Source organism: Phocoena sinus, chromosome 19, assembly GCF_008692025.1.
Source record: "Phocoena sinus isolate mPhoSin1 chromosome 19, mPhoSin1.pri, whole genome shotgun sequence".
Classification (NCBI taxonomy): Eukaryota; Metazoa; Chordata; class Mammalia; order Artiodactyla; family Phocoenidae; genus Phocoena; species Phocoena sinus.
In genome coordinates, this window is record NC_045781.1 from 22564887 (window position 1) to 22635845 (window position 70959).

The 70959-nt window shown below is 46.6% G+C and overlaps 2 protein-coding genes across 4 annotated transcripts in view; one reads left to right on the forward strand and one right to left on the reverse strand.

The window, feature by feature from the left end:
• Positions 1-13531: 13531 nt before the first annotated feature.
• On the forward strand, positions 13532-46730 carry GPT2 (glutamic--pyruvic transaminase 2). 3 transcript variants are annotated; one of them, XM_032613866.1, is made up of 12 exons: positions 13532-13550; positions 14393-14656; positions 22046-22135; positions 24156-24264; positions 28569-28702; positions 30830-31073; positions 34981-35060; positions 36834-36970; positions 41524-41698; positions 43405-43560; positions 44805-44917; positions 46180-46730. In XM_032613866.1, exons 2-12 carry the CDS (start codon positions 14414-14416, stop codon positions 46268-46270), a joined length of 1572 nt encoding a protein of 523 aa, XP_032469757.1. In that variant the 5' UTR covers positions 13532-13550; positions 14393-14413; the 3' UTR covers positions 46271-46730. The 3 variants fall into 3 exon arrangements, 2 of the variants coding, with proteins under 2 accessions (XP_032469757.1, XP_032469756.1); XM_032613865.1 differs by lacking the exon at positions 13532-13550 and adding an exon at positions 13954-14158; XR_004347012.1 differs by lacking the exon at positions 13532-13550 and adding an exon at positions 14044-14158 and having other exon boundaries at positions 43405-43574.
• A 22792-nt stretch (positions 46731-69522) lies between these two features.
• DNAJA2 (DnaJ heat shock protein family (Hsp40) member A2) overlaps positions 69523-70959 on the reverse strand; it is a 14727-nt gene continuing 13290 nt past the window's right edge. Inside the window, exon 9 of the mRNA XM_032613746.1 lies at positions 69523-70959. This exon is cut by the window's right edge and continues 407 nt beyond it. The gene's annotated coding sequence lies outside the window, so the exon portion shown is untranslated.

Sequence of the window (70959 nt, forward strand, 5' to 3'; positions counted from 1 at the left end):
TGGCTTCTATCCTAGTGATGGAGACAGACAAGTAAAGCAATGCTCACTTGTCCAAATGCAATGCTTTCTACAAGAGTGGTGGACTCAAGGGAGACTGGGAGAGGAATATCTAAATCAGAATGGTCCAGGAAATTTCCCTTAAGAGTCATGATGTTGGCCTAACTTTAGAAAAATGAGAAGGCATATGCAGCAAGATGAAGGAGAGGAGGATGCCCTCAGAAGCACATTGGAAAACAAGGAAATGGGACATAGCCTGATGTAGTCTCAGTCTCAGTGCATTGACCCTCTGGGACAGAGGGTAACCACATAAGAATTATGTCTTTTAGCTAAGCCAATAACTTTTTGTGAAAAAGAAAATAAAAGGGGACGGCATCAAAAAAAAATTGGGGGGCTTCCCTCGTGGCGCAGTGGTTGAGAGTCCGCCTGCCAATGCAGGGGACACGGGTTCGTGCCCCGGTCCGGGAAGATCCCACATGCCACGGAGCGGCTGGGCCCGTGAGCCATGGCCACTGAGCCTGCGCCTCCGGAGCCTGTGCTCCGCAACGGGAGAGGCCGCAGCAGTGAGAGGCCCTCATACCGCCAAAAAAAAAAAAAATTTGCCGGCAAAATACTAGCTTAAAAGGATATGCAGAAGCCCTCTGATTATAGTAGCACCTGGCAGGACAACTGCCACATAGTAGGCCCTCAATAAATGTGTGAGTGCCTGGATAAAAGTCATTGGAATCAATATGTTTTGCTTAAAACAGAAAACAAAGCCAACCTGGGATATGGCCCATTAAGAATCCAAGCAGACCCCTAAAGTTACACAAAATAAAAGGCAAAAGACATTACTGTAAAACGAGATTTATATAACCCTATCTGCGTGGAATAAAAATGTGCCCAGTTTCACATGCCACTTGCTGCCAGGATCTGAGATTGTGCTGAGAAAAGGGTGGGAGGAGGCTGTTGGGGGGAATCACGTACAAGGCCAAGACACAGGCACAGAGAATTCAACATTTGGGGGTTTGAAAAGAAGCCCTGGAACACAAGCCTCTTTTGTTTCTCAGGCTTCTCTTAACTGCCATGTTTGAGACCTGGGATTTAGGAAGGAAGTACTATTCAAAATGGCAGTTTCCACTTCATTATAAAGAAAGTTCAGTCACAGTCCCCAATTTCCCCTCAAGTTGTATTACTCGAAAACTGGTGGGTGTCGAGCCAAAAGACACAACAAAGCCAAACCTCGGGAGAAGGAAGGATTTACTATTACTTGCAGCAAGTAAGGAGAACGCCAGGAATTGGCAAAATTGGGGAAGTTGTAAACTAAGCGTACATGCATATTCATGAAGGCGCTTGGGCAGTTGACAGAGTCCAAGCTTTAGTTGAGAGCACCTCAAGCTAATCTTTACCATTGAAACAGAACTGGGAGTCTTTGCAACTGATATATTATCTTTGCTATTGTTACTTCTCTTGCCAGATAACAGTTGTTTGTTTCTGCATTCTTTTGTTCCTTTAAGATCATTAATTACTGAGACCTGTTCAAGGGCAAGCATTGTGGCCAGGATTAAATCACAAAATGGCTTAGGCCAAAAATGGCTTCCCTTATGTCAAGAAAACCATGCCTGGTTCTCTTTCTCCAGGGACCCCCTATCTGCTTACAGTTGCAACCTGAGTCATTTGTGGAACAGCTGTGTTAAGTGGAGAGGAGAGTTATAAATAAAATCAGTGTGTCTTGTCGCAAATTGAAGCAGTTGCTGCTCCCCAGGCTGGCAGCAAAATCATGATTCAGAGTCTAAAGTTCTAGAACAATGTTTGTGAATCAACTCTCACAAAGGGCAATCAGCAGTTATGCCCTCACCCCCCCCCCCAGATCTCCTCTGTGTGAACCACCCCCAAGTATGCAAATTCATTGAACCTGGAAGATCTTCATTCCAAACTAAGATGGGTGAGCTTTTGAAAGGGGTCTCTTCCCGTCACTGTATCTCACAGCCTTAGGCCAAAGGAAACCTGTCTTCTTTATTCAATACTTAATGTACAGAGAATTTTCCTTATTCTCCCCTCCAGATCATTAAATCTCTCTCAATAATAGCAAAGGCTTCTCTAGATCTTGTCCCAAGCCAGTCACTGTTTTAAGTGTTATATGCATATTTAATTAATTTGATGTCACAACAATCTTATGAGGGACGTGCTATCATCCTCCACTTTTCAGATGAGAAAGCTGAGGCCAGAGGTTTGTTAACTTGCCCAAGGTCATACAGCCCTTAAATGGTAAAGCCAATATTAGAACCAAAGCCATGTGTCTCCACAGCACACATTCTCAACCACTGTGATGCTTCATATGAGGGGTGCCACCTAAGCAGGGCTGAGCTATCCCTGTCACAGCCCCACTCTACTAACCATGCCTGATTCCCTCCTCCTTCCCTCTTCATTCAAGGGGATTCGGAAGAAGCTGCTAACCTTGACCAGGCATGAGCCAATCATCCATTTTCCCTGCCTCAGTGATTGGCTCAGAGCTGGGCTTGTGACCCAGTCAGAGCTAGTGAGTCATGACCAGACTTTTCCTGGGGCTTCTGGGAGAAAGAAGTCCTCCGTTCCTTCCTGGTTTTGGTGGATGGGAGGAGGTGGGGAAGAGGCGCTACTACAGCACTTTTATTGCTTTGAAAGGAGGCCAGCGAGGGGGAGTCAACAAACCAAGAAAACAGAACGAAAAGAGGGACCCACAGCATAGGACTCCAAGGGCATTGCCAAGAGTACATAGCGTTGGGCTCATGCCACACAATATAATGAGTTGGGCCAGGCATATTGCCACGACCTGATTTGCGCTCTGAATCCAGTGACTCCTGAAGTGCCAAGGACCTCCACACTCTTTGGTTCCATGAGTCAATACATCCCTTTTTAAAAGCCAATATGCGAAAAAAAAAATAAAAAATAAAATAAAATAAAATAAAAGCCAATATGCGTAGGGTTTTCTGCAACTTGAATCAGAATGCAGCTTAATCAAAACAATCTCAATAAACCTTGTGAAGACTGGGCCAAAAAGCCCATTAGTTACCAATGCTATGATAGAACAGTAGGCTTGCTGATCAGAGGTGAATCATGCCTCAAGTTTCTCACCATGCTAAAGAACAGAGAAAGGGCCAAGTTCCTAAAATTCTCAACTGTTCTCAAGTTTTACATTTTTGTACAAATGGAGGACAACAGCAGCTCAGATAATCCTCCAAAATGGCTGTGAATGGATTCACTTTCCTAATTACACTTTAAATGCTCTTTCAGCAAGGCACAGGGTCATGGACCAGCAGTCTGTTGAAGGGGCAAAGTCAGCCAGGCGTCAAAAAATAGCCAGGGAACCTGGGCTGGTGAGGAGTGTCCAAAGAGGACTTTAGCCTTATGTGTGTGTTGATATCTTATAAAGGAATGTATTTGTAAATTATTTGTTAATAAATAAAAATTAACTTTAAAACAGATAGGGTTAAAGGACAAGTCATGTAATTGCATTATCTTTGATGACTGTTTACTTTTTTTTTTAAATAATGGAACCTGTCAAATGAAACATTATATGAATCACCATAGTGAACATCTGTTGTGTTTCTCCTTCTTTGGTATAGAATTTTAAAATGTGATAGCTTGCTTTTTGGGAAACACCTTCTCCTATTAACACCTGAGATTCAGGTACACAGTACTTGGTCCTGGTCTGGCCATGGGAGCAAATACAATAATTTGCTTCCTGAGCTCTCCTGGCTCTTTTTTCCTCCCTAACACTACCGGAAAGACAAAGCAGCAGCATAGTTTTTTAATCTCCCTGATCTTCTCTCCATCAAAAGAAAAGAAAAGAAAAGAAAAGCAGACAGAGCAACTAGATAGTAAAACCAAAAACTATGGACAACATCTACAACAAAACCAGGTGATAAGATGTGCCTGCCAAAAGTCCAAAATACAGGAAAGGGAGGACAACCACTACCAACACTATAAGATCTAAAGGATATTCACATTTATGCAGGAGAAACCAGAGGGAAGAAACCAGGGCATCTGATGGGCCAGCAAAAGGGTATTCATAGGAAGGCAGAGTGGGCTGATTTGAGCGAAGCGGTTGAAGTGACAGGGGTTTTGCCTGCTCCAATATCAGATGAGTACAAGGCATCTCTGATTTCAAAAGATACAAGATATCAAAGATTAACATAAATCAGAACTAGAAAATTATGGAATTAAGTGATAAATCTCAGGAAAAATTAGGAATAAATAAAAGTTATTTGAGGAATGAAACTAAATCAAAAAGAAAGCAAGAGTGAATACACATTATAGATATTGCCTTATGAGAAATAGAAGGTGAAAAAAGTTTTAAAATTAAAAAGAATGAAGAAAGAAAAAGGATTCAATAGAAAGTGACAAATACTGAAGCCATGTAAATAAGATTCAACATATTATAATAGGAGTAACTGAAAGAAAATCAAACCAAGGGAACAATATGACAAGTACTAAAAATTATAATTCCACAAAACTTTCTTGAAATAAGATTTGAGGGACTTTCCTGGGGGCGCAGTGGTTAAGAATCTGCCCACCAATGCAGGGGACACGGGTTCAAACCCTGGTCCGGGAAGATCCCAAATGCTGTGGAGCAACTAGGCCTGTGCGCCACAACTACTGAGCCTGCGCTCTAGAGCCCGCAAGCTACAACAACTGAAGCCTGTGCACCTACAGGCCATGTTCCGCAACAAGAGAAGCCACCGCAATGAGAAGCCCGCACACTGCAACAAAGAGTAGCCCCTGCTCACCGCAACAAGAGAAAGCCCATGTGCAGCAATGAAAACCCAACACAGCCAAAAATAAAATAAATTAGAAATAAATAAATAAATTTATTTTAAAAAATAAGATTTGAAATTACATATTGAAAAGGCACACCTACACCTGAAGATATTGACCCAGAATGACCAACACCAGGAAATACTCTAGACTTTAAAGGAAAAGAATTAAATTGGCCCTTTTTTGCATCAAGGCAAAAAGGCCAAGTGAATTATGATGGAAAGAAAATTAGATTTTCATTAACCTTTCAACAGCAATGCTTTATGCTGGAAGAAAATAGAGTCATATATAAGATAATCAAGGAGAGAAAATATGAGCCAAGGGTTTTGTATCCAATTGAACTGAGTATCCAACAGGGTAAAAGGGCACAGAAACAAATAACACATTATCAACATGCAAAAACTCAGGGAATCTTTTTTTTTTTTAAGATTTATTTATTATTTTATTTATTTTCGGCTGAGTCAGGTCTTAGTTGCTGCAGGCGGGATCTTCGTTGAGGCATGCAGAATCTTTTCATTACAGCGCACGGTCTGCTTGGGTTTCTGTCTAATTGCAGTGCACTGGCTTCTCTCTAGTTGTGGCACGCAGGTTTTCTCTCTCTAGTTGTGGCGCGGGCTCCAGAGTGTGTGGGCTCTGAAGTTTGCAGTGTTTGCGGCATGCGGGCTCTAGTTGAGGCGTGTGAGTTCAGTAGTTGTGGTGCGCAGGCTTAGTTGCCCCCATGGCATGTGGAATCTTAATTCTCTGACCAGGGATCACACCCGCGTTTCCAGCATTTAAGGCAGATTCTTTACTACTAGACCACCAGGGAAGTCCCTCGGGGAATCTTGCTTAGGTTTGTGGTCACTTTGAAAAAGGAGTGTTTGTGATTGAGGTGAGGCATATGGATGGCTTCTGAGATGGCTGACAATGTTTTATCTCTTTTCCTGAGTGGTGGTTTTAAGAGTATTCACCTTACAATAATTCACTGATCTATATGTATGTTTGGTATAGTTTTCTGTAAATGTGTTTTATTTTATAATAAGTTTAAAAACAACAAAAATAAAATAAAATAGACAATTATACTTAGAGAGATTTGAACATAAACTAAGGATGATATCAGGGAACTATTATTAAATTTTAGGTATGATATAATTGTATTGTAGTTATGTAGTAGAATGTTCTTATTTTTTTGGAGATGCCTGTTGAAAATTTTACTGTAATTTACTTTAAAATGCTCTAACAAAACAAAATTGATTCTGAGTAATATTTTGTTACTTTAAGTTTTATAAGACATTATGTATTATATAAAGATCTTAAGTGGTACAGTTACATGAGTTTTGACAAATGCCATTACTCTATCAAAATACAGAATATTTTCCCCAGAAAATTTTCTCCTGGCTCTTCCTAATGAATCCCCTCTCCTGCCCCCACTGAGGGAACCACTGTTCTGATAATCTCTTTCACCATAGATTAGTTTTACCTGATCTAGAACTTCATCTAATGGAATTATGTAATATATACTCCTTAGACACACTTTTTTTAAAAACATTTTTAATATCCCTGAAATTGGAATGTATCTTAGAAATTGGTGGTGTCTTAACAATTAAATGGCAGTGTTTTCTCATTTTTACTGTTTTATAAAATAATGGAATGTCTTACAGTCAATGTCACCTTCTATTTGATGAAGTGTATTATATATATACAGATGAAGCAAATATGGTGAAAATGTTAACAGTTGTTGAATCTAGTTGGTGTTACATGGGTGTCCTACTTTTCTGTGAGTTTGAAAAGTTTTATATAAGAAAGTTTACTGAATACAGAAGTAAATAAAAGGATACCACAATTGTTATACCTTTTTTCCCCGTTAATTAAAGTGATGCCTAAATAATGGAATTGGCTGGAGCCCTTCTTGTCCTCTGCGAGGCCCTGATTATAGTAGGGACCTGGACACTCTAGACAGAGTAGCACAAGATTATCAGTCTTTGTAAGATTTGCTTTTTTCTCACATATATTAGTTTTCTTCCCTCTATCTCCCCAAACTTTTCAAAAGCCAAGAGCCTCTGTCCTCTGTGTCCCAAGTCAGTGAGAAAGGGGAGCTCTGCACTTGTGACCAAAGTGTCTAATCAAGCATCTAATCCAAATCTATGGCAAGAAAGAAAAGCTGGAGGCCCAGAACCAGGGCCTTGCAGCTGGAAGGCCAAGGTGCTGGTCCTCTAAGTAAAGAAGCACTTCCAGTTGCTCCTTGTGAGTGGTGCTTCTGGCGTGAAAGCTGACACTTTTCTTTGCACTTATAGGGAAGGTGGCAGGGGCCAGCAGGCCCTATCCTCATCATCTGGGACTTGCATCACTGCTGTACCATCCAGCAGAAATGGTCCTAAAAGGTCTGAACTCCTTTCCTATCCTGGAATCTGGCTTCCCCAGTCCCTTACCCTGTCACCTTTAGGAAGAGGCAGCCTGCCCTTTGTCCATGGAGGCAGAGAAGGTGACTCCACACTGCATATGTCACTTCAGCCACAGGCAGAATTACAGCTGAGCACATCATGGCACAGACGTAGGTTTCCAATGGGAAGTTCAGACTTTGCCATTAGATAACCCATGTGGCCCAGAAGAAATCTCCAGCTCTTCCATTCCCAGTTTCCTCATTTGTAGGACAGGCTAAATAGCACCCACCGCTCAGGGTGGCTGAAAATTAAGAGGACAAAAGGGAAAGCACTTAGCAAACTGTAAAACTACTTTAAATGTGGGCAGTTAACTTTTGGGGGGGAAGGGTGAGAGAAACATTTGTCAGCTGAAAAAAAAAGCACAACCTAAAAGTTGAGAGTTATGCTTTATTTGGGGGACAAAACTGAGGACTTAAGCCCGGAAGACAGACTCTCAGATAGCTCTGAGGGACTGCTCTGAAGAAGTAAGTGAGGAGCCAGGATATATAAGAGTTTTTGCAACAAAAATCAGGTGGTTGGAACATTAAAAAATTACTGGGTTTTTAAATTTTATTTATTTTATTTATTTATTTTTGGCTGTGTTAGTTCTTTGTTGCTGTGCGTGAGCTTTTCTCTAGCTGCGGTGAGCAGGGGCTACTCTTCATTGCGGTGTGAGGGCTTCTCATTGTGGTGCCTTGTCTTTGTTGCAGAGCACGGGCTCTAGGTGCGGGGGCTTCGGTAGTGGTGGCTAATGGGCTCTAGAGCGTGGGCTCAGTAGTTGTGGCGCACGGGCTTAGTTGCTCCATGGCATGTGGGATCTTCCCAGACCAGGGCTCAAACCCATGTCCCCTGCATTGGCAGGTGAATACTTAACCACTGTGCCACCAGGGAAGTCCCTTTTTTTTTTTTAAATTTATTTATTTCGGCTGTGCCGGGTCTTAGTTGCAGCATGCGGGCTTCTTAGTTGCGGCACGCGGACTTCTTAGTTGTCGCATGTGGACTCTTAGTTGCAGCACGCAGGCTTCTTAGTTGCAGCAAGTGGACTCAGTTGTGCGGCATGCGGGCTTCTTAGTTGCCACATGCATGCGGGATCTAGTTCCCCGACCAGGGATCAAACCTGGGCCCCCTGCATTAGGAGCGCAGAGTCTTATGCACTGGACCACCAGGGAAGTCCCAAAAGATTACCGTTAATTAAAGAAAACCAGACATCTCAAGTTAATGAATTTAATGATTTTCTATGTTTGGTAAGATGCGAGAGTCTGGGCTCATTGAAATCATTCCTTTGATGTGCATCTTAACTATCTAGGGCCAGTATCCTGTTTTCTCCATCCTGAGTCCCCTCAGGGTGCACAGTGAGGGATGGCTGCAGTGGCTGCCGGCTTGATGGCTGCAACATCCTTTGCTTACTGATCTGGCAGGCAATATTTTTCATCCACACACTTCATCTCAGATCTCAATTGGCTGATGGTGTGGGCAGCAGTCATAGCCCCCACTGGCCCCTATCCCCATGGAGGCAATGAGGCGCACAGCATGGAGGAAATAAAGACACCAGCTTCCTGGTGTTTTTACCAGGCCCTGGCTTGTCCCACTTCACCTGTTACCTACCTGGTGGAGACCACAGGGAATTTACTATGGTCACATATTATTTAAAAGGTGCTTAGAGTGACATCAGCAAGATGGTGGACTAGGAAGCACTAGGCCCTTGGAATGTTCCCCCATGGAAACATTAAATCAACAACTAGAGATTGGCTAAACTAACTTAAGAGGAGCTCTGCAAATCAGTCAAAGACCTATAGCAACCAAGCAAATGCCCAGTTTAAGTAAAAGCCACATTCAAAATGCAAGAAGTTTTGTGGTGTTTTACTTGCCCCTGCCCCACACTCTCCTCAGCGTGGCACACAGTGGTTTAGGGGAAGTGGCGATCCAATCCCCAGTTTTCCTCCATGAACCAGAGAAGGCAGAGTGGACCTAATTTTCAACATTTTAACCTGTGTGGAAGCTGTCTGATTGGTCCCTGTGTCGCCTAACTTGGAGCTCAGATGGCCAAACATGGCACAGCTCAGATCTCAGGCTGGGAAAACCTGTGGGCAGCAGTGGGCATGGCTCATGAAAGCCACAGGGGGAATACAGACCCACATATGCCTGGGGCAGAAGATTACTGATTGAAGAATACAATATACCACCTAGATCCCTTTAAAAAGCAGGGTGAGACACTTAGGGAAATTAAAACATTTAAAAGGTGCCGTGCATATGGGAGAATTGGGAATCGGAGTTTTTCGCTAACAGGGTGGCTCAAAGTGAGCCCTTAGATATTTTCAAGAGAGGAGTTGGCCATGCACTTGATTAGAGGGTTGGGAATGTCAGCCCCACCTCCCAAACTCCAGAGAGGTGAGTGAGTCTAGAGGTTAAGTTTAATCACCAGTGGTCAATGATGTAATCAATCATGCCTATGTAATGAAGCCTTGATTAAAAACTCTTGAACAGGGAGCCTTGGGGAGCTCATGGGTTGGTGAACGTGAAACCAAGTCCCCCTAAAACCGAGATCCCTTACCGAGTTTATGATTAATCTATCCAAAACATTATTTCTTTTCTTCCTTCTGACCTCAATTCTGTGCTAACTGAAATCTAATCAACCAGAGTCAGATGACTAAAACTGCTGTTGTAGGTAACATCACTAAGATAACATTGTTAATGTACAAAAATCGGTTGTAGATCTCATCATTAACGACAAACTCAGGTTGTTTCGCCAGGGCAGGATGAGCCCCCCCAGGCCATGGACCACCTGACCAGAGACATCCTGACTCCTGAAACTATGATCAAGAAATGTCACAAGACGATGATTAATCCCAGCCTCTTTTTTCTTCCCCTTTCAAAAAACCCTGAACTCAAAGACCAAATAGGAATGGGTCTGAGGCTTGTCTCCCCACTCCTTTGCTTTGATGCCCTACAGTAAATGCTGTACTTTCCTTCCCACAGCTTGGTGTCAGTAGATTGGCTTTGCAGTGCATCAGCAAGTGGACTCAACTTTGGTAAGGGTAACAAACACACCCATGTGCTGGGAGGATGGTATGCCCTCCTCCACTTCTCGTGCCACTGCTCTCCTCCCCATACCTGCCCTACACATCTCTTCCATTTGGCTGCTCCTGAGTTATATCCTTTATAATAAAATTGTTATAATAAGTATAGAACTTCCCTGAGTTCTGTGAGTCATCCTAGAGAATTACTGAATCTGATCAAGGGGTTGTGGGATCCCTTGAGTTTGTAGTTGTCGGACACAAGGGCAGGTAGCTTGGGGACTCCATTTGTGGCTAGTGTCACAAGTGGGGGCAGTCTTATGGGACTGAGCCTTTAACCTTTGAGATCCTAAGTTCAGGTCTCAGCTCTGCCACTTATTAGCTGTGTGATCTTGATAAGCAGCCCAATCTCTCTGAACATCAGTTTTGCTATCTGTGTAATAAGGATCATAGTAGTAAACATGTTAGGGTTGCTCTGAGGCTTGTATGAAATGATGCAGTAAAGCGCTAAGCACAGTATCTGACATATTAAAAATGCTTAATAACTACTAGCTATAATTTTAATAATATTATTACTAATAAAGAAAGCTTTGGGCCAGGCCACCCTGATACTAAACCTAAATCACAGATAATCTGTGCCTGTTTCCCCAGGCATAAAATAGGAAACAGATTCCCTTTCTTTAAGAACTAGAATCCAGGAGTTCAGGGTTTTTAGAGCACTAGTCACCCATCCTCCTTGTATTGACGCCTTTACAATAAATGCTGCGTTTTCCTTTCCCCCACACACAAAATAATAATAATAATAATTAAAAGAATTAGAATCCAAAACTCCAAAAACTAAAGGAGTAAATGAGAACAACAAATGACAAGGGCTTATGGTATTGCATAAATATTTTTTTCTCTTAAGTTCCTAAGTCCCAAAACTATTTCGCAATCTTCTCTAGGTGAAAGATTCTGTGGCTTCATGAAGAAAATATCTGGGAAAACTCAGAGGGTAAACCAGTTGGAAGTATTGATTTGAGCCATTGCTTAATATTTTGTCTGTTTTGGGCGCTGAATAGCTGAGGTCATTGAGTTTGCTGCTAAGGATTCTCTTTATATTAGTCCCTTGGACTGTTTCTGAAACCTTTCCCAAATGTCCTCCATGGAAGAAGTAAAGTCAGAGTCCTCATATCCCGGCAAGACCAGGGAGCAAGAAATCAAGGAATGTGGAACAACAGACACACTCTGAATAAAGGAGGTTGTGTTTGCTTCTGAAGCTTATACAACTGTTCTTCCTCTTCCGCTCCTCTACTCTTCCCTCTCCCTGTTCTCCAATACGTGGATTTTGTTGAGTCAGCTGCTAAGACCACAACGTGTCTGCATCTGTTTTGAAATGTTATCAATTCAATACTGAACTGCAAATACTGCTTTTGTGAAATGTCTCTATTCAGCACTCACGTGCTGCCCATCTCCTGCTGGACTGCAAACACCTTGAGAGCATGGACCTTGTAGAATTGACTTCCTCATTCATTCAACAAAAATTTACTGAGAACCTCTGTGTGCCAGGTATCATTCCAGGTTCTAGGGATGCAGAGGAGCCTGTCCATTTCCCATCACCCCACACCCTAGTCCAGGCCAACCCACAAGCCTGGTCTCTGCATGTATGGGCTGCAGCACTGGGTTAGGAATCACACTTCCTGCTCTACACTTAACTGTGCCACCTGAAAAGATTAAGTAACAAGTCAATCTCTCTGAGCTTCAACTGTAAAATAGGGATAATGTCTGCCCTTTCTCTTTCATTGATGTCTATCAGGTTCGAACTCCGTGATAGGCAAGAAAGTGCTTTGCAAATTGTGAAGTGTGGTTCACAGGAAAGTAAGGGAGCTTTCTTCTCATGCAATCATGACAGGTTGGCAAAGGACATATTTGGGACACTAGTTTTCTACAATGGTGACGTGGGAGCCCACGTACATGGGCTATGTGCTGGGCGTAGATGGGCTATGTGCTGGGTGTTGTTTTTCTCAGTTGCGCAGATGGATTTGTGCTCACCTAAGCCCGCCCTACCTCCCAGCCCACTGTCCCTTCTGATCAGGGGTGGAGACAGCAGGAAGGGACTGTGTTTACAGCATACACAGGTCAAGGTTAAGCGTGTTTTGGAGGTAGAAAGGAGCATGTGGGTGTGTGGCTCCCCAAGTGGGCAGAGCGAGTAAGAATATGACATTAAAGGCAGTGGAGTCCTTAGAGAAGCTAAGCTCCCCAGGGGAGAATCTTTTACCTGGAGACTGAATACCTAGCCATTGAGACAGAGGCTAGGAAGGAGCTAGTGCAGACACAGGTGCTGGGGATGGAACCAGTGATGAGAAGCCCAAATAACTTTCCAGGGACCTCAGCAGGCCAAGACAGTTTGCTAACATAGGAATTCTCAGCGCGATCTTTGGTTTCTGTTGCTCTCCCCATCCCCCTTTCCCCTTCATTGGTAATCAATTTATTTAATCAAAGTATATGGCATTCCCTTGATAAGGATGAACAAGAGTGATCCACAGCACTAGGTTCCAAACTCTTGACTTTTACAGTTACCTCACTGAACTTTCCCCAGAGTCCCACTAGGTAGGTGTGTTACCCCTTTTCACAGATGGGGAAACTAGGCTTACAAAGGCTAAGTAACATGTTCAAAGTCAGCCAAGTGGTAAGTGGCTATATGCACCTATATTCAAACCCAGATTTTCTAGTACCTTCTCCCTTACACTGCTGTGTTTTTTAAGTTCCTCTTGCCCCCCACTTTCACGAATCTAATGTGTGTGTATTTGTTGGGGTGAGGAAGCTCTGGACTGTTTATCTGCCTGAAAACACCTAGACACAGAATTTCCAAGCCCAGGAGGGACCTCAGAGGTCATTTAATCCAACTTATTTTGCAGATAGAGAATCTGAGGCCCAGAGACAGGAAGTGACTTCTCCCACATCCTCTCTGTCGATTTTGTTGTCTCAGAACAGTTGTCTTCCATTCCTACTCCTGCCCTGCACTCACTCTGGGTAAGCCAGGATGCCTTTTCCTGCAGGTACCTCAGCCAAAATAATAGTTACCATGCGCTGAGCATTCATCAGCAAACGTTTACTGGGTGCTTACTATGTACTGCGAACACTCAGAGGTGTTGTGAATATGATGAACAAAAAAACGCTGCCCCTGCTCTCTAGAGCTTTCATGGTTAATGGGGGTAGAAAGGAAATTAACACAGGTAACGGAGGTGTGGTAGCGTTATGGAGCTGTCAGGAAGCCTGACCACCTGGTATATACCAGCTGCTTAGTCCTTTAATTTTCACGACATTCCTCAGAGGCTGTGAGCTGATCTCCGTTTTGACGACAAGGAAACCGACGCTGAGACGGGTAAGAGTGGCAGTCAAGCCCAAAACTCCTAAGCCCCGCTTCTTACCAGCCCCCTTCTTACCAGCCCCCGTAGAGCGGCCACTGCCACCGTCGGGCCCTGGATGATGAAACCCGGGGCGAGGACTGCACCATCTCTCAGCCTGTGTCCTTGCAGGTGTTGGGGGAAGGGATGTAGGGGGGAATGCAGGATGCGCTTCCAGGGAGAAGCTGCAAATAGCTCTAAATTCGCAGAAGTTTGAGAAGGGCAGACCCCGCCAGGACCCGTACCGGCACCGCATCCCCTCTGCCAGACAAAAGAGCCCGCCCAGCCTACAGCAGAGCCAGGCCACCGCTCCCGCCTCTTGCCCGGCCCCCGATCAGGCCAGCGCGGGGCACTATGGGACTTGTAGTTCGACCAGCTCTCCACACCTGCTCTGAAAACAGACTAGGGAACTACAAGGCCCAGGAGCCAGCTGGCAGGCCCGGGCGGACTCGCCGGCTGTGGGTGTGCGAGAGCAGGAGCCGTGTGGTGCGGGAGCTGGGATGCGGCTGCGGGCGCCAGAGCCGAGGAGCAGCTCCAGGCGTGCGCTCTAGCCGGACTAGAAGAGGGGGTGGCCAGGTGGCGACAGGCACGTTGCATGCATGCATTGGGAGCAGACTTTGCAAAACCCTTGTTGTGCGGTGCTTTGGCTCTGCAGCGGCGAGGTGCAGGGTCCGAGTCGACGGGGGATGGGCACCCGTCCCAGAAGCCAGGCTGGCACCGCTAGCTGCAAGAGCCCTTGGCTGGGCTTGGGGACGGGTGTCGGCGTGCCCGCCTTGGGCTGTGCGTGACGTGTGTGTTCTCTTCCCCTTTTTGTCCCAAGGTTTCTCTGGGCGGGCGCGCGATGCAGCGGGCGGCGGCGCTGGTCCGGCGGGGCTGCTACCCCCGGACCCTCGGCCCCTGGGGCCGTGGTCAGAGCAGCGCGGCCGCCGAGGCCTCGGCGGTGCTCAAGGTGCGGCCCGAGCGGAGCCGGCGCGACCGCATCCTTACGCTCGAGTCCATGAACCCGCAGGTGAAGGCGGTGGAGTACGCGGTGCGGGGACCCATCGTGCTCAAGGCCGGCGAGATCGAGCTCGAGCTGCAGAGGGTGAGCGCTGGCTCCAGGGTCCGTGGGGCGGGAGGGCCCTGGGAGGCTAGGGGGCACTGGTGGGGTGGGGGGGAAGAGTAGCAGCTGTCTCCTGCTGGGGTTCGCCCGCTGGACTTTCTCCCACCCGCGTGGCCAGCTCTTTCATTCGGCCCACCTTGGCTAAAACGATAGAATGCCCTCCCCCCATCCCTTTACCCGCCAGTGCCTGGCACCTGGCACAAAGAAAGGCCCTCAGATACGGTTCACTTGTTGAATTGAATTCATCAGTTATAATTGAGCTGCCCTTAGTGCCAGGCACTGCCTGCTATGTGGCCGTCCTACCCGCGTGGAACCAAGATCCATGGGGGGGTGGGGGTGGGGGTGAGGACGACAACAGGCAGTAAAGAAAGAAACCAGAATTTTAGAGATCACATTAGGTACCAGGGGAGGGAGGAAGGCTCTGAGGAGACTTAGGTTTGCTCACGAAGATTTTCTTTCTCTGTCTGAGACCTTTTGGGTCATTTTGCCAGTAACGATTCCCTGACAAAAGTGGAGTTGTTGCAGAGTGTCCTGCACAATTCCTTCCCTTAGGCCCCCTTTGGAACCCTGACTGACAGCCATATCTTGTTCTCCCAGTGGGTAGCAGAGGCTTGGGCCTTTTGGGCCTTGGTAGGGTGGCCCTGGGACGTTCTTCCTCCTGGTGGCCGGCTGGCTGGGACCTTAACTTGAGTTCATAGCTGTGTGTAAAGTGACCACACACCCAGTAGTGATTTCTGCCTCCCTGCAACCAGGGCGGCTGGGGTGGGTGTAAGAGATGCCCCTGTAGGATACCAGAGTTCTAACCCAGGTGGAATTCAGGAGGCGGAGTCAAGAGGGTAATGTAAAAAAAAGTAAACACTCCTAAGTTTTGTAAGAACTGATGACAGCAGTCACCCAGCTGCTTGCCTAAGATAGTTCTAACCCAGAAGAGGGGAGGGTTCCTTGATCTCGCTCTCACAGGCACCAGAACTGGATGTCTTGGGGGTGAGTTGGCCACTTAACATTCCTTGAATGCATGGGAGGAAGCCGTGGTGGGACCATTACATTAACGTGGGGACTTTGGGGGGTTGATGAGCTCATGGCTCGCTGAGACCTTGTTGGGACACTCAGTTCTGCTGACTCAAAACAGTGAGTTGGACAAGTCAGAGTCCAGTGTCTCCCTCTGACTCCTTGCAGGGCTAAGTTTAAAGCTTGGCCCACAGAAGGCTGGCTCGGTTTCTGTGCCTCCCTGTCCCGAAGGTGGGCCACAGGCAGAGAAAACGGGCTTTTGCTGCTCTGCTCCTTGCTGATACCTGACAGACTCTAGCTGGCCCTCCTTAAGACAACAGTCTCCCTGATAAGGCTGAGATTAAATTGTTTCCGGTTTATCACTTTACAACTGATTTTTCTGGTTCCAGAACTTGTAGGGGTTCCACGGATTATCTCTGCCTGTTGTTAAATAGCAGCTCGCGTGTGGGCTCCATGAAGTGCAAGGATGATTAAGGCAGAAGGGGACACTGTCTTTGCCTTCAGGGATCTGATTGCCATATTGTCCTCTGGACCTGAGCTTCTCTTCCCCCAATTCTTTAAGGATTGGTGGGATTTTTTTAGCAGGCACAGAAAATGTGAGAGCATTCCAGGTGGAAGGAGGGCTGTGAGCAAAGACAGAAGGTTGGGAAGTTCTGGGCATTTGGGGAAGGGAATTGGTGCCATTTGGAGAGAACTGTCTGGCAGAGAGATATGGTAGATGAATAAGATGGAAAAGGGGGACTGGAGTCTTGTGTGCTGGGCTCAGTACTTTATGGTGCAAAGTTTGGTGTGCAATGGGGAACCAGGATGGTGTTCCAACAGGGTATGGCTCCATCACTGAGGTGGAGAAATTTCTTGGTCATTTGGGCTGGAAACACCCTGTGATTTCTAGGACAGATGGCCCCACTGCCATGTTCTACCCCTGAGTAAGTTGAGACATTCTTTCTGTCCACCTACATTCTCCGGTGCTTTTGTTCAAATTCATCCCTTCTTATTCTCTTCTCACTTGGTCGAATCTCAGTTGCCTGATTCTTGGTGCTGGAGATAATAGCCCCAGCCAAGCCAGCATAGCCTTGCTTAAACCTTTCATTCTCTAGAGACAGCCTCTCCATTTTGCTAGCTTAAACAGTGCCCCTTCTGAGAGAGCCATATTTTCCCAGTCTTTTTTTTTTTTTGGCTTGGCTTGGCTTGCGTTGGCTTTGCACAGCTTCGTTTTTTCTACCTCCATTTTGAACTCTAATGATCAAAACTGGACTGATGTTATTTTAAAGGGTTCGATTTGGTTAGAGATGGGATTTGTAGAGTTGAGTGACTTGGGGTAAATCTTCAATCCTCTCTGGGCTTTGGTTTCCCTAGTCTATAAAAGGAAGGTCGGGTGGGCCCAGGGTTTTTCCCCAGGTCCTGACTTTTGTGCCTTTTTGTCCATCTGAAGACCTTTAAGCTGCCTTTTGGAATCATTTCACCAGGTGCTCTGTAAATAGTACCGGCTGATTGGCTGGACACGTGGCTCTGGTTGTTTTTTCTTTTAACATCTTGACTGAAGTATAATTGCTTTACAATGGTGTGTTAGTTTCTGCTGTATAACAGAGTGAACCAACTATACGCATACGTATATCCCCATATCCCCTCCCTCTTGCGTCTCCCTCCCACCCTCCCTATCCCACCCCTCTATGTGGTCACAAAGCACCGAGCTGATCTCCCTGTGCTATGCGGCTGCTTCCCACTAGCTATCTATTTTACATTTAGTAGTGTATATATGTCAATGTGGCTCTGGTTTTTGACTGTGGGGTGGCTTGCCAGGCAAGTCTCGTCTATCTTGCTTGGTGGTAGGAGTGGAGGAGAATGTTCAGGAGAGCCTGAAGGAGGAGGGGCACTTGACTAAGTGGGTGTGTGAAAGGGGCCATTCTCCTCCAGCCTGGGCTGTGTGCTCTCAGGGAGGCCCTGTTTCTCCCTGACAGCAGCTCTAAGTGGGAGAACCTATCAGCTTTTCAGATCCTGGTGTTCATTGGGAGCAGCATTTAAAAATAAGCGGCCATTAGTAGGAGTTTTGAAAAGATCTGTCTGTTCCTCCTCAACCTACTTCTTTTTCCCTTGTTTTATTGGGGGAAGGGAGGAGGTTGGCATAAGTGGAGACAGGAAGGCTTCTGTTTGTAAAAGTACACAGAGTCAGGGCAAAACATTTACGAAGGGAAAAACTGAATACTGTTAACATCAGTGTGTGCTGCAACTAAACACAGTAAAAGTGGAGAATGCTGTAGCACCTCCTTATCGTTAGCTAAGAACTAAGTCTGGAAACTCTGGATGTGCCAAGCACAAGAGGTGAAATCTCATCGATCATTTTCTTTAGAGCTTAGATACTATCTTAAAATAAAGAAATTTGTAGTGTAGGCTTCCATTTGGATGAACCCTCCACCCACCCACCCTGCCCAAGTCACCAAGGACCTGCATCCTGGGCTTTGCCTTTATGTGCTGTGGGCCTCAGACAAGTTACTCAGAGCACCTTGGCCTCAGTTATTCCTCTGCAAAATGAGCCCAATGTATTTCTCCTAAAGACTAGTTGGAGATGTTTAGTGATGATGCTTTGAACAGCTAGAAACCAGTCAGAGCTCTTTTTTTTTTTTTTGGTCCGCGCTAAATGGCTTGTGGGATCTTATTAGTTCCCCTACCAGGGATTGAATTTATGCCCTCAGCAGTGAAAGTGTGGAGCCCTAACCACTGGACCGCCAGGGAATTCCCCAGTCAGAACTCTTAAGAGTCTTCATTTTCAAGATAATGAGAGTTGCTTGGGGAGAGTGCCAGGGGTCACTCTTTCTTTGCCTTCCCCTTGAGTCTCTGGGTCTAGGAATGTGGGGTTTGCTCTCCTGCCTGGGCCTTAGCCTTGCTATCTTGAATTATCCTGTTTGGAGCTCGTTCAGCTTTCATCCCTGCAAACCTCAGCTTCTACTGTTGACCCTCCCACAGGCCCCTAGACTTCAGGAACCTACGTCCAGCCTTCCCTGCTTCCATGGTTAGGAAACTCAGCCCTTGGAGCTCCCACCTCATCTCTTTTTTTTTTTTTTTTTTTTGCGGTACGCGGGCCTCTCACTGTTGTGGCCTCTCCCGCTGCAGAGTACAGGCTCTGGACGTGCAGGCTCAGCGGCCATGGCTCATGGGCCCAGCCGCTCTGCGGCATGTGGGATCCTCCCGGACCGGGGCACGAACCCGTGTCCCCTGCATCGGCAGGCGGACTCTCAACCACCGTGCCACCAGGGAAGCCCCCACCTCGTCTCTTAATCACAGGCCTGTATAGGTTTGGCTCGGTTTCTTCCAGCTTTGCCTGTCATAATGGTCGGGGCCAGACCCTGTGCTGAGCCTCGGTTTCCTCAGCTGTGCAGCGCACCTGTTTTCAGGGACCCTGGGGACTAGCTGGGTTTGTCTCTGGGGCTTCCGTCTGGAGCTCTCTGTTGGACTTCCTGCCTGCCCAGTCTTGCTCATGGCCCTGGGGTCTTTTCACGTGGCCTTCCTGGCCTGGAGCCAGCTGTGCCCTCTCTCCCTTCTCTGAGTCCACTTCTTCATCAGCCTGGGCTCTGAAGGTGGTAGCCTCTCCTGTGTTGCCCACTTCTGTCACAGGGCATGATTCATAAGTGTTTGTTGAAGGAGAGGGAGGCTCTCTGGGGACTCACCGTCCTACCAAACCTTCCCGCTCGCACGTCACATGAAATGACAGGAGCCACCCCTACCTCGAGGAAACTGCCTTGTGCCTGTTAGAATTGTCCATTGTCCTAATGCTGGGCCTGTGAGCTGGGAAGGACAATGCTAACTCCTTTTTCCTTCTCCCTGCTAACACCCTCTGAAATAAGCCATCCCCAGAGCCTGGGGGCCTTCTCCTTGAGCCCTCCTTGAGCTGAACTGTGGGAAGAGAGCCCCCCTGTGTTGGCTCTCATCTCAGTGCCCCACAGGGAGGCAGCTCTGGGCAGGATGTGTGCAGATGAGTTAAACAGGTGGGCTCTAGGATGCTGGGAATTGGAACTAGAAAGCTATGTGCTGACCTGGCAGGCTCCCGGAGGGCGGGGCTGAGGTGAGGTTGCCATTGGGTGTGCGTGCAGGCCTGGATGAGTCACTGTGGGCAGGAGCCTGCCCCTGACTCCTTGGTATTTCCCAACCCATGTAGATCTCAAGTACCTAGATACAGGAGTCTCCTTTGTATGGTGGCCCTTGGCTGGGCAGGCTGGTCCCCTGCCCATTCAGAGGAGCCAGTTTCCCACCCTGCAGCTCGTCCATCATAGCGAACGAAGTGTCTGGAGACCATAGGTACCCAGACCCGAGAAAGGAGATGCTCTATGCTCCTAGGCTGCTTGTTGGCAGGCCCCAGATTGGTTGAACAGTGCAGGGTGAGGACACAGGAAAGGAACATCCAGGGATCTGTTCCAGGCATTATTCTCTCCCTGCATTGGGCTGGCTGAGGGCCCACAGCTGTGTGTTGTAGTTCCTGGCCCTTGACTGTGACACATTTACTCCCTACCGAAGAATGGGCTGTGCCCACACCATGGAAATCACCTGAGTTCAGCTAGCCAGGCCTGGGGGACCGTGGCAGTTGAGTCAGGCTGACAGAGCGTCCCATGCCAGGAGCCCAGGCCAGTGCCAAGGAGTGGGTCAGGTCTGCCCCTTTGCACACAGTGGCCTGGATTGCTCCACCTGTGGGACGAGCCCTGAGGCCACATGCCCCGAAGCCTGTCTCCAGGGTGCCTGCCATCACCCCAGCCCAGCCCTGGGCAGTGGGTGGTGCTGTCCCCCTGCCTTGGTCCCCTGAGATGTCTTTCCATATTGGCCAGCCCTGAAGAACTTGGTAAAAGGAGCAGGAGGTAATTAAAAGGCCTTTCTCCCCGCTACCCGCCACCAAACGTAGCTTTTGGAGACTTATCAGGCCCTGTTTATGACGGTCCAGTGCTGTTTCTGGGGTGCCCTCCTCAACGCCCCATGCCTCCTGGCTCCCGAAGCAGCTGGAGAATTTCTGTATGGGAGGGGCTGAGGAGTGGCAGATGAGGGTCAGGAAGACTTGTTCGGCAGGCAGCTGCTTTCATCCCTTAAGCCCACTGGTCTTTACTTAAGGGGTATATTACTGAGTTAAAAAAGGGAAAGTTTTCTAAAGTTGCTTTTATGCACACATTGTGTGAAATGGAGAAGGCAAGTGTCAGAACCATAGAATTGTACCTTTAAAATTTGTATTTAGGGTGCCTTTGGGGAAAGGGCAGCTGGAGATATGGGAAGGTGGCCAGGCATTCCACCCAGACCCCCCCTTGGTACTGCCACCCCTTGCCCCACCGCCTTCTTCCTCCACCATGACCCTTGTGACCTTGTTCCTGGTCCAGCTTTGTAAGATGATGATGTTTGTACTCTGCCAAGTGCTTTCATACTGTTTGTCTCAGATAATCCTTTCAGCTGCCCTGGGAGGTCCTTGAACCTGCTGTTGATTCTAACTCTTACAGTGGCTAATTCTGGATTTATCAGTGAGCTGCGTGGAGTTCCCACATTTCCAGATCCCCACAGTTCTCCATCCAAAATGCATTTTCTCCCTAGCAGCAGCCGGAGTGTCCTGCAGTCACCTCCCCAGTGACATTGTTGCCAGGGTTTCCGAGTTCCTCCTCTCTCTGCCATCTCTGTTCTGTGCTAAACGCATTGCTCAGGCAGTGGCCTCAGTTTTGCTCTTCAGCCAGTCTTTTCATCCCTGACGCTTTTTTTTTTTTTCAATATGAAAATCAGCCCACATTCTTCATCCTGCAAAGACAGGGTTGCAAGAGAATGACCCCCAAGAGGTCCCTGCTGATCAGTGTCTTCTGGAGGGGAGGGTGGCTGCAGTGTCCCAGTCATTCACTTAGGGGTGGAGGTGGAGCTGCGCTTGGGGGGAGGGAGCCGGCAGTTGTGGGATCCTCTCCCTGATGTTTTCTGCTGCAGACCCCTCCCTCCCTCCCACCACATTTGCCCCAGGGTCAGCGTGGACCTGCAGCTGCCTCAGGGTGCTCTGGCAGCCCAGGAAGCTCTTCTGGCCTTTTCAGAAAATGGGTAACCTTTTGAAGCTTTAATTTCCTAATCTGTAAAAAGGGTTGTATATGGGTTGGCCGAAAATTTCATTCGGATTTTTCCATAACATCTTATGAAAAACCGAAAAACCGAAACCAATTTTTGGGCCAACCCAGTACTGGCCCTTCCTCACAGGGGTGTTTGTGAAGGTCAAATGGGACCAAGCATGTCAAGGGCACTGGGCCTGACACCTGGCAAGGCTCAGAATAGGGCTGCTTATTAATATCTTGTTGAGCATCGCTTGGCCTCTGGAATCCAGGGTCTGAGAGTCACTGAGTAACCACCTGTTGCTTTCTCTCTACTCAGGGTATCAAAAAACCATTCACTGAGGTCATCCGTGCCAACATCGGGGATGCCCAAGCCATGGGCCAGCAGCCAATCACCTTCCTCCGACAGGTGAGCTGGCCCTCAGGAACAGAGGCCACTGGGACAGCAGGGAACCAGCCAGCCAGACCCATTACATTACCTCTGCCTCCTTGCCTGTCCAGCTCCCTCAGGACACAGCAGACACCAGAATCCCACAGGGAGGTGCCATTGAAGTAGCAGCCCCCTCCAGTGCCTGATGTCCCCACTGGTTCTCTCCCTCAGTCTCCTCCCCTTCCAAAGCTGTCTAAAATTCCTAAACCCATTTTGAGGATGCTCTAGTATACAAGGCTCCCAGGTGCATGGTCCTGGATGCTGAGTTTGGAGCTGGGTTGGTGAGGGCATCAGAGAGTAGATGGGAGAGGTAGAGGCCCAGTGGGCTGGGAGATGGTACGTGGGGGTCCAGGTATGGCTTCCCAAGTGAGAATCCCCAGGTTTGAGTGTTGGCTTTGCTGCTTACCAGCTGGGTGGCTTTGGGCAAGTGGAAATCACCAGACACTGCCTCGGAGGACTGCTGGGGGACTCCATGAGATGGAGAGTGTGAAGGCCCTCAAGAGGCACATTGCAGTGTTTCAGTTTGAGTGCCAATTGCAAGGATGCTACATGGGCCAAAACTGTGGGATTGGTGGGCTAGAGGGGAAGAGATAAGGTGGGAGAGTACTCCAGGGCCTGCTAGACAGAGGTTGGAGACCAGCTACAGCGAAAGCTTTTTCCCGGAGAAGGAATGGGGCAAAATTTGGTCCTTGTGTGGTTAAGGTTGGCAGGCTGGGGCAGGCAGCAAAGCTGAGTGCTGAATGCCCTGGTCTTTTCCTGCCCGTACTTCCTGCTGCAGGGACTGGCACACAGGAGGGGCGATCCTACCCTGCTCTCTGGGTGGAGGGTTGTTGGGGGCCCCAGGACCTCAGGCTGCAGCCCCTCAGGGAATTCACACAGGGTATGGGGGAGAAGAACCAAGGCTGGCAACGACCTCAGGAACATCCAGTGCATGGACTCCTATGGCCACTGTTGCAGACCTCAGGAGCGTGCCAGCTGCCCATGAATGTCAGGGGCCCCAAGCTGGGCCCATGGGGAGGAAGTGGATCAGACCAGACAGAGAGGCTCTGCCAGGGAAGTGGAGCAAGAGGAGGTCAGAGCATCCTGGTTGTCCTGGAAGCACACAGCTTAGGAGAGGAGAGGTCCAAGGTGGCTTCCCTCTGCAGAGGTTCCCCACACGTGCCTGGGGCGCCTCCTGTTGCCTCAGCCTTTTCTGGCTGGCTGGCACACTCCCGGATCCAGCTTGGTGCTGGCCTCCTCCAGCCTTCACAAGCACCCCAGGGAGGAGGGCAGGCTGGGTCACTGCCTATTGCACAAATCTTTTTGAAGAAAAGCTGGGCTCCAAGAAGCCTGCACCCGCCCAAAGTCCCCCAGCCGTGAGCCACAGCCTGCCTCAGTGCTCCTGGCACCGCTCTTAAGCTTCCAGCTTAGACTTGCCTGGTGAGTGGGGGTTTGCCAGCACTTTTGCAAACATTTCCTTGCTTAATCCTCTTAATTTGTGAGGTTAGGGTGATTTTCTCTGTTACAGAGATGAAAAAGCTGACTTGGTTTTCAGTTCTGGCCAGGAAAAGGGGTGATGGGGGGTGCTCAGGCTGTAGGCAGAGGTCTGTGCAATCCTGTCATCTGGGGTGCACCTGCCTCCTCAGCCCCAGCCCCCTGCTCTGGAACCCCTGGTTCTTGTGGCCTTGGGTATGTGAGCTGCTGTCCTTTATGGAGGAGGTGGGGCAGAGTAAGCAGCCTCCTTCTGTCCCCTGGCTCCTCGGAGGGTGGTGGCCCACCCTCCGCCTAGGCCCAGGTCATCATGGACCTTGCCTCTCACCATCTCCCTTCCGCTGCAGAGCGTCCACTTTCCTCCTCCCCGCCTGTCCCCAGGCCCCCACAGGCTGGGGCCCTTGTGGAGAGGCCTGTGAGGGCACTGTCCCTCAGAGTTGTCATCTCACACCGTCGCCTGCCCAGAGTCCTTTGTGCCCCTCCAGGGTGGGAGGTGCTGGGAGCCCAGCCCATGCCTCTGTTCCTCCAGGTGATGGCACTCTGTACCTACCCGAACCTGTTGGACAGCCCCAGCTTCCCAGAAGATGCTAAGAAACGAGCCCGGCGGATCCTACAGGCTTGTGGCGGGAACAGCTTGGGTGAGGCCCCGACTTGCCAGGTCCCAGCGGGCGTGAAAAGAACGTGTGTTCTCAGCGTGGGCCTGGGCCTCGGCCCAGAATGAAGGGTTACACGTTGAGTGAGTGTGTGAATGTGTGTGGTGGCTGACGTGCAGAGTAAATGACAATGTTCTTCTTGTCCGTGCTCTGTCAGCCTCTTGTTTGCTGAGCTTATGGGGTCAATGCCATCTTTTGGTGGATTGGGGCACTTCAGGCACAAGAGCCTGCATTTGGCTGGATTTGGGGTTTACACTGGGAGGTAGCTTTGATGCTTAGCCCACCCTCAGAGCAGAAGGTTGAGCCCGAGGCAGCCTCCGAAGCCGGAGGCCAGAGGGAGGCACATGCCCCGCTGGCCCGGCTTCTCACTTCCCTGTGGCCACACTGTGAGGTGCCTGTGGCCCCCTTTTGGTGGTTTCCTTGCTCTGAAGGTGCCGCCCACCCGCCCCCAACTTGTGTGTTATGTTCCCGTCACCGGACTGTGCTCCTTTGTGCTGGGAGCCCAGGCCCAGCCTCGGCCCCCAGCACCAGAGGGCTCCGTGGAGGAAGGCCCTGTAGATGTGAAAATGATCTTCTCTCCCTTCCCTGCTGAGATGGATTTCCAGCCTCTGGGCCTCTGGCTCTTTGTTCTCATCTCATGTTCTTTTTCCTGTTTATTTTTGCTTCATTCCTTTGCCCAGTGCCTACATAGGGAATCCAGCTTCCTTTGTCCTGAGGAAAATCGTTGTCCTTAGGGCTTTTTTAGGACTAGTGCCTGAATGTTTCAAAACATGGGACGGGGATTCATGTGGCTTGTTCAGCAGGGGATCAGCCACAATTGGCATCTCTGTCACCTCCCTGCCTTTCCCCTCCCCCTTTTCTGCTCTGTTCCTTTATGGAGAGCCCTATGCTTACTTTCCTGGCTGTGGTCACCCTACCAGCCCTCTGTCCAAGTTTGTGTCCTTCACAGTGTCCCTCTCAGGAAGGGGCCAGCTTCCCTGCCCGCCAGCCTGCTTGGGGTGTGGGCCAGCACCTTGTGTGGCAAGGACTGAACCACAAGCTGGCAGAGGCCAGCCCAGAGGCCTGGCCTCCAGGCTCCTTTCCTCCTGCACCCTCTGCCCAGCCCAGAGGACAAAGGCGCCTCTCGAAGACCCATGGCAGTGGGCCTGAGACTCCAGGAACTGCAACCCAGAGGTGGAGGGAGGGGGTTTGCTCTTGCATATCTGATGTTAATGTCTGGGGAACGGGGAGGGGATCTTGTTCCATGTACTAAGCCTCATCAACAAGTTTTTTTCTGTGTCAGCCAGGGCTGGGAGAATGGCATTGGGAGGCCATGTCCGTGTGAGTCGGGACTGTTGGCCTTTGGGGTTTTGGGAACCTGCACTGAGTTCTGTCTGGGGAGCTCATGAGGACAGGTGAGGTAGGTGCTCTCTGAGCCTCTTTCCTCATCCTTGCATTAGGAGATACTTTGTACCCACCTCCCGGGCTTGCAGGAAGGTTGGCATTTGTGCCCCTTGTCAGGTGTGGAGAAGCCCCGCCCTGGAGGTCACTACCTGTTCCTGCCCATCGTTGGGGGAGGGGCAGTGTCCTGGCCAAGACTGGGACAATGGGGGGGTGGTGCTTGCTCTGTCAACTAAGGCTTGGGCAGCCTGAGCACCTGCCCACAAAAATAAAGGAAATGGAAAATGTCAGTATGCCCAGGGCTACCCTGGCCCACGGAGAGATTATAAAATGTGTACACAGGTCTTAGGGCTCACCTGGACGTGTTTTTATCATGCCCTTTAAAATTATTTCTTACTGGGTCTCCATTTATTTTTTGTTTGATGAGTAATCCAGTTCTCAGGCTGTGTCCCGGATCTTAAGTAGGATTGAGCTGAAACCTAGACGCACCTGGGGGAGGTGGGAGCCGGGAGATAACGCCCTCGTCAGGCTCCTCTCTGAGCCCACGCCGTGTACCAGGCTCTGCTCTAGGCCCTGAGGGACACTGGTGAACAAGGCAGGTGGAGTTTCTGTGCTCGTGAAGCTCACTGTCAGATTTGGGAAAAACAAACATTTAAAAGAATTAACACAGAAACATAATCCCCAGTTTTCATGAGTTCTTAGAGAAAGAGCAGAGAGCTGTGGGGTTATAACAAGGGATTCTAATGTAGAGGGAGGGTTTAAGGAGAAACTGGCATTCAAATTCATGTGGAAGATGACTAAGAGAGTCAATGCACACCAGACAGAGGAAATGGTGTGCCCAAAGGCCTTGAGGTTTAAGGCTGAGTGTGATCGAGTGAAAGGGTCTGGTTACGATGGCGCTGGGGGTTTGGCAGATGGTGCCAGTTTGTGGGCAGTGGGAGGCAGGTTGCCATGGGTCCCAGGGCAGAGTCCTACACAGGGGTAGGTGCTCTACAGCAATGAACAGAAGAAATAGGTGATGGTCCCTGCCCTCAAGTCAACATGGGGAGGCAGGGGTTCATCTGTATAAAATAAGATAACTGGAGAAATCACAGACTGGGAGAAAGGCTGGGGTGGGGCCCTATCTCAGGCTTCCTAGAGAGAGACTAGGTCTGAGTTGTGAAGGATCAATGTGGTTCAGAGCATAACAGAAGGTGGAAGTCTGTGGCTGGCAGGAGCAGGGAGCTTGCCCGTGGGGGAAGGTCTGGGAATTCAGGGAAGCAGGTGAACTAAAGGCAGGAAGAAGAGGAGGCTTAGCTGGTGTGGAAATGGCCAGGCCTCATGGAGTGGAGGGGAGGGCACTGAAAGAAGGCAGAGGGAAATAGGGAGCACAGGAAACTTTCTGAGCATGGGAGCTCAAGAAATATCAAATAAGACATCCAGTAGAAGGATTCGCTAACACCGGCTTCTGTACCTCCCCACTTTTTTATTTGCAAAATATTTCAGATGCATTCGATACCCCAAATAATGTGACAAGACTCTGTACTCACCACCCAGGTTTGATACGTGTTAATGTTTGCCACTTGATCCTTAGAGAAGTGGTCCAGCCTCCTTCCCCCCACCCCCACCCCCACTTACAACTGGTCAGAGGGGAAAGGCCAGCCCAGTGCTGCACAGACCCTGAAACCCAGCACCTCCTGGGTGCTGGGCCTTGGATGCTGTGCACTGAGACCCAGAGAAGAGCTGGCCACTTTCCAGAGCTCCATCCTGCCTCCTGGTGGTGCTGTTGCAGTAGTCTTAGAAGGAATGAGCTGGTTTTCTTTAAATGTGTATAAAATTCAAATGGTATAAAAGGATATAGAGTGAAAGATCTGCCTCCCGTCTCTGACCCCAAGCCTCCTGGTTCACTTCCCCAGAGAATTCACCTCACCAGCTTGAGTCTCCCTCCAGAGAGATTTTGTGCATGTGCAGGTACCTATTTTCAGTTGCTTTTTAAAAACGTAAGGAGTGGCTTGACATTTTGAAAAAGTTTTTATGCAAACAGTAAAAAGCACAAATATTAATGTACAGCACCTATGTGTGCACAGCTGTGTAACGCCTGCCCAGATCACGACGTTGACCATTCCCAGCATCACAAAAGGCTCCTCTGTGCCCCTTTGCAGTCAATACCCCCAAGCCCAAAGTGGTCACCACTGTCTTTGAACTTCATGTAAATGGTGGTTTGGATTTTGATCCAAATTGGCAGCCTGAGCATGCTGTTGGCATGGGGTGGGGGTAGGTGGGTCATGCCTCACAGCCCCAGGGAATCTGTGGTTAGTGCTGGTGAAGGTTCTGGATTCCTGGGCTGGCAGGTGGTGCCATTTTGGGGTGACCATTCTCTCAAGTTTTGTGGAACCATGTGTAGGCAACAGTGATGGAAGCATGGCAGTCCCAGCTGTAATGGTACATACTGTCATAGAACGTGTAAACCCCAGTAGGGTGGGTAAAGCAGGTATGGGCACCGTTCAACTGGTTAGAAGCCAGGGCCTGAAATAATGCTTGATGTGTAAGTAGGTTCTCAGCAAATACTGGGTGGATGAATGGATGAGTGGGTGGGTGGACAGATGAACAGAAGGGCAGCTGGGTGGGTGGGTGGGTGGGCAGGTGAATGGATGTATGGATGAATGGATGGATAGCAGATGGGCAGATAGTTGGGTGAGTGGGCAGATGCGTGGGTAGATGGATGGATGACAGGATGGGTGGATGAAGCCCAGATAGGTAGTTAAGCAGCTTGCCACAGTTCCAGAGCCTAGAGTAGTGAGAATAGGGCCACACTGAGACCTCCCTGACCTCCCCCTCCTTCCCACTCCCAGTTAATTATATGGATATCACAGACACTATGGAGCCAGACATCCTGCCTCTAGTCACTGTCTTGCTTGCTGTCTTAACAGGATCTTACAGCGCTAGCCAGGGCGTCAACTGCATCCGTGAAGATGTGGCTGCCTATATCACCAGGAGAGATGGTGGTGTACCTGCAGACCCGGATAACATTTACCTGACCACTGGAGCTAGTGACGGCATTTCCGTACGTGTGAGGGTAGCTTGTTGTTGTCCACTGTTCACCCACGTGAAGAACAGCCTTGCACGTTAGGGCTGAGTGTGTGAGCCTGTTAGCAGGGAGACAGCCTGGGAGGAGAGGTTGGCCTCCCTCTGGTCGCTGCTGTTTGCCCCACCCTGGTAGCCTGCTCTCCTTACCTTGTTCAGTCTTCATGAACCTGGGTACCCCTGCAGCCTCAGTTTCCCTCCAGAGTGGCACCAGCAGGTCCAGCTGGGAGGAGTCAGGGGTCACTCGAGGATGCCCGTCTTCCTGGCGACATCGGCCTTTCTCTCACTCAGCACATACGGTGTATCTGCTCTGCGAGGCACTGTGCCAGGTGCTGGGGAGACAAACACGTTTGGCCTCTGCTTACACATCAGTGCTGGATAAGACTGGCATTAATAGCACATAAATACATGTCAAATCTTAAGCTTTCAGTTTCTCTTCTGGAAGAGGACAAAGTGTTACAGGAGGGAGCAGCAGGGACTCTGACCTGGGGGGCTGGGGAGGGCAGGAAGGTTTCTCCAAGGAAGGCCGAACAGATAGAGATCTGGAAGCTGCGTACCTGTGAACTCAGGAAGGCAGAGGAGAGACAGGTTCGGAGCAGAAGGTCAGCATATGTAGAGGCCTTGAGCTGGAAGGAGGCTGTGTGTCTGGAAACAGCATCAGGGGGGACGAGCACACATGGTGATGGCCAGTTACCAGCAGTGGGCTGGGAAGCAGGTGGGGCCTTGTTGTCCTAAGAGCCTGGGAGCCACTGAAGGATTTGAAGTAGGCGGAGGGACATAATTATATTTAGGTTCTTAAGCTTTAAGTGTGGCAGGAGGGGGCATAATAGATGTAAGGGAGTGTTTAGGAGGCAAGAGAAGAGGTGGCTTGGGCTGGGGATCAGCCGTGGAAGAGGTGACGAGGGGCTGGTATCAAGTGTTCCATAGCGGAAGGGGCTGAACCCAGGGCCTGAGGAACCTGCAGCCTCCCTCCCCTTCCAGCACCCTGCCCCCGTGCCCAGTTAGTGCTGAGTGCCATCCACTCACTTTGTTCTCCCTACTCAGGGAGCCTGTCCTGTCTGACCCTTCCTTTAATGGAGTTATCTTTGTCTGTGCCTCTTGACTTCCAAGGCTCCTGTTTGTTAAAGGCTTTAGTCCTTTCCTAAAGCCTTTCAAATGCATTAAACTCTTCCTGGAACCCAGGAGGAAACTGAGGCCCAGAGACCTTAGGTGGTCTGCCTGCTCTAAGTCAGCCTCTTGTGGCATTTGAGATTCTAGTGTTGGACTCAGGCTCCCAACCATGGCATCTTCCACTGTGTTCTGCCAAGGCCCGTCTCTATTCCCAGAGAAGCCCAGGTATAGGTAGAGGTTCCAGAGGAGGGTTGGGGGAGGGGTCCTCAAGATTTAGTGAAAGAATCAAGTCATTGCAGTTTTTAATCCAGTGGCATTCTTGCAGCAAGGAGCCGAACCTGAGAAAGGAGCTAAGTCTGTGTGTAAGGTGGGGACTCGCCCAGAAGAGTCTGGGCTTATTAATCCAGTGAATTATTGCCACCTCCACCAGTGCCCCACAGGACTCCCCAGGCCTGGTTTCTCAGGAATCCTATGAACCTAGGGCGCACTCAGCTTTGGAAACAGCCAGGTTGAAGCGCCACCTGGTGGCCATAGCTGGGTATTTTATCCCATTTCAACAATCCCTTGTTCAGGGGTCTGTCCAGCCTTGGGCACTGATAGCTACCGACCAGACAGATTCCTGGGCTCCACCCAAGACATACAGAATGAGTTTCAGGGGTGAGGTCAGAATAATTCTGAGACAGGGCCAGTTTGTGGGCTACTGCTTTAAAAGACCTCTTTAAAAAATACTAACAAGTATTGCGTGTTAAACTACATACCATGCACTGTACTGAGGACTTTAAAACATTTTGCTTATTTCTCACAGCAGACCTCATTTTACAGATGAGGAACGTGAGGCTCGGGGAAGTTCAGCCGCTCCCATGGGGCTGCACTGGAGGCAGGCAGTGGGGTGGCTGGTGAAAGGCGGGGTTGGGGCCTTCCAGCTTGCCTGCTGCTGGTCAGACCCCGCGGGCGGGAAGTGGCAGTGGCCTTGCAAGATGTGATTTCTCGGTTGCAGACGATCCTGAAGATCCTGGTCTCCGGGGGTGGCAAGTCACGGACGGGTGTGATGATACCCATCCCGCAGTACCCCCTCTACTCGGCGGTCATCTCTGAACTCGATGCCATCCAGGTGAACTATTACCTGGATGAGGACAACTGCTGGGCCCTGAATGTGAATGAGCTCCGGCGGGCCGTGCGGGAGGCCAAAGAGCACTGTGACCCCAAGGTGCTGTGCATCATCAACCCCGGGAACCCCACAGGTCTGTGCTTTACTACCTTGCCAGTTTCTTAGGGAGCAGGGGCAGGGTGGCTGCAGTACTGGATGTCTGGACACTAAAGATCTAAGAAATAATGAAGTCCTCTTTGCTCCCAGGTTCCCAATCCAACTTCAGATTTGCTAACCTAAAGCCATAAAATTTGCCGCAGGCCACCTTAGGAGGTGAGCAAATGCAGGCATTTTCCTGGGCAGGGTTGTATTAAGACCAGTTTTTCTCCTGTTCTTGCATTTGCAAAGAATCTTCTTTTTGAGGTCACGCACAAACCATCACCATTAATCATAGGCCTCATTTTACCCTTACTCCTACTTGTTTTTCTGAACCAGTTTTCAGATTGCTGGTGTGTGCGTTGTTTTTCTTTGACACAGCGTTACTGTGTACTTTGAGGCCTGAAAAGGAAATGCCATATTAAAAACAAAAGCGAACAAACCAAAAAAACCTGATTCCAGAAGTTGAAAATCACTCCTAATTTTGTGTATTTTTCTTTTTAAAAAAAATGCACAGTTCTGCCTGTTTTGATCTTTCCAGGCTGCTGGCTTCATGTGCCCCCGATGCTATTCGGATGCAGAGAACAAGGGCTCCTCTCTCCTCCTTTGTTGAGATAAACTGGGTCAGGGCCAAAGCGTGGTGGAGTTGATTGTGGAATCTGTTTCTTGGGAACATCAAATGATGCTTCAATCAGCTGAAAGCGCCACTTGAATTCCTGAGCGCAGAAAATGGGTGCAGCTGCCCTCCACCCTGGTTTATTTACACCAACTGCTTGGGGGAAGGGATGAAGGGTCTAACCCTGGTTCAGTAGGAAAATGACAGAGCTGGGTTCTCAATCCTGGTTGCACATTAGAATCACGAAGGGAGCTTTTAAAAATGTCAAAGGCCAGGCTGCACCTCAGAATCTCTGGGGATGGGGCCCAGGCATTAGTATTCTATGCAGCTGAGGATGAGAAGCACTGCCCTAGGATGATCGTCCTAAAACTTTAGCTTGTTAAGAAAAAAACAAACTGCTGGGCCCCACTTCTAGGTATTCTGATGTGATTAGGCTGGAGTGGAGCTTGACAATTTGCATTTCTAACAAGCCCCCAGGTGATGCTGATGCTACTGGTCCCAAACTTGGAGTAGTAGGCCCTACATCTTAGGAAATACTCTGTATACCTAGTTTATATCATAGGGTTGGTGACTTCTTGGCCAGGTGCTAACATAAATCTTCACCTGGCCGTCCTGGGAGAAATAACTGCACTAGAGACTTTCCTGTTTTAGGTCAAAGGTGGGGGAATCATGTGAGTATATGTTAATATAAGCAGTTTTTTGGGGTTTTTTGGCCATGCTGCACAGCTTGTGGGATCTTAGCTCTCCGACCAGGGATTGAACCTGGGCCCTGAGAGTGAAATCACTGAGTCCTAACCATTGGACCATCAGGGAATTCCCTCTCTGGGGTCTTAATGGGTGAAAATCAGCTATTGGAAGATGGGGGATGGAAAATAGAAACCTACCTGTGGTAACCATGTATCTTGCCTGAACCACACACTGTGACCACTTTGGCTAAAAGGTATCAAAATGGACTGGGATATAAGTGGCTAACAGGGCTCTTTGGGATTCAAGACAGAAACTCATCTTAAGACTTGAAGGGAGTGGATCTGTGACGTCCAGGGTAAAGCAGCACACCTGAATCAGCGTCATTGTCATAGGAACCCCACGCCATTTCCCAGCTCTGCTCTTCTCTGGGTTGGAATCCTTCTCAGGAAGCATCTGTCCTGGGAGTGGCCTTCAGCAGTTCCAGTCATTGCCCAGGACCTAAGCGTCCTCCACAGAGAGCCTTGCCTATAGTTTCAGCCAAAGCCACAGGCCAGACTCTCATTGGCCCACGTTGGCCAACCTGCCCGTGCCTGACCTAGTTAAATCACTGAGGCTGATTGGCTGGGTCTGTATCCCATGTCCCTTGCTGGAGTTTAAAGAGAGGGAGTTCTCCCTGGGACAGCTGAGCATTGTTGCTCAAAAAAGGGCAGAATGCAGGGCTGGTGCAAGCAACAGGTATCCCCATTAGTTTGTGGGAAATTCCTTTGGCCTGGCCTCTGGGAAGGGGCAGTTAGACCCCTCCCCAGCTTTGAGGCCTACAGCAGAGCCACCTCTTTTGTGCAGTGGGCTCATGTCTCCCCCTGCTGGGCACAGCTGTGCCCTGCCCCTCTAGAGCCTATGTGACTCCTCCTGTACCACCATGTGTGTTTGTCCATCCATTGGCTAAGCAGTCATGTTCTGAGTGACTCCTTCGTCCCAGGCGAAGACTGGAGAGAAGTAAGCTCTGTCCTTGTCCTACAGTTTGCATCGCTCATATCACAGGGATTATTTGCACACAGCAGGTCTCCTTTCCTCTCCCGAGCTACAGGCTTCCTGAGGCCTGGCCCTTACTCAGTTCTCTCAGCACTCCCCCTGGCAGTATGTACACATGGTTTGATGCGCTTGGTGCTCAAACCTTTGCTTGCATTCTAACAGGATACACTTTGTGGGATGGCAGCCCTGGGAGAGAAGACCAGCAGCATTTATAGGCAGGCTCAGCCCCCTGGATAGGCAGCTCCTGTCTGTCTGTGGGAACAGCAGCTGGTTCCTTGTAGCATCCAGGGCTACTACCCTTCCTAATTCCCAGAGCCATGAGCTTGCTTCATAGGAAGCCCGGTTGACCCTTTCTTGGCAGGAGACAGGTTGGTCCCTTAGGAAAGGAATTGGTTCATTGCTTAGACAGTTTAAGTCTGAAATCCTGGCTGAATCATACCATACTCTTCTAAGATACATCTATATATTTTTTCTAAGACTTATTCTTGTTATTCTTACATGGACAAGAATATAGTTATTTTTAACAAGAAGGTAACATACTCTACATACTGGTTTGCATCAAGATATAGATGCATATATAAATAACACATGTGCACATACATACACACATAAATATATACATATATGTAACATCCATAGATGTACATTTATGTATAGTAAAGAAACAGCCTTTTGTGAGAAGTCAGCATGCCTGACTAGTGCTTTCCCAGAGGCTGTGTGAGCACGTCAGACAACCCAGTGCCACACTTACAGTGGACCTCAGGAAATATTGGGAAAAGGTTCATTTCTACCTTGTTGCATTTGTTCCTTTCCCCACCTAAACCCACAGTATTTCCTGTGAACTGATGGGTGAATATTTTGCTGCTGGCTGGCACTCATTTCTCTAAGATGGATGAAATGTTGAGTCAAGCCCTGAAGGGAGACCCTGGCAGGGACACTGCGGGTACCCGGAAGCATGCTCAGAGGGCGCAGCTCCCATGTAGCTGCTGACGGGAGAAGCCAGAGCTAGCAGGCAGGCTCATCTCATTTAGAGCTTATTCCACAGCATTTACCGGGGCCCTGCTGAGTGCTGGCTTTGAGGGTCAGCACTGAGCCCACAGACCTTGTCCCTGCCTCACGGAGCTTGTGTGGGCAGAAGGTGTAGCCAGTGCAGTTCTCCTGATGTTGCCGCTGTGGGGTGAGGAGGAGAGTGGGGCTGAATGATTAAACTCCTTCAGTTTAACTTTCCTGCTCTTTATGATGTTGTCATGCCTTCTTGCCCTCCAGCACAGATTAATACAAATATACCCCCTCCACACACACACACACCTCCAATAAGAATAGCAAGAAGGTTGGGTGTGAAACACTGCTCCCTCCACATACCCAACTTAAGTGAGTCAGAGGGACGGGGCTGACCATCAGGGCTCCCTGGAGGTTGACTGAACCCCCCGAGTCACAGCAGCTAGGGAGGGTGGTCCCACAGGGTCCTGGGGAATACAGATACCTGAGCGATTCTGGTTGGGGTTCTTACCTGGCGACAATTTAAACAGCATTACAACCTACCTTCTGCTTTTGTTTGGGGACTTTTTAGGTCAGGTGCAGAGCAGAAAGTGCATAGAAGACGTGATTCACTTTGCCTGGGAAGAGAAGCTCTTTCTCCTGGCTGATGAGGTAAGAGCAGCCTTGGCTCTCAGAGGTGAGGGTGCACTTTCTCTTCTGGGAGAGGGAGCCAGGCCTGGTTTTTCTATAGCCAGAGAGAATTTTCTAGGTGTTGGAAGAGAGATTCTAACAAGGTTGAGGATGTTCAGTGTTACACCCTGTGAGACTGACCAAAAAGCATCCCAACATTGGTTTGGAATCTTGGTTATAAGTTTCAGAAATCGAACCCAAACTACTTTAAACTTGAAAAGTAAAAAGGTGGTAGGGTCTCAGGAGTGGGACTGGATCCAGGGACTCAAACCACATCTTCCACCTCCTTTCATTCCATCCTGCTGCCTTGGCCTCACACACGGGCCTGCTATCTTCCCAGTCTAGAAAGAGAGCATTTCTTCCTGGTGGTTCCAGCAAAAGTCTCAGAATTGAGCCTCACTGGTGCAGCTTGGGTCAAACACCCATTGCTGAGCCAATTACTGTGGCCCCGTGGTTGCAATATGCAAACTGACCAGGCCTGGGCATGGGGCAGTGTCTCTGCCCTGTGCCCCCAAACCTGCAGAGAGCGGGGTGGGGGGGGTGTTCACTGAGGCAAATTCAGGGCCTCTTTCTCAAGCAGGGAAAGTGGGTGCTAGGTGGGCCTGATGCTATGTCCTGTGAGGAGGGGAGTCTTAATTAACCCCCCACAGCTGCTGCTTCTTGAACCCCAGTTCTGGAGACAAGGCATGCCCATTCTTTTCCTGCAAGGAAAGAAATGAAAGACCCGTCATATCCTGTTTTCATTTCTTCATTGCTGCATGATTTCTAGTTAGTCGTAGCTTCTAACACACAAGCTTCATTTCTTTGCTTCTCAGCACCCGCACCGCCCCGCCCCACACACAGAGCTTACCCACCAAATTGTTGCCGTAATTAATAGCAGATGGACCTAAAATGTTCATTTCTATAGGAGAGAATGTACAGCAGAGTGACCTGGTGCACAAACCTCTTCCCTCAGGGTCTGGGAAGGGAGGGGTGGGGGAGGAGGAAGCTCTGCCTGGCTTGTTGAAGGTGCAGCTGGCTTGACCCTCCTGCTGACCCACAGCACTCCAGAGAGCCTCGGTTTCCCTGATGTCCAAACTGGGTATGGGAAGCTCATCTCCAAGGGCAGATGGGACGCTTGCCTGCGGCGCGCTAGACTGTGTGGGGACAGGGAGGCGCTGCTCGCTCCAGTGTGGGGGCTGCTGGTTCCAGTGTGGGTGCTGTTTGGTCCTGTGTGGGGGCTGCTGGGTCCAGTGTGGGCGCTGTTTGGTCCAGTGTGGGGGCTGCTCGGTCCAGTGTGGGCGCTGCTGGGTCTAGTGTGGGCGCTGACAGCAGTGGTGGACAGAGAGCTGGGTGAGTGCCGTGACGTGTGGAGGGTACACAGTTAGCACTTCAGGTGCGGAGGTCAGGACAGGTACATGAACTGCTTTCACCACTCATCTTATTGATGGAAGTGAGCATCACACCCCGGGAGGAAACCTGCTTGGGCAGGTGGGGTACTTGATGTCGTCACTGGCACATGAGGCAGAAAGGAGATCTGGAGACTGGGTGGGAGAATCCAGTGGGCATCCATCCCGAGGCCTTCCCTCCTTGCTCTTCTGTAAGGTTCCCTCAAGCATGTCTGGCTTGGCAGTGGTGTCCAAGGCTGGGCTTCACGGCAGGCTGCCTGGCTGCAGTTTGGCCTGGAGCACCTGTGCCCTCCCTCAGCCGCCGCCTAGGTGGCTCAGGCTTCTGGGGGACTTGCGATGACTGTCTCCATCCCGTCCCCTCCTGCAGGTGTACCAGGACAACGTGTACTCTCCAGACTGCAGATTTCACTCCTTTAAGAAGGTGCTTTACGAGATGGGGCCCGAGTACTCCAGCAACGTGGAGCTCGCCTCCTTCCACTCCACCTCCAAGGGCTACATGGGCGAGTATGTGGGCCCCCACCTCCCTCCCGCTGCCCCTGGGCCTGCTTGGTCCCTGTGCTTCTCCGCTCTGCCCCACCTCAGTCTGCTGGACAGAGACAGCTGCCCTTATCCACCGACTCTGCTGATCTAAGAAGCAGGAGGAGACAGACCACACCTCCCCAAAGGGAGCATGGTGGTGTGAGGACAGACCTTGTGCAAGGGCTCGTGTAAAATAAGGCTGTGATGAAAATGAAAACAGGACCTCACAGCAGCTTCCAACGCTAGTGTTTTCTGCCAGCCATGTCACTGTTGCTCTGACATTGACTGAACTCTAAGGGCCAGGGAGGGCAGGTTGAGTGGACAAATGCTGTCAGGCCAGTAAGGCAAGCTCTGTGTGCAGGAGCTCTGTATGCACCCTTCCTTAGCACTGTGTGACCTCTGGGGCCAGAGTCAGCTTCAATCCTGTATTCATTCATTCAGCTAATATTTATTGAGCACCTGCTATGAGTCCAGTACTGATCTCGGCACTGAGGTTATAGCGGTGAGCAAACCACAGCCATCCCTGGCCTCACAGAGTTATGCTTTAGTGAGGAGAGAGAGGCAATAGACAAACGAATATCACATGTCAAGTGGGCAAAAATAATTAGAGAAGAGATGGGAAGGCCGAGAGGTGGGGTCTGGTCACTGAGGAGTTGGCTTTTGAGTTAAGACCCAAGGGAGGGGTTGTGGGGAGCTACACAGATGTCTGAGGAAAGAGCATTCCAGACAGAGGGAACAGCACGTGCAAAGGCCCTGAGGTGGAAGGAGCAGCTGTTTGAGGAGTGGCAAGGAGAATAGAAAGGAGTGAGAGAGAAAGTGGCAGAAGTTGCGACCAAAAAAAGTCATAGGAGGCCAGATCACCCGGGCTACTTAGATTATTTTTTACTTTTACTCAGAGTGAGATGGGAACCCTTGGAGGGTTTACACAGAGGTGTGACTTCTCCTGACTTATGTTTTACGAGATTCTCTGGTTGCTGTGTGATGAGGGTAGGGACAGAAGTGGGCATTCGAGTCAGAAGGCTGTTATGGTCCAGGGGAGATATCGTGGGCCAGGGTAGAGGTGGGGAGAAGATGTTTGATCTTGGATATGTTTGAAGGTGGAGTTGACAGGTGTTGCTTGATGGAAAAGGTGGGTGTGAGAGAGGGAAGTCTAGGATGATTCCCAAGTTTTTTGTTCAAACAGCAGGAAGGATAGAGTTGCCATCAATAGATGAGGATTGCTGTGTGTGAAGCAGGTTTTGGGTTAGAATTAGAAGTTGGTTTTGGATGTGTAGAATTTGCAGATGCCTATTGGATGTCCAGATGGAGATGGACGTGTGAGTCTGCAGCTCAGGGCTGATATCCAGCTGGAGATTAAAGTTTGTGAGATGTCAATGTATGAGTTGTTAGACAGATCTCTGAGCCTGGATGTCTCACCAGAGGTGAGTATAGATAGAGAAGAGGTCCAAGGACTGGGCCCAGGCCCTCCCTGCTCAGCAATTAGAGGAGGAGAGGAGGAACCTACAAACTAGACTGAGATGGAAAGGCCAGTGTATTTACAGCTAAGGACGTTCATTCCCCAGCATTGTGGGAGTTCTGCTTTATGCCAGGTGTCAGGAGGGGGTCTGGAGGCCAGTGTAACTGTGAAGCTTCAAGAAATATTTTAGCCAGGTCAAGGGAGCTGTCCCCTTGGGATGGTCACCCAAATGTTCTTGGCTATATTTGATGTGGGCAGGGGTTGATCTATGCTGGTCTTTCTGGTCTACCCCAGTAGTGATGCTGTCTCCTTGCTAGGCTTTCATGTGTTGTGTAGCTCTTTTCCTAAACAAATACGTTCTCCATTAACTCATTTTTCAAACTCAAGTGTGTTTGTCACATACCCACCCATCTTTCCATCTGTGTTACTGATGACTGTTTTAATGGTAATACCCTTTATGTTGGTAACCTGAGGTGGTATCCTGTTGCCCTCAGGTCCTGATTACCTAGGATCAGACTGATTTGCCCAATTTGATATTCTGCTCATCAGCAGAGAATAAAGCAGAAAGTTTCTTCTTTCAACTTTGTTACAGGAAACATTTCCGAGATGCCAGAATTTATCTTCCCGCATTGGAAAAGCGAGTTGAGGGATCACATGGGGATCTGTCTCTGCCAGTTCATTCTGCAGCCTGATCCCAAAAGTGTTTTATCGAGTGTCTCATCATATCAGGTGCTCTGAGGTTGTGTGGGTGTGGTACACATACAGAGGAAGGCAGGAGCTGGTGCCTGCGTTTCTGTGCTTTTTAGTCTGAATGTTAGCAATCACAGTCCAGAAAGTATGGCTGATGGAGCTAATTTCGTTCTGAAAGGTTTTTGGTTTTGTTTTTGTCTGTATGATCTCAGCTTATTTTCATGAGATTTGACTGTATATCAGTCAGGATCCTTTTGGAAATACGTAACAGAAACTCAAGTTGAACTGGCCTACATCAAAGAGGCTTTTTTAAAAATCCATATCAGGGCACTTCCCTGGTGGTCCAGTGGTAAAGAATCTGCCTTACAGGGACTTGCCTGGTGGTACAGTGGTTAAGAATCCACATGCCAGTGCAGGGAACGTGGGTTCGATTCCCTGGTCGGGGAAGATCCCACATGCCGCGGAGCAACTAAGCCTGTACGCCACAACTACTGAGCCTGTGCTCTAGAGACCTCGAGCCACAATACTGAAGCCCACACACCTAGAACCTGTGCTCCACAGCAAGAGAAGCCACCACAATGAGAAGCCCACACACTGCAGTGAAGAGTAGCCCCCCCCACCGCAACTAAAGAAAGCCCGCGTGCAGCAATGAAGACCCAACACAGCCAAAAATAAAATTAAAAAATAAAGTAAAATAAAGAATCCACCTTACAATGCAGGGGACGTGGGTTTGATTCCTAGCCAGGGAACTAAGATCCCACATGCCATGGGGCAACTAAGCCCACGCGCCACAACTACTGAGTTTGCGCGCCTCAACTAGAGCCCACGTACCACAAACTACAGAGCCCACGCGCCACAACTAGAGAGAAAACCCACACGCCACAACTAGAGAGAAGCCCATGCGCCACAATGAAAGATCCCACACGCCTCAACGAATATCCCACGTGCCGCAACTAAGACCTGACGGAGCCAAAAATAAATAAATAATCTTAAAAAAAATTTTTTTTAATCTTTATCAGTAAAAAGTCAAGGAGGGCTTCCCTGGTGGCGCAGTGGTTGAGAGTCCGCCTGCTGATGCATGGGACACGGGTTCGTGCCCCGGTCCGGGAAGATCCCACATGCTGCGCAGCAGCTGGGCCTGTGAGCCATGGCCGCTGAGCCTGCGCATCTGGAGCCTGTGCTCCGCAACGGGAGAGGCCACAGCAGTGAGAGGCCCACGTACCGCAAAAAAAAAAAAAGTCAAGGAGTGGACTTCCCTGGTGGTGCAGTGTTTAAGAATCCACCTGCCAGTGCAGGGGACACGGGGTTGAGCCCTGGTCTGGGAAGATCCCACATGCTGCAGAACAACTAAGCCCGTGCGCCACAACTACTGAGCCTGCGCTCTAGAGCTCGTGAGCCACAACTACTGAAGCCCGCGCACCTAGAACCCGTGCTCCGCAACAAGAGAAGCCACCGCAATGAGAAGCCCGTGCACCGCAACGAAGAGTAGCCCCTGCTCACCGCAGCTAGAGAAAGCCCGCACACAGCAACAAACACCCAACACAGCCAAAAAAAAAATAAAAAATAAATAAAATTTAAAAAGTCAAAGAGTAAAGTTTAATCAGGGGGCTTAAAAGTGTCACCAGATCTCTTTCTGCTTTCTGGACTTGTCTTGTTTTCTTTCTCAGCTCTGCTTTCCTTTTTTTTTTTTTTTGACCACACTGCGTGGCTTGTGGGGTCTTAGTTCCCCTACCAGGAATTGAACCCTGGCCCTCGGCGGTGGAAGTGCCAAGTCCTAACCACTGGACCGCCAGGGAATTCCCTGCTTTGCTCTCCTTTGCGTTGGCTTTGTTTTCAGGCATCAGAAAGTTCTAGCCAAATCCTCAGGCTACTGCTCACATGCCCACCCCTCGAACCTGTGCAGGGGGTGCCCAGCCTGAATCACCTGCCCCTTTGGAGCAGGGCTAGCGTATAAGTTAAGAGTCAGGCTAAGCTGCTCTAACCAAAAGGCCCCAAAATACAGTGGCTCAAACAAGATGGAAGTGTGTCTCTGTGATAACAGCCCAAAGGTAGGGGGAGTCCAGGACTGGCTCTGCCCCGTGAGGTCATTCAGAGGTGGGCTGGTGGGCTGGCTCTGTTTTCTCAACATGGGGCACTGAGGCTGCTGCTCTGGCGTGTGCATTTCTCAGGAAGTGGGGAAAGGGAGAGAGGAAGGAGAGAGCATGCTTTTAAAGAAGTGATGCGGAATTTACACATATCACTCCCTTTCACTTTCCACTGGCAAGAACTCGGCCACACCTGGAAACTCAGTGTTGGGCATGGGGATGTTTACAGAAGATTCTGGCCAGCTGGATGCACTTAGTAGAGGTCTCTCTGTGACTGGTGGGTCCTCTCCCTGTCTTCAACCTTTTAGGTGTGGCTACAGAGGAGGCTACATGGAGGTGATCAACCTGCACCCTGAGATCAAGGGCCAGCTGGTAAAGCTGCTCTCGGTGCGTCTGTGCCCACCAGTGTCTGGGCAGGCTGCCATGGACATCGTTGTGAACCCCCCGGTGCCAGGAGAGGAATCCTTCGAGCAGTTCAGCAGGGTGAGTCAGCTTGTCCCATGGCATGTCTGCATCACTGCTGCGGCCAGTGTTCACCATGTATTGTCTCAATGGCCAGCCTCTGTCTAGATGGCCTCCCGGGGGTGCTTGTGGTTCCACGTGGCGCCTGACTCACCCCAATGAGGTTAAGTCTCAGGATGCAGCTGGGCTGTATTTGAAGTGGGAGGACTGTTGAATGTGGGGGGGGCGGGGTGCACCCCTTCCTCTTTCTCGCCTGTGAGGACCACGGATGGGCAGGCGCCCAGAGGGAATGGCCTTGTGTCCTGAGAACACCCTGGGTGGGAGTGGGAGGGGAATGATTCTGTTACTAAACTAAAAGGGGGAGATGGATGAGCATGGCATTGATTCTAGGCCACGGGCCTGCCTGTGGCTTAAGACACAGCTGCAGGCTGTCCTTGCAGCTTGAAGTGACACAGTCAAACCTTTTTAACTGCAAGTGAGAAAAACCCAACTCTAAGTAGTTTAAACAGAAATGGAATTTATTGGTCATATAACCAAGAAGTCAGTTCCCAGCTGTTCTAGATTCACAACCTTTTTTAAAAATTGTGGTAAGATACACAGAACATGCAACTTACCATTTTGATCATTTTTAACTGAACAGTTTAATGCATGAAGTACACTCAAACTGTTGTGCAACCATTACCACCGTCCATCTCCAGGAACTTTTCATCATGCCAGACTGAAGCTCTGTACCCATTAAACAATAACTCCTCATTTCCCCCTCCCCCCAGCCCCTGGTGACCTCTATTCTACTCTCTGTGAATATGACTACTCTAGGTACCTCATATACAGCGTTCGTCTTCTTGTGACTTTATTTCAATTAGCATGATGTCCTCAGGGTTTATCCCTGTTGTGGCATGTGTTGGACTGTGCCTCCTGTTTAAGGCTGAGTGACATTCCACTGTGTGTACATGCTACGTTTTGCTGATCCGCTCATCCGCAGGCCACAGCTCTTCACCCACATATTCCAGTAGTACTTGCAGAAGAGCTGGACTGCTTGCTCCAGCTTTTGGACACATGTCCAGCTCTGAGACTGTCACTGATGTGCTTTGCCTGGATCACGTGCCCCAAACACACCACATGGATTGGGGGAAGGGTGACTACCCAAAATGAAGTGGTGGGGCTGTCTCCTAGAAGCATGTTCTAGGGTGTTCCATCCAGGCCCAAGTTCATTCAGACCAATGGGCAGGGACTGGTTTTTCTCATTTTCAGGAATGACATCCTGGTACAAGAGTAGAACCCATGGGCTTCCCTGGTGGCGCAGTGGTTGAGAGTCCGCCTGCCGATGCAGGGGACACGGGTTCGTGCCCCGGTCTGGGAAGATCCCACATGCCGTGGAGCCTGGGCGTCCGGAGCCTGTGCTCCGCAACGGGAGAGGCCACAACAGTGAGAGGCCCGCGTACCACAAAAAAAGAGTAGAACCCATGACACAGGCTACCTAGGACCTACCTGTGGCCCGTGTGCTCCTGCCCCAGGGCTCATGGCAGCCTCATGGGCTGAGCGTCTATGGAAGAAGTTCCTGCAGAGGGACATGTGTTTCGCCCACCTCCCCCATTTGCTGTGCTTATGCACACGCAAGCTCACCTTCACCAGTCTGCCCTGACGCCCCAGTTTGAAGGGATAGTTTCCAGGGTCTTGAGCCATGATGTCCAGAGATGCTAACTCCTGTGCTTTCTCTGTCTCATCAGGAGAAAGAGTCCGTCTTGGGTAATCTGGCCAGAAAAGCTAAGCTGACAGAAGACTTGTTTAACCAAGTCCCAGGAATTCACTGCAACCCCTTGCAGGGGGCCATGTACGCCTTTCCTCGAATCTTCATCCCTGCCAAAGCCATGGAGGCAGCTCAGGTCAGGGGTGCCAGGTCAGGGCTGGCTCTCTCACTGGGTTCACATGGGACTGCTTCTTGCCATGGGGAGCTAAAGTGTTGGCCCTAGAGGCTCTGAACTTTGTGTATCCGTTGGTCAGATGGTACTTAGTGTGTAAAGATGACGGGCTCTCAGAGACCCAGCCCTGCAGCATGCTGCGTTGATGCGGCAGGTGTGAGGCCGGCCCCAGGTGAGCGGTGTGCTGAAGGCAGGTGCCCACGTGTGATATGATGCATTTAAAACTGGACAGAGGGCTTCCCTGGTGGCGCAGTGGTTGAGAGTCCGCCTGCCGATTCAGGGAACACGGGTTCGTGCCCCGGTCCGGGAAGATCCCACGTGCCGCGGAGCGGCTGGGCCCGTGAGCCATGGCTGCTGAGCCTGCGCATCCGTTGCCTGTGCTCCGCAACAGGAGAGGCCACGACAGTGAGAGGCCCGCGTACCGAAAAAAAAAAAACTGAACAGATGCTGGGGAAGCATCAAGAGCAGTCTCTTTCACCTGGCCTCAGTACTCTAGAGCAGCGCTTCTCAAACTTGAGTGTGTACATGGATCACCTGGGGTCCTGTTAAAAATGCCGATACTGGTTCAAGAAATCTTTGGAGGGGCCCAAGATTCTGCGTTTCTAGTAAGCTCTCAGGTGGTGCCACAGACCCTGGTTTGAGGATCAAGGGCCAGAGCCGTATCTCTGAAAGTGTCCTTATACCTGCTTACCTCCTCGATACCTTGCTAAACATTCAAAATCTGGCCCCACCCCTCAGCCGATTGAATCAGAATTTCTGGCGTTGGAGCCTGAGAACCTATTTAACAGGTGGCCTGGTTGTGCAAACCGAAGTGTGAGAAGCACCAACAGTAGGGCCCCTGAGAGGCTTGTTCCTTGAGGCCCCCTGGGCAGAGACCTCAGGGCCCTGGCTTGGCGTATAGAACATGGCCAATGCTTGTGGAGCTGCTCCGTGGGGGTAGGGTACACAGGCAACAGCCTGGCACTCCCCACTGGAGAGCAGAAGCCCCGCAGCCCATGGCTGTCCCACAGTGGCCTTTGGGTTCTTTGTTCCTGGCCCCAGCTGCTTACAGCACCCAGCATCCTGCCTTGGTTCTCACAGGAGGGGAGGGCAGAAGGGCCCTGCCATGGGCAAGAACCTGCCATCTCAAGTGTATTTGGCTTTGAGATTGTAATGTTTGTACAGTGCGAAACCAGGAATGAATCCTAAGTTCTGTCCCACTCCCACAGGCCCATAAGATGGCCCCCGACATGTTCTACTGCATGAAGCTCCTGGAGGAGACGGGCATCTGTGTTGTGCCCGGCAGTGGCTTTGGGCAGAGGGAAGGCACCTACCACTTCAGGTACCACTTCCTCTGCACCAGCGGGCTGGTCCCGGGTTTGTCTTGGGAAACTTGGGCTTCTTAACATCAAGGCACCTACAGAGACTGGGATGTGGAGCCCCTGTCCCCCCATCCCACTCCCATTCTGTCCTGCTGCAGAGATAGCTGAGACCCTGTGCCAGGGACTAAGGAAGACTCTGGGCGACGCCAAGGTCATCTCCTTGACTGCTCTGTCTCCCCTCCACTGCCCCCATCTATCATATGCCATCTGCAGTGTTCCCGTGCTATGTTTTCTTGTCCTTCCCCTGTCCCTTTTCAACTCTGTGATGGTATCATACAGCATCCAGGAGCTCAATAGCTTGTCCATTGCACCAAAAGCCTGCTGAGATGTTGCCTCTGAGACATGGTGAAATTGCTGTGCCTCCTTTCACAGGCATGTGACTCTGCTGGGCGAGCCGGAGCAGCTCAGCCTGGTCTTCCGCTGAGGCCAGTTCTGTTCCAAACAGCACCCTCTCCATGCACGGCACTCTCAGATGTTTCCTGCAGCAGATGCTAAAAAAAGAAATGTCATGGGCTTAGCACCTGAGGCTAAGTCTTGAGGCAGTGAAGGTCGTGGGTAGGGCCCGCCCCCCGCAGTGGACAAACATGTGTGGGTGGTGTGGATGGCCTTTCCACCCTTGTTGGGTTCACCTTGGCAATTCACAGCTCATTCAAGAAGTGGTTACTTCTCGAGGGCTGCCCTTAAGGCTGGGAAGCAGGCTGACAGTATTGGAGGGAGGAGTTAGTTACCATGGCAATGTGGGACTTCCTGTGGAGGAAAGTTATGACTGGAGGTTCTCAATGTGAGACAGATGGTGGAGATGGAAAAGGCCTGTCTAGCAGGAATGGAGTCTCGCTCTGTAGCCATAGGAAATACCAAGAGTCATGCGCTCGAGAAAGTTCTATGCACCTGTCAGAGTGTTGGGCAGACCTTCTGTGATTATGGGTGGATGTGTTAGTGAGCTGAGATGCTGCCACCAGCTTATTGCTTTTGTTCACATATACGAGTTGGGTAAAAAAATGTGTGAATGGTGGGAGAAAGTGGTTCAACTCAACAAGTGCCAGGTGCTGTCCAGGGCCTGGAGCCATCGCAGTGGACAAGACAGGCCTGTCCCTCCCCACACAACTTGCCCGCACCACCTGGTCTCTGCAGCTGCAGGTGGAGGAGTGACCTGCCAGGTTCACTTCTCTCCCCTTTTCCAGAGCCACTTGTCTCCGACTGACGCTGTTCTCTTTCCTGACAGAATGACCATTCTTCCTCCGGTGGAGAAGCTAAAGACGGTTCTACAGAAGGTGAAGGACTTTCACATAAAGTTCCTGGAGAAGTACGCGTGAGGACTCCTCAGGCCCCAGAGGGAGACCTGGCCCTCAGCCTTCCTCCTGATGCCCACCCAGCCCAGACTGGATTCGCCCCCCCAGCGACTCCGCCTCAGGCCTTATGAAGGCTACTGGTCGCTTTCATCGTCATTTTGCCCCAGGAGACTTCTCTCTTTGTGCCTTGATGTTGGGAGCACCTCTCTTCTGAGCAAATGTGAATTGGGGTTGTCTCAGAAGCCCTGTTTTTTGATGCAACCAAAGTAGAGGGGACTTGCTCAGCGTATGTGGTGGTGTTCTCTGAATCTGTTGTTGTTGCTTTTGGAAAAGTCTTTTGGGGTTGAAACAACCAGGGTGTGTTGGGTGAGCTGTTTCAGATCTGGAGAAACAAGGTGTCGGGAAATGTATAACTTAACCATGGTGAGGACTGGAAATCGCAAACTCACCACCATGATCTGTGAAATAAAACCTTTAGCGGTATAAAAATCTAGTCCTTCAAACAGGAGAGCCTAGAGTCCATTGGAGGCTCCGAGACGGCCCGCCCTTCTGACCTGGAGGCAGACAGCCTGCTCTCAGACAAGAATGGTAAGGGCAGCAGCGCATGGGGCTGGACCGCATGCCAGACTAGGTGGTGGCGGGCACCGGGGACTATGGCCAAGGTCAGAGGGTCCTGCAGGGGAGGAGTGGGTGTGAGCCAGGCTCCAATTTGAACCGGGCCTCCACGTGGGAGCACACAGCAGGTAGTGAGGACTCTGCACACACGAGGGCTTTGGGTGAAGGGTTCTCTTGGGCAGGCTTAGGCTGGGACGCCCGTCCAGGGATCTCCCTGGACTCCAGGGGCACAGGGTTCAGCCCAGCAATATCCCAGTCACGTAGAGGGATTCTACCTGGTGGTGTGTGGATCCATCCCACTGTTACCCAACAAACAAGCAGTCTCATCCAAGGGCTTGAGTGAGCCTTTAGGTGATAGTAGGGCAAGGAAACACTGAAAATGTCCTAGTGAGGGAGGGGTATCCTTAAGGACATGAAGACAGGTAAACCACACCCCCTTCCCATAGTGTTTATTGAGTTGTTTCAAGCGGAATTTGGTCCATTTCCTAGCTCTTAATTGGTCAAAGTGCCTGGTAGCGTGGCTGCTGTGTACATGTGATCCGATTCAAAGTTAATAGAAGTATTTTACCTTATATGCAAAGTGTTTTGCCTCCACATCTTCTGGCTCCCCTCCCAGACTCTGCAGACTGTCCTGTAGCATCAGTCATCTCTCGGGGGCGGGGGGGGGAGTTGGGGGATCATCCACCAAGTGCACAGTTTCCCTGGTATGAGCAAACCTGGGTGCAGGGCCCAACCTGTGCCCCCAGAAAGTGGGCACTACGGGTGGCAGCAGGCTTACGCCCTCTTTTCCTACTGTGGGCCTTCCCTGGTGGGCGGTTAGGGAAGCCAAGGCCAGCTCAGGAGTCTGGGGATCCAGCAAGTCCCAAAGTGGAATTGAAGGGACTGGAGAGAAATCTGAAAAGGCTAAAGGAGTGAGCTTTGAAAGCAGCCTCCTGTGCTATAATTCCCATGCCGGGTCCATGCAGGGGATGCAATAGGAAACTTCAAACTGAGTCCTTACCACTAGCATTACAGTCCCTATGAAGAAAGTAGCCACAACCTCAAGTAACAAAGGGAATGTTTGGGGACTTTTTCTTCCTTAAAAATTTGAGAAAATTGCACTTGTGCTTGTTGATGGTATAAAAACCAGGATGTGTCCCAGAGTTGTGAGATTTCTGGTGGAAAGGTTAAATAGTAGAAGCTAGTATATTTTTTATATTTTTGTAACAATTGCTTTTTTCATGGGGGGTGGGGTAGGGTTAGTATTTGTAGTTTTAACAAGCCCAGTAGTTTTTTTTATAAATCTCTTCAGATTATAAATAACCCCTAAAAACTTTGCAATGTTTACATGATTTTTTTAAAAAGATGTCATATACACTTGGTTTGGTTTTAAAATAAATGAGTAAAAACTTAATAAGGTCAGCTGGTTTAGGAGGTTAACTTCATTCAGGTAGGAACGCTGATCATGATAGATTTGATTTTCTGCAGATTGTGATGTCTTGTTTGGGCACCACCAGAGTAAGTCGTTTGTCATTTGAGGTCGCACTTTAAATCCACACCTGTGAAGTTTTCTGCTGTTCATCTAGATCTGCCTGTGGGGATGCTGGGCTATACCTTGTTGGTCCATCACCTTGCACCTTGAGGCCAGACTGGTTGTCCCCATGTTTGTGGATTTGCAGGAAGAGCTGACAGGCCTGCCTGTCCCTGTTTGCCATTCTGGATTCTCGTAGGCATCTCCTGACAAAGGTACTTCATGATAAGCTCTGGTGGAAATTTCTGAACAATAAAATATATGTCCAAAATGGTGACTGTGTTTAACTTGCTTTGTAGTTTAAATCTAAATATCAAGCGGACATCACTAATTGTATATCTTCACTCTTATGTTCATTCTTACGTTCCTAAGTCACAGCTTTTCAGTTTCCATTTCTTCTTAGGTGTCAACTCCAAGGACTGTGGGCTGCTTTTTGTTGCTTGAGGTGGGGAAACTTCACCGATTCTTTAGAACGTTGTTCAAATGAAAACAGACCTTGATTTTCTAGTGGGAGAGAAACAGGAACTAGCAGCTTCTTCACAGGGGGCAGGGGAGGGCAGGCAGGCAGGGAGAGCCAGAGAAGCAGTCCTGAGGCCAGTGGGGAAAGGGGAGCTGCCTATACAAGCGATTTCATTCATTTCCCTAGCCTTTCCCAGATCCATGTCAATGTTAAAGTGTGGTTCTGGGATTCAGAACTTTATTTTTCACTTAAAACAGAAACGTCTGTCTTGATTATAGAAAATTTGGAAAATATATTTTTTAAAAAGTAGGATTCTTTCAGGAGGAAGACATGGAAACCTACTCAAAGTAGCTTCAGCAGAAGAGAATTTATTGTGCCATGTAAGAGGAATTTATTGAAATCCTGGAGGGATGCTGACTTTAGTTTTGATGTGCACTGTTAAGTGCAAAGCCTGCCTGTCCATCTGTCCACTTCTGCATCGAAAAATCCCACGGAAGGGCTCTGCCTTGGTCCACATGCCCTTCTCTGAACAGTCACTGTGGCCCTTGAGAATAGAGGAGTCCTTCTGCTGGCCCTGTGCATGAGCGGTGGTAGAGGAGGGTCTAGAATCGCCAGACCCATCAGGGCCATTGGAGGAGAAGCTGCTCCCCACAGAAATGGGGGCTGGAGGTGGTGCCACACCCACAAACCTCATTTAACCACAGGTGGCTCTTTAGAGAGGGGCTGGGGAAGGAGGTGGTGTGTTCAAGGCAGGTTGAAAGTCATTACTGGTTGATAACCAAGGGGACTGAAGATGCTCTGCACACACACACTGTACACACACATACACACACACACACAGGGACATGTGCATCTCCTTGTCTGGGGAGCAAACAGTGTAGTTTATTCTACAAAGATTTTATTAAATAGGCAAGGATGGGGAAATACAGTAATTACTCTAGACTATTTTTGGTATAGTGTTTGCTGTAAACACACCTAGAAAGCTTTCAAATGTTTGATTTGAAAGCATAAGCCACAGACGTCTAGGGAATGGGGAATCAGAAGCTAATAAGATGTGGTCACTGTCCTCAAAAAGCCTACAGATGGAATGGCCACCAGATGGTTCAGTGCTCAAATCCCATCCACCCAACAGGGCTGGGCTTAAAAGAAGTATGTGGGTGACGCAAAGGAGGGAGGGGCTGATGCTGTTCTCTCCCTAGTTGGGGGCGCCTCTACCTACCTCTACTCTTTCCACAATGCCTTCTGAGGTCTTCCATATATCTTGCTTTTGAGCTTCATCCTGCCACTGAGCCAGGAGACCCCTCAAGAAAAAGAAAGATGAAACTCACTGCCAGACACCCACCCAACTCTCTTCCTTAAGAGGACACGTCAGTTAGAGTTTCCTATTTCATTCTCCCACGTGAAAAAATAAGAGGCACCCCCACACCTATGGTCAATCAATCTATGGCATAGGGGCAAGAATGTACAATGGAGAGAAGACAGTCACTTCAATAAGTGGTGCAGGGAAAACTGGAGAGCTACATGTAAAACAGTGATTAGAACATTTCTTCCCTCACGCCACCTACAAAAATAAACCCAAAATGGATTAAAGACCTAAATGGAAGACCCAAAACCATAAAACTCCTAGAAGAGAATGTAGGCAGTACTTTTTTTTTTTTTTTTTTCGTTACGCGGGCCTCTCACTGTTGTGGCCTCTCCTGTTGCGGAGCACAGGCTCCGGACGTGCAGGCCCAGCGGCCATGGCTCACGGGCCCAGCTGCTCCGTGGCATGTGGCATCTTCCTGGACCGGGACACGAACCCGTGTCCCCTGCATCGGCAGGCGGACTCTCAACCACTGCGCCACCAGGGAAGCCCAGCAGTACATTCTTTGACATAAATCGTAGCAATATTTCTTTGGATCTCTCTCTCAAGGCCAAAGAAATAAAAGCAAAAATAAACAAATTGGCCTTAATTAGACTTCAAAGTTTTTGCACAGCAAAGGAAACCATTTGCAAAATGAAAAGAACATACTGACTGGGAGAAAATATTTGCAAATGACCTGACTGACAAGGGGTTAATATCCAAAATCAGCTCGTACAGTTCAAGGTTAAAAAAAAAAAAAAAAGCCAATCAAAAAATGGGCAGAAAACCTGAATAGACATTTTTCCAAAGAAGATGTAACAGATGGCTAACAGGCACATGAAAAGATGCTTGATGTCGCTAATTATTAGAGAAAGAAAGAAAAAAAATATCACCTCACACTGGTCAGAATGGCTATCATCAAAAAGTCTACAAATAACAAATGCTGGAGAGGGTGCAGGGAAAAGGGAACCCTGCTACACTATTGGTGGGAATGTAAATTGATACAGCCACTATGGAGACAGTATGGAGGTTCCTCAAAAACTAAAAATAAAACTACCATATGATCCAACAATCCCACTCTTGGGTATATATCTGGAAAAAATGAAAACACTCATTCACAAAGATACATGCATTCCAATGTTCATTGCAGCACTGTTTACAATAGCCAAGACATGGAAACAATCCAAGTGCCCATCATCAGAAGATTGGCTTAAGAAGATGTTGTATATATACATACATACACACACACAATGGAATACAGCCATAAAAAAGAATGAAATAATGCCATTTGCAGCAATGTGGATGGACCTAGAGAATATCATACAAAATGAAGTAAGTCAGAGAAAGACAAATTGTGTATTGCATCACTTATATGTGAAATCTAAAAAATGAATGTGTATAGCAAAACAGTATCGTATAGAAAACAAGCTACTGGTTACTAGTGGGGAGAGGGAAAGGGGAAAGGACATGATAGGAGTATGGGATTAAAAGATACAAACTACTATATATAAAATAGATAAGCACAGGGATATATTGTACAGCAGAGGGAACTATAGCCATTATTTTGCAGTAACTTTTAATGGAGTATAATCTATTAAAATACTGAGCCACTATGCTGTATGCCTGAAAGTAATATAATATTGTAAATCAACTACAATTTAAAAAAAGAATCTGTCACTAAAAAAATTAGAAGATATAGAGTCGTCCCTTAGTATCCATGGGGGATTGGTCCCAGGATCTCCCAGGATACCAAAACCTGAGGATACTCAAATCCCTTATATAAAATGGTACGGTATTTGCATATAACTCACACATATTCTCCCATATACTTTAAATCATCTCTACATCACTTATAATACCGAATACAATGTAAATGCTACATGAATAGTTGTAAATACAATGTATATAGTGGCTGGTGTGTGGCTAATTCAACTTTTGCTTTTTGGAATTTTCTGAAAAAAATATTTTTTGATTTGAGGTTGGTTCAATTCACAGATATGAAGGGCTGACTCTCATGTTTTTCTGGGTTTTTTTTAACATCTTTATTGTGGTATAATTGCTTTACAATGGTGTGTTAGTTTCTGCTTTATAACAAACTGAATCAGTTATACATATACATATGTTCCCCTATCTCTTCACTCTTGCGTCTCCCTCCCTCCCACCCTCCCTATTCCACCCCTCCAGGTGGTCACAGAGCACCGAGCTGATCTCCCTGTGCTATGCGGCTGCTTCCCACTTGCTATCTACCTTACGTTTGGTAGTGTATATATGTCCATGCCTCTCTCTCGCTTTGTCACAGCTCACCCTTCCCCCTGTTTTTTTTTTTAATCTCCTCCCCAGTTTCGTCTGCTTTGCTCTGAATGCATAACCTTGAAGTCCTTTTGAAGATATTAAATTTCAAAACTGTAAAAACATCAAGAATCCTAGTGATGCTTAGGTCAGAGCACAAAAGTGTACATTAAATCACAGTGTAAAACAAAAAGTATTCTGATTATCAGAGTAAAGATGTTCATGTGGAAAAACTAGAAAATAAAAGTCAAGGAAGAAATTTTAAAATCCCCTGTAATTCTCTAACCAGAATTAATCAAGCCTACATTCCTTTTTTGGGGGTGCGCCACATGGTTTGCAGGATCCTAGTTCCCCAACCTTGACCAGGGATCGAGCCCAGGCCCTTGGCAGTGAAAATGTGGAGTCCTAACCACTAGACCGCCAAGGAATTCCCCTAACATTCCTTACTGTCCTTTTCCTGAGAGTATTTTTATATGGTTGAGATGTATGTGTGTGTTTAGATCCTTTTTTTTTTCCCCCTTCAACATTAGAACATGCTAATAAAAGTGCCTGATGAGCAGTTTGGTTGGCTACTTCATCAATGCTATGGATAAATAGTCATCTTGCTAACTGCACACTTAAGCATTTAGATTATATACAGTTCCTGGTTTTTAAAAATAATGCCACTTAATACATCCATACATAGAGAGGGTATTCCCCTCCCTCACGCTTGTGTTTTAAGGCTTGTTGTGGAACATGCTCAGGAGTGGGTGTTTTCCATGAACCTCCAGGTCCTTCACTCCTGAGGCAGAGCCAGAGCTGGGCAAATCATTGTGCACACCTTGGCTCTAGCACTTACCAGCTAAGAGGTCACTGAGCCTCAGTGTTGCCACTTGCAAAATGGAGCTAATCATACCTATTCATGGGGTAATAGAACAACTATGAGCACTGAATGGGAAAATGTATGTGTGTGGGGGGAATTAGCATATCTCATGCAAATAGCTTCATTTGTTGACCACTTTCTGTGATAATCTGATTAATCTTTAGAGCAGTGCTGATATGATACATGTTCAATAAATGTTTAAACTGAAGGGAAAAATATACCCTTGGAATGCTACATACAATGTGAAAATGACACGTAGAGGAAGTGAGGACTCTTTCCCAATACTTCTGAACATACTCTGCTAGACAAAGTACACAGGTTATTTTTTCTGTCAGTGGTAACTTTTTTTGTCACAGTTTCTGAAATAAAAATGCATTGGGTCCAGTTACACTAGACTCCTTATGAGGTAGGTCCAATAAAAAAAAAACACTTTTACAACTCTAGTGAAACTGGACATTTGTTTTTGGTGCAGGTCTATCTTGACCTGCTGGCACCAGTTAGGAACTGGTATTTACATGGAGTTGTGTCCTCTCCCAAAAGGAACGTTGTGGACCTTTTTCCCTTTATGGTTAAAGTAAGCTGCTATTTACAATTTCCACCTTAAAACTTTAAAACAAAATGCTCCCAGTCGTTTGAGTCAGCATCATGGTACACTTTGAGTGACAGAGCCCCACTCCAGGAGTTAGAGTGTATATGTTAGGATTCTTTTGGTTGTACATGACAGAAAACCAAATCTGAGAAGTCAAGAAGACCTGGAGAAGTCAAACCTACATTCCCCAGGCTCCCTTGCAGCTATGTGTGGCCATAAATTTAATGGGACATCATAAATAGTGTCATGTGGCAGCTTCTGGGAACTTTCCTTAGGAGAAACCTGCCCTGTGTCCCTTTTCTTCCTTATCCTGTCCTCTAACTTCTTGGAATGCATGGGTGACAACTGAGACATGACAACAAGTGTTTCTTGTGCAGAAACACTGTGTAAGATTTTGCTATTATTTTGGTTGTTGTTATTACTCCACCCTAATCCTAATGACATAATCTTTTGTGCTTTCAGAATCATTTGCCTGGAATTTAGCTTGATCATCTCATCTTTGTTACCTACCAGGGCAGCCTAATAAGCGTTGGCAACAGTCATAGAAATGCTAACAACGCCTGCCATGCATCTAGCACTGGCTGAGTAGCTGTGTGTCAGGCACAGCGCTTGGTGATGGGGAACCAGCAGTGAGTAAGACGTGGTCTCATGGTTTATAAGGTTGATGATGCTTATGCTGATAAGAGTGGGAGAAGTAACAGTGATACACTGTTGATAGGAGTATAAGTCTGTATCATTTTTTTGGGAGAGCACTTTGGCACGGTCAACATTAAGTATACACATGCCAACTTTAAAACTGCAGTAACTGGGACTTCACTGGTGGCGCAGTGGATAAGACTCCACACTCCCAGTGCAGGGACCCAGGTTCGATCCCTGGTCAGGGAACTAGATCCCACATGTATGCCGCAACTAAGAGTTCCCATGCCACAACTAAGGAGCCCACATGCCACAAATAAGGAGCCGGTGAGTCGCACCTAAGGAGCCTGCCCACCACAACTGAGACCTGGTGCAACTAACTAAATAAATAAATGTTTAAAAAGAAAAAAAAAACTACAGTAATCAAGACAGTATTGTATTACTTTAAGGAGAGACAAAAAATAAAGAACAGAATAGAGTCCAGAAATAGAACCACATACATTTATCACTTTGGCATAAAAGAGACCACACACACACGTATCTTTGGCACATCTGTATTGACAAAATAATTTTTGACAAGCATGCTAAAGCAATCCAGCAGGAAAGGAAAGTCTCTTCAACAAATGGTGCTGCAACACCTGGGTATTCATATGGGGAAACAAATGAACTTCAACTCCTGCCTTACACATATGCAAAATTTGGGGTGGATCATAGACCTAAATTTAAGAGCTAAAATGATAAATCTTCTAGAGGAAAAACATAAGAGAAAAATCTTTGCGAGTTATGATGTAAATATTTCTTAGGACAAAAAGGCACAAATCTTAAAACAAAAAAAATTGATAAATTGAACCACATCAAAATTAAGAGCTTCTGCCTTCTAAAAGGACACGATTAGGAAATTAAAAGACAAACCACATGCTGGGAGAAAACATATTCAGAACATAAATCTCATAAAAGTCTTTTAACAAGAGTATATAAAGAACTTCAAAAGTTAATAAGACAAACAACCCAATTAAAAAACAGAGGTGGGATGAATTGGGAGATGGAGATTGAGATTGACATATATACACTATTATGTATAAAATAGATAACTAATGACAGCCTATTGTATAGCACAGGGAACTCTACTTGGTGCTCTGTGGCAACATAAATGGGAAGGAAATTCAAAAATGAGGGGATGTGTGTATACATATGGCTGATTCACTTTGCTGTGCAGCAGAAACTGACACAGCAGTGTAAAGCAACTATACGCCAATAAAAAAAATTTTGTTTTTAAATGGGAAAGACTTGAACAGACACTTCACAAAAGAAGATATACAAATGGCCAATGAGCACATGGGAAGATGCCCAACATCATCAGTGACTGAAAGGAATGCGAATTAAAAGCACTGAGATGTCACTAGAGTGACTAAACTGAAGAAGATTGACAATACCAAATGCTGAAGGCATGGACTAACCAAAATCTCGGGGGTGATGCAATCACTTCGGAAGACTGGTGGCTTCTTACAAAGTCAAACATACATCTACTTAGTGACCCAGTAATTCCACTTCTAGCTAGGTGTTTCCCTAAGAAAAATAAATGTCCACACATGTCCACAGAGGCCTTGTCTGCGAAGGCTCTGTTTGGGAACCGCTCCCTGCACTGTGGCCTGGAATCTCTCATGAGGCAGAAAGCTGGGGCCATCCTAGGGCTCCCTTCATTTGGTCCCCATCTCTCAGGGAACACTGTCTTGTGTTGCCTGTTGTCCATTGTCTGAAAAATATTGTTTCCTGTGTTTTTTCCACTCAGTTTTTAGTTTTTTAAGGTGGTTGGGTAAATCCAGTGCCCGTTACTCCGTCATAGCCTGGAGCAAACTTTTCCTGTTCCATGTCTTCATAGGGCTGTGTGCTACACTGTTACATTCATCTGTCAAAAATTATAGAACTGTCCACTTAGGATTTGTGTATTTCACTGTAAGTAAATTATGACTCAACAGACTTTACTGGGGTTGGGAAGGGAATACATCCTTGATCCAGAAATTTCACCTCTAGGAATTTATCCTAGAATGTTTTCCCACTTGTGAAAGATGTGTTTGTGTATATATATATGAAATAAAATTTATATTTTAAGGCAGGACAAGAAAAAATTAAAGATAAAATTCTCTCTCTGTGTTTGTTTGGGCTGCCTTACCCCCTCCCTAATGTGCAGTGCACATCTACATTACATTAACCAGAGCTCCTCAAAGATGGGAGTGCCTGCTCAACCATAAAGATCTCTTTTTTTTTCTTTCTTCGGACACTAGCAGTGTAAATTTTTAGAAGAATAATGTTCTTTCCCAGCTCTGTAGGGGTCATGATGGCTTGCTTCTCACTTTGTACGTGCTTACCTGCACTACGTAACCTTGGTGAACTTTATGTATCGTATCAGTATGTCATTTTCATGTACGATCTTTTGTCTCAAAAATGTATATGACTGTGCCTCCAACTTCTAATAGGCATTCTCAGAGCTTTCTGAGAATCTGTTTCCCGAGTTATAATCCTCAGTTTGGCTTGAATAAAATGCCCTTTGTTTCTTCTTAACTTGACAGTTAATTGAATTTTCACTGACAGTATTCAAGGATGTTCTTGGCAGCATTGTTGGCCATAGCAAAAGAGGGGGAAAACCTACATATCCACTAATGAGGGATTGGTGTATCCCTCCAAACGAATACCATGCAACTGTTAATCCAGATTAGTACATCTATATCTACTGACATGAAAAGTCATCCAAGATCCACTATTAAATTGAAGTTGCAATTGCAATTGCCATACGTAGTACAGTGGTGGACATCTCAGTATTGTCTGATCAGACTCACCCTCTCCTGGGAATGTTCTCCCCCCGCGTCAGGAGCTGCCTCACTCTAAGGTGAGCCTGTACCTCCTGGACTGCGGATGGATCAGTAAGTCCATTCCCAGGATTGTCTAACTTGAAATATGGTCTAATTCTCGAAAGGCTAAATTATTTTTAAAAAATGAAACTCAAGCCCCAGAGAAAAACATGGATCTTGTCTCATGGAGGAAAGCGGTCTTCAATGAGACAACAGAACTGACATTCAGAGAAGATCAGAGATGAGAGTCCACGGCCCAAAGGCCTTCACGGGTTTTGCCTTGAATTTCTTCAGTTGTTTTCAAAGTTCCCAGCCACATCCTCGCCGTTCCTGTGGCTTGGTTATCTGATTTATTGGATCCTAAGTGCCAATAAATTCTCCTATTGGCCATGTTAGCCAGAGTTAAGTTCCTGTTGCTGCAGACAAAGCGTATGTTAGTATATGCATAAGGAAAATTGAGGGGAAAAAAAGTTTATATATATATATATATATATATATGTATGTATGTATATATATATGGTCTATAGATGCTCAAACTGCTCAGCTTGATTTTTAATAAAGGGAACTGGGAGGAGGAAATAGTGTGACCACAGCTATCCACAGCTGTTGCTGGGTTTATCAGGGCAGTAAGTGAGGCTGGGGCTAGTTTCGTTTAAAGGTAGAAATGTGGATTTTGAGCGGGGAGTGGGGGTCTCCTGGGTAACCTTGAGATAGCTCTGTTCCTGACTAGTATTTGATTATGGAAATCAGTCTCTCTCACTTGCTCTGTCTCTGTCTCTTTCAGTCTCTGTGTCTCTGTCTGTCTCTTAAAGACAAAGGATTTTCCCTCATAATGTTGTTCTGCCCTAAAATACTTAAGCTGACAAATCCTTAAGAATTCTTAAGAATCACTAAGCAGCTAAAAAGTTGCAAGCCCTTACTTGTCTTTAGAGCTTTGCTGGATTCATCAGATTTAGTATTTAATCGCTTAATGTAATCTGTGTTCCTGGGAAAAAAATGTGTAAATCAAAGGATTTTTTTTTTTTTTTTCTTTCCGTATGCGGGCCTCTCACTGTTGTGGCCTCTCCCGTTGCGGAGCACAGGCTCTGGACGTGCAGGCTCAGCGGCCAAGGCTCACGGGCCCAGCTGCTTTGAGGCATGTGGGATCTTCCCAGACTGGGGCACGAACCCGTGTCTCTTGCATCGGCAGGCGGACTCTCAACCACAGCACCACCAGGGAAGCCCCTATCAAAGGATTTTAAATTTCTGTTTGAATTTTATTTTTTTAATTTTTTATACAGCAAATTCTTACTAGTTATCTGTTTTATACATTTTAGAGTTATATATGTCAATCCCAATCTCCCAATTCATCCCATCACTGCCACTGCCCCCCCCCCACTTTCCCTCCATTGGTGTTCATACATTTGTTCTCTACATCTGTGTCTCAACTTCTGCCTTGCAAACCAGTTCATCTGTACCATTTTTCTAGGTTCCACATACATGCATTAATATATGATATTTGTTTTTCTCTTTCTGATTTACTTCACTCTGTATGACAGTCCCTAGATCCATCCACGTCTCAACAAATGACCCAATTTCATTCCTTTTTATGGCTGAGTAATATTCCATTGTATATATGTACCACAACTTCTTTATCCGTTTGTCTGTTGATGTGCATTTAGGTTGCTTCCATGACCTGGCTATTGTAAATAGTGCTGCAATGAACATTGGGGTGCATGCGTCTTTTTGAATTATGGTTTTCTCTGGGTATATGCCCAGTAGTGGGATTGCTGGATCGTATGGTAATTCTATTTTTGGTTTTTTAAGGAACCTCCATACTGTTCTCCATAGTGGCTGTATCAATTTACATTCCCACCAACAGTGCAAGAGGGTTCCCTTTTCTCCACACCCTCTCCAGCATTTGTTGTTTGTAGATTTCCTGATGATGCCCATACTAACTGGTGTGAGGTTGTTTTTGTAGGTCCTTTTCTTCTCTTGTGTTTCCCACTTAGAGAAGTTCCTTAAGCATTTGTTGTAGAGCGCGTTTGGTGATGCTGATTTCTCTTAGATTTGCTTGCCTGTAAAGCTTTTGATTTGTCTGTCAAATCTGAATGAGATCCTTGCTGGGTACAGTAATCTTGGTTGCAGTTTCTTCCATTTCATCACTTTAAATATATCGTGCCACTCCCTTCTGACTTGATTTCTGCTGAGAAATCAGCTGTTAACCTTATGGGAGTTCCGTTATTTGTCATTTTTCTCTTGTTGCTTTTAATAATTTTTCTTTGCTTTTAATTTTTGTCAGTTTGATTACTATGTGTCTTGGCATGTTTCTCCTTGGGTTTATCCTGCCTGGGACTCTCTGTGCTTCCTGGACTTGGGTGGCTCTTTCCTTTCCCATGTTAGGGAAGTTTTCGACTATAATCTCTTCAAATATGTTCTCGGGTCCTTTCTCTCTCTCTTCTCCTTCTGGGACCCCTATAATGTGAATGTTGGTGCATTTAATGTTGTCCTAGAGGTCTCTTAGGGTGTTTTCCTTTCTTTTCATTCTTTTTTCTTTATTCTGTTCCATGGCAGTGAATTCCACCATTCTGTCTTCCAGGTTATTCTTCTGTCTCATTTATTCTGCTATGGATTCCTTCTAGTGTAGTTTTCATTTCAGTTATTGTACTGTTCATCTTTGCTTGTTTGTTCTTTAATTCTTCTAGGTGTTTTTTCTTTAATTCTTCTAGGTCTTTGTTAAACATTTCTTGCATCTTCTTGATCTTTGCCTCCATTCTTTTTCTGAGGTCTTGGATCATCTTCACTCTCACTATTGTGAATTCTTTTTCTGGAAGGTTGGCTATCTCTACTTCATTGAATTGTTTTTCTAGGGTTTTATCTTGTTCCTTCATCTGGTTCATTCCTCTGCCTTTTCATTTTGTCTGTCTTTCTGTGAATGTGGTTTTCATTCCACAGGCTGCACGATTGTAGTTCTTCTTGCTTCTGCTCAAAGGATTTTTAATTGTTTAAATTGTGGCTTTTTAATAATAGTTGTTATGTTTATTTGTAAAAAAAATTAGCAAACACAGATAAGAAAAAATAAGAGAAAATCACTCATGGAAATGCAAATATAATCTGGGTAGTGCAGAAACTGAAGGGTTTATTGTTAATATGTTAGGTGTGATAATGGCATTGTAAACACATAAGAAATGTCATTTTCAAAGATGTATGTTGAATTATATAGGGATAACATTCAATGATGTCTGATATTTGCTTTAAAATACTTCAGGAGAGAGAGGTCTGTTTTTAAAAATAGGTGTGAAATGTTACTGCTCAAAAAAGTAGTGTAAGTTTTAAGATTAAATGGATTTCTTTATTGGAAAAAAAATAGGTGAAGCAAGTGTGGCCAAATATTGATGATAATTAATGAATAGGGGCAATAGATTATAGAGGTTCATTTTATTATTTGACTTTTGTGTATATTTTCATAATAAAAAGCATTTTTAAACACCTGTAACCTTCAAATGCAGAGAAAAATCATTATTTTCAACTTCACGTACATCCTATCAGAACAGTTATGCAGGCATATATTTTAAAAACAGCAACATATTGAATGCATTTTCTAGTATATAATTGACATCATGCCATAAAACATCCTTTACAACATTGTTTTTTAACAACTACATACTATGCATTGAATGGATGTAACAAAGTTTAATGGGGGGATGTTCAGGTAATTTTCAATTCCTTACAATCATAATCTTTCAATAAACATTCTTGTATTGCATCTTGTTGCACAGTCATAATTTTCCCAAGATAAAGGACTAGAAAGGTAATTCCCAGATGAAAAAATGTTTAAGCACCAGGGGGAGCTGGTCACCTATCCGATACCCAGAGGCTCTGTGTGTGTGTGTGTGTGTGTGTGTGTGTGTGTGTGTGTGTGTTTAAAAGCAAACCCTCGCCCTTGAACTTAGTAGCTGAGCCCATCTCTTGTGTCATATTTCAGCTTTGTGAGATGAAAGTGCAAAACACCTGGGCACACAGCCCCTAAAGAATGCCTGATACTCAGGAACACTTAACAGAGCCCCCAGTCTTTGAAACACTCTTACCAAGACAGAAAACAATGGATTAAATAGACATTATGGACATGTGTCAATGTAGAGATTCTGTGCAGTGGCAGGCAGGATGGGTTCTGGGTGGGTGGGTGGATGTGCACACCAGACTCTAGTCAGGTGTGAACATCCACTGGGCAGGTTTTAGCCTGCAGGTGATTCTCTCTGCTACATTCTCATTTTGTAGGCCGTCTTGTAGTTATTTAGACCCTTTGACTGGCTTTGAGAGCCAGATCAGACTCTTTCACCAGGTTGCAGGGAAGGAAACCAAGATATTTAACAACTGACTTGCCTCAGAGGTTGTCAAGATACTAATTCAGGTGCTGTCCCACAGGCTCTATTCCCTGGTAGATACACATCGCTTTGTCAGAAAGGGTCCTCCAGGGATGACTTCCGAACATTCCAGCTGGTCAAAGATGACAAAGGACAGAGCACAACAGCCAGGAGTGGAGGTAACACACCAACTCCCGGACTCTCCCTGCCCACCCCCTGACAAATGTGGACAATTGATGTTTCTCAAACACACAAAATGCTCTCACCTTCCAGTCCCGAACACTTCTATATGAAAATGCTGGCACTGCCACTGCCCAGGTCATGTCATTTAGGTGAGAATGGCCCCACCTCAGGCTCACAGTTGGACACGGGACCCAGCCTGGTGCCCCTGACCCCAGTGATTGGTTCAAGGATGGCACATGACCAACACCAGGCCAATGGGCGCCGCACACAGGATTTGTGCTAGGAGGGTGGAAAAAGAGGTGCTGCTTTTACAGGCTTGCTGACTTGGTTGTATAGCACTGTATTAAAGAGCCTGGGCCTTGGAGTTTGGACTTGAATTGGAATCCTCCCTTCATCACTTATTGGCCATGTGACCTTTCTGAAATTTCTTCATATCTCTGAGATTTGGCTTCCTTACCTATAAACTGGAGCAATAGTAATTTCTACCTTACAGCGTTGTTGTGGGGTTTATGTGATGTAACATATGTAAAACACTAAGTCCTGAGCCTGGCACATGTCAGTCATTCCATGCTGTTGGATGGCTGCTATGACACTGTCCGCACCCTGAGATATAGAAGACAGCAAGCTTCCATCCTGCTAAGCCTCTTAGTCCACAACACTATTGCCCTCTCATCAAAGATATATACATCTGGGCTTCCCTGGTGGCACAGTGGTTGAGAGTCCGCCTGCCGATGCAGGGGACACGGGTTCATGCCCCGGTCCGGGAAGATCCCACATGCCGCGGAGCGGCTGGGCCCGTGAGCCATGGCCGCTGGGCCTGCGCGTCCGGAGCCTGTGCTCCACAACGGGAGAGGCCACAACAGTGAGAGGCCCGTGTATGGCAAAAAACAAATGTAGTCAATAGTCCTCTGTGAGTAAATACAAAGGACAAGGAAACTCTGGACAAACTCTTTGAAGCCAAAGCCGTTCTAAAAATGAGTCAGAGGGTTTCTAAAGGACTGATGGCCAGTGGAGCACTGCTTCTTCATCCTTGGTCTTTGAACTTTCCCACCTCTGAAGGATCAGCTATGGCAAGAGCCTAGCCAGTAATTGAATCTCTCTTTTTTGTTGTTGTTTTGTTTTGATAGCAAGAAATGAAGTATTCAAAGCATAAATTCCTATAGTGGGGCCACTATTGTGGATGTCTCTAGACTGTTGGGATACACAGGGAATATCCAACACTGCCTGTCTTACCTAGGATGATCATTCTGGGTACCTAGCTACTAACTGATGTCTAGGATCAAACAAGAGAGGACTTAGAACCAAAGGAGCTTTAAATAAGACACTCCTGGATCAACGGGATGAAAGGAGAATGGGCTAGGGTATCACCATGTTGTCCTGTCATGCCACTGCCATCCATATTGATAGGTTTCTTTGGAGAGCCTGGTCATCAAGAGCACTGAGAACAAAGGATCAGCTATGCCTTCAAGGAAATGGCCTAACTCTCCTGGTGAGCTCTGTAGAATCCACCTTTTAGATGCCTGAGCCAGGTCGGAACCTCAGAGACTTGAGTCCAGCTGAAACCAATTGTCCATATGAGAAGATCAAGTCACTTCCTTCATTCAATAAATATTTATTTAGGTTCTACTATGTGCCAGTGTTCTTTGCATTAGAAGCTTCACTTTGTAATCTGTGCATTGTGCACAAATGCACAGACATATTTATGAAGATATTATGCATATCATTGTAATAAGAAATAATTGGAAACGATCCCAATATCTATCAATAGAAGAATGAATAATGGTTCATTCAAACAACAGAACTTTGAGATCACTAAAAAGAAGACATAGATATTTATGTATTAGTATGCAAATATGGCAAAGGAATAATAAGACCAAAGAAAAGTTATAAAGTAAGTTGTATCCCATTTTTACACACACAAGAAATTGATAAAAGTGGTTGCCTGTGGGAGGAGGATTAAAGATGGGAGATTTGGTTCTATATGCATTAAAAAAAATCTTGAAGAATAAAGACCAATCTATTTGTATTGATAGTCTCATGAGCATGGGATTTGATGGGGGCAGTGGATTACTCATATTTCCAAGCACATAGTTCTTTAATACTTGATTTTTTTTTTTTTTTTCCGGTAAGTGGGCCTCTCACTGCCGTGGCCTCTCCCGTTGCGGAGCACAGGCTCCGGACGCGCAGGCCCAGCGGCCACGGCTCACGGGCCCAGCCGCTCTGCGGCATGCAGGATCCTCCCGGACCGGGGCACAAACCCGCGTCCCCTGCATCGGCAGGCGGACTCTCAACCACTGCGCCACCAGGGAAGCCCAATGCTTGGTTTTTTAATGGCTATGTACTGCATTCTTAACAGAAAAAATAATTTGTGGCTCACAAGAGGGGATTAGCTGTTCACACATAGACCATTAAAGTACACCAACTGATTGAAAGTTCTCAACCTATCCCTGCTAAAGAGATTTCTCAGGCCCTTTTCTTCCTATAGCTGAGAAGTCAGGTCTTCTAGCATCTTTAGCTTGACTCATTTGGCCCACTTTGACTAGAGATTTAACTGAAATTTCAGAAATTAAAAACAAGAATTACACTAACAATATTCTCTAGAAGTCTGTGCCAGATTACGTGGGCTCTAGAATTTTATCAAATCCCTTGCAACTGGAGATGACTTAATCACAAGACTTTGGGAGTCTTTATTATTATTATTATTATTTTGGCTGAGCCACTCGGCTTGCGAGATGTTAGTTCCCTGACAAGGGATCCAACCAGGGCCCTGGCAATGAAAGCACCGAGTCCTAACCACTGGACTGCCAGGGAATTCCCGGGTGTCTTTATTATTAGATTACATGCATCCCTTTGTAATCAAACTCCAGCTATTTATATTAATATAAAATGTGTTTACTTAATGAAATACTATAAAAACTTCCAAGCTAGTAAGCCAGAAAAGGAAGACTAGGTTTATGGATCTAACTTACTAAGTGTGGCATAAGTAAATGGGTTAGCAAGGAAAAGCAAGAAAATGAGTGGGTGTAGCAGCCACTGTGGAAAACAGTATGAAGAGCTCTCAAAAAAATAAAACTATAACTACCATACGTACGATCCAGCAATTCATTTTCCCAAACAAAACGAAAACACTAATTTGAAAAGATGTATGCACGTGTGTTCATTGTAACATTATTTAAAATAGCTAAGATATGGAAGCAACCCAAGTGCCATCAATAGATGAATGGATAAATATATATATATATATATATATATAGTGGAATATTAGCCACAAGAAAGAATGAAATCTTGCCATTTGCGAAAACATGGGTGGACCTAGAGGATAATTATGCTAAGTGAAATAAGTCAGACAAAGACAAATAGTATATGATTCCACTTACATGTGGAATCTAAAAAACAAAACAAATGAACAAACATAACTAAACAGATACAGAGTCATAGATATAGAGAACATACAGGTGGTTGCCAAGGGACGAGGGATGGGGGGATGAGAGAAATACATGAGAGATTAAGAGGTAATGAACTTTAAGTTACAAAATAAATGAGTACAGGTATGAAATGTACAGTGTGGGGAATACAATCAATAATACTATAATATTTTGTATAATGACACATGACAACTAGATTTATCAAAGGATCATTTTGAAATGTATGGAAATATCAAATCACTATGTTGTGTACCAGGAACTAACATAAAGTTGTAGGTCAATTATAACTCAAAAACTCATAGCCAAAGAGATCAGATTTGTGGTTACCAGAGGCAGAGGTGTGTGTGTGGGGGATTGGATGAAGACAGTCAAAAGGCACACACTTCCAGTTATAAGTACTAGGGATGTAATGTACAACATAATAAATGTCATTAACACTGCTATATATTATATAAAAGTTTAGGCAGCAAATCCTGAGTTCCCGTTACACATAAAAAGTATATTTTTCTATTTCTTTACTGTTATCTATATGAGATGATGGATGTTCACTAAACTTATTGATAATCATTTCATGATTATGAAAGTCAAATCATTATGCTGTCACACCTTAAACTTATACAGTGCTGTATGTCAATTGTATTTCAATAAAACTGAAAGAAATATTTCTTTATAATAAAATCAGTACTTGGGGCAAAATACCCAAGACTTAATTGATGTAACTGTTGAACAGTAACTTCATGTAGGCTTCCCAAGTAAATTATTAATAACCAAGCAAGGTCTACAATGTCCTACGTACTCCCAGAGCCAGATGACTGCTGTATGTAAAAAACCAGCTACTATACCTCAATGAACACTGAAGGTCATTTCCAGTGTTATACACTTTGGTTAAAAATTTTATATAAGTAATAAAAGAAATAAATTGGACTTAATGAAAACTAAAAAAACTTTGTGCTTCAAAGGACACTATCAAGAAAGTGAAGACAACCCATGGAATGGGAAAAAATATTTGCAAATCAAATATCTGATAAGGTGGGACTTCCCTGTGGTCCAGTGGTTAAGAATCCCCCTTCCAATGCAGGAGACGTGGGTCCGATCCCTGGTCAGGGAACTAAGATCCCACATGCTGAGGGGCAACTAAGCCTGAGCACCGCAACTACTGAGCCCACGTGCCACAACTCAGACCCGACACAGCCAAAAATAAACAAATAAATAAATCTGATAAGGGATAAACTGTGGTATAGCCATACAATGGAATCTTTTTCAGCAATAATAAGAAAGGAGCTATCAAGCCACAAAATGACAAGAACGCATCTTTTTTTTTAAGGTTTTTATTTGGACCATTTTTTTTTAACGTCTTCATTGAATTTTTGTTACAATATTGCTTCTGTTGTGTTTTGGCTTTTTGGCCATGAGGCATGTGGAATCCTAGCTCCCCAACCAGGGATTGAACCCACACCCCCTGCATTGGAAGGTGAAGTCTTAACCACTGGACCACCAGGGAAGTCCCCAAGACATGAACACATCTTAAGTGCATATTGCTAAGTGAAAGACTGAAAAGGCTACATACTATATTACTCTATATGAAATTTTGGAAAAGGCAAAACAGTAAGTGCTTGCCACAGAATCAGAAGTGGGAGAGGAGTTGAATAGGTCAAGTTTAGGGGATTTTTTTTATTGTGTATGACATACTAGTAAATACATGACACTACACATTTGTCAAGACATTTTGAACTTCACAACACAGAGTGACCCTCAATGTATGCAGATTTTATTTTTGGCCACTCTGCACAGCTTGTGGGATTTTACTTCCCCAACCAGGGATTGAACCTGCGCCCTCAGCAGTGAAAGCATGGAGTCCTAACCACTGGACCACCAGGGAATTCCCTGTACGCAGATTTCAAAAAATCATTTAGGAGGTGTTGGTGGAGTGGTTCCTAGAATAGAATGTAGAATGCAATCACACAATTTAACTATATTACAAACGTATGAAACAATCTCATGGAAGGGGGTGGGGGGAAAGGCTCCTTTCCTAAGTAACTTTGGAAATGGAGTCTGTGAAATTAAAGATAAAAGAAACTATGCTTAGCACTGTACTCCAGTTGATTAGGTTTTTTTTTTCCCATGTGGGTATGGGTTAACAATTCTGATACTACCATACGTGTATACTGGAATTGAACAACTAAGCAAAAAGTTGGCAAATGGTGGGAGCAAGGTTTCCCGTGTTTCTCCTAAAGTACACACAATGATTCACTCATGCAAGTAAGACCATTAGAATTAACTTTTACACACGTCTTGACAGAGTTTATAATATGCAGCCGTTTCACTGAAATATCTGTGACACTGTGACAGAATAAGAAAAATAATTTGGTTTTCATCCCTGGTTCCTGGCAGAGAGCTCCCCAAACCCATGGAACTTCCTGATAGGGGTTAGTGGTGTGTCTTTAAATTTAAAACAAGCCACTTTCAGCTATTCCTGAGTTTATATTAATGAGGGGGGCTGCTTACCAGAGTGAACTAACCATATGGTAAGAAGGTTGGAACTTTCGGTCCCACCCCTAGACCACTGGGAAGAGGAGACCCCTAGACCCTATTCCATCTGGCTGTTCCTGAGTTTTATCTCTTATAATAACCTGGTAATCTAGTAAGAAAAGTGTTCCTGAGTTCTATGAGCCATTCTAGCAAATTACTGAAACCGAGGAGGGGGTTGTGGATACCCTGCATTTATAACCAGTTGGTCGAAAGTACAGGTGACAATCTGGGACTTGTGATTGGTGTCTGAAGACCAGGCAGTCTTATGGGACTGAGCCCTTAACCTGTGGGGTCTAACTCCAGGTAGTATCAAGTGTTACGAGTAGAGAAAACAGGTTTTTCTTTTAAACATCATACTGATACATTCCTGCAACTAGTACTATCAGAATCAACTTTTACATGTTAATACTAATATTACATTGTTCATTCTACAAAATACCTGACTACTATTGCTCAAAATTGTCTAGGTCACCAATCAAAAACAAATAAAATCAGAACTGTTACAGCCAAGAGGAACCTATGCAGATATGACTAAGTGTAAGATGGTGTCCTAGAACAGAAAAAGGTTATAAAGTAAGAAAATCTATTGAATAAAGTATGGGAAAAGGATCTGAAATAGACATTTCTCCAGAAACACACAGATGGCCAGTAAGTACATGAAAAGATGCTTAACATCATTAGTTGTAGGAAATGCAAATCAAAATCACTTCATACCAACTAGGATAGCTATACTAAAAGACAGCAAGTGTTGGCAGTTACATGGAAAAATTGAAACCCTCATACATTGTTGTATTGTAAAATGGTGCAGCCTTTTTGGAAGTTTGGCAGTTCTTCAAAAGATTAAATAGTTACCATGTGACCCAGCAATTCCACTCCTAGGTTTATCCAAAAGAATTTTAAACATGTCCACACACAAATTTGTACATGAATGTTCACAGCAGCATTATTCCAAATGGAAAAAACTCAAATGTCCACCAACTGATGGATGAGTAAACAAACATATGGTATTTCTATACAATGGAATATTATTTTGCCATAAAAATGAAATACCAATACATGCTATGACAGGAATGAACCTTGAAAACATACTAAATGAACACATCACAAACAGCTACATATTGTTATGATTCCATTTTATAGAAAATATCTGAAATAGGCAAATACTTAGAAACTAGAGATTGCAAGTAAATACTAATGGATTTTTCTTTTCTGGTGTGATGAAAATATTCTGGAATCAGTGGTGATGGTTGCAAAACACTGTGAATACACTAAAAACCACTGAATTGCACACTTTTTTTTTTTTTGGCTGCGCAGCTTGCAGAATCTTAGTCCCAGACCACAGATAGAACCCAGGGCCCCAGCAGTGGATGCAAAGTTCTAACCACTGGACTGCCAGGAAATTCCCTGCACACATTCCTTAAAAAGTAGATTTAATGATATATGAATTGTATTTCAATAAAGCTGTTATAAAAGGTTCTTTGTACTGATGATATATGCTTATTCTCTAGACAGATGCTCTACAACGTAGAGCCAGTAGACTCAGTGAAATAACAGACCTTAACAAGGTTTTATTCCCCTTCCATATGGTTCTCTACTGTAGTCCAAAAACCTGGGTAGAACTGAAAGAAAGACTACACTGAACAGCTCTAATGTTTTATAAAACTTTATTGGAATGGCTACAAACTTTGTATTGCCACTGCATTTCTTACTTAAAGTTGTTGTGGGGAAGTAACCTTGGATACAAAACTACTATGCTGTTCCATCTTGCCCAGGCTGGTTGTAAAATAGTTTTTGTACAATGGAGGTAGAGTGGATAGGGCAATAATTTAAACCTCAAGGCCTTGATTAATGCCAGGACACCTTTTTTTTTTTTCATTCAGGTTCTAGTAGACCTAGAAATAAACTACAAGTACTACAATTAGGCTCAGGGATGGCATAATACATTGAAAATTTTTAGTTTTCGGCTTTCTCCCATTTGTCCTTTTACAAATGTAAAATCTATAAATGATGTCTCTTTTCCCTAAAATTAAAGTGTGTTCTAAAAATACCTACTCTGGGAATGAAAAGGTAGTAGAAGATGAAAGAAGAGCAATACAACATCCTTTTCATAGTAGTTTTACCTGGTTTTTCTCATACCAGCCTAAGAGTCTTACTTTTCTATAAAACAATAGTAATCAATGCTTCCCCCACCCCAATCTCAAATATTCAACTTAATGGACACAAGAGAATCTTTAACTTAACATTTAATGAAAACAGAGCATTTTAACAGGTTCTATGCAGACATGGTTCTAATATTGATTTACTGTTACCTTATTTTTTTAAAAAGGGGGTGAGGTGAGGAAATACAGGCCAGGTTAACCTGGCCCCAGTGCTCAGGATCATAACTTAAGAGTTACATAACTCAGATATCCTTGACTCTACAAAGCATTAATTGAAGCCAATAAAGCCTGTTTCTACCAACATATCAAACTTTCTTTTGTCTTTTGAAACTATAAAATGGGCATGTGCCTGAGGCATAAGCTTCAGGCCAATGGGTTTTTAAGGGCTGTTTAAGAACCAGAACTAAGGGTACATTCTCCAGTTTAAGGATAGATTTTACAGTTCAAAATACTTCTTCCTTCTAAAAATGTGAGACAAAGAGTAATTTACACCAACTGCTTTTTATTATTGAGTTTCAGAAACCTTTCACAAGATGGTAAAAAAAAAAAAAAAAAAAAAAAGGAAAGAAAAAAAAGGGAAAAAAGAAGGGCGGGGGGAGAAACCCCAAACTTTACAACCACAGCTCAGCTAATGTTATTTTTTCCATTTTTCCCAGTCAGCTCCAAACCCATTGTGTGCAAAGCCCATTTTTCCATGCATCTAGATGATAGATACAGGCTATGAAATTCTTTATTCTATTTGTAGCAGCTTATGCAGGTGCAGCCAAACACAAAGCTTCAGGACAAATTGTACACAAACTTTACAATGTGGGATTTGAATTTAAAATATGAAACATAAAATCTACACAAAACTGATAAAAATCAAGCACAGATACCAGGACTGAAACTTATAACCCACGTGTGAAAGGGGAGTCTTGTTTCCTTT

Excerpts from the sequence above, each read along its gene's own strand:
- GPT2 (XM_032613866.1), top strand. The coding sequence starts at position 14,414 with ATGCAGCGGGCGGCGGCGCTGGTCCGGCGGGGCTGCTACCCCCGGACC. Across the intron at positions 24,265-28,568 it reads TTGTGGCGGGAACAGCTTGG|GATCTTACAGCGCTAGCCAG; the intron begins GTGAGGCCCCGA and ends CTGTCTTAACAG. Across the intron at positions 28,703-30,829 it reads GAGCTAGTGACGGCATTTCC|ACGATCCTGAAGATCCTGGT; the intron begins GTACGTGTGAGG and ends TCTCGGTTGCAG.